We start from the raw sequence: 72,089 nt of genomic DNA, 5'->3' as shown, positions 1-72,089 counted from the left end.
CCGGCATCGACAATCGACCTCGACAATGTGGACATTTAACCAGCATTACCCTCAAGGAATGACCCACATAAAGCCTAATATATAGGAGACTCATGGCCTCACACAAGGACCTAATATATAACGCCATAGGCCTTACTCAAGGGCCACATATACACAATAGGTGGGCCCTACTCATGGGCTTCAAATACATGAAATGTGAGCCCTACACATGGGTCACGAATACATCAAATGCGTCATACATCACGGGCCTAATACATATCACAATGGTCTTGCCCATAGGCCACGAATACACCACAATGGGCCTTACCCATGGGCCATAAATACATCATAGTAGGCCTCGACTACGTTTCGCATATACATCATATAGGTCTCGACAATCGGAATTGACACTCAGAATCGGCCTCAACAATCGAAGTCGGCCTATACAATCGACCTTGACAATCGAAATCGGCTTCAATACTCGGCCTCGACAATCGAGATCGATCGATAATCAAAATCGGTAAATCAGTCACGATAATCAGCCTCGATCGCTAATCAGAATCGGTAAATCGGTCACGACAATCGGATCGATCAATAATCAGAATCGACAAATCAGTCACAACAATCGGGGATCGATCAATAATCAGAGTCGGCAAATCGGTCACGACAATCGGATCGATCGATAATCAGAATCGGCAAATCGGTCACGACAATCGGATCGATCGATAGTCAAAATCGGTAAATCAGTCACGATAATCAGCCTCGATCGCTAATCAGAATCGGTAAATCGGTCACGACAATAGGATCGATTGATAATCAGAATCGGCAAATTGGTCACAACAATCGGGATCGATCGATAATCAGAGTTGGCAAATCGGTCACGACAATCGGATCGATCGATAATCAGAATCGGCAAATCGGTCACGACAATCGGATCGATCGATAATCAAAATCGGTAAATCAGTCACGATAATCAGCCTCGATCGCTAATCAAAATCGGTAAATCGGTCACGACAATCGGATCGATCGATAATCAGAATCGGCAAATCGGTCACGACAATCGGGATCGATCGATAATCAGAGTCGGCAAATCGGTCACGACAATCGGATCGATCAATAATCAGAATCGGTAAATCGGTCACGACAATCGGATCGATCGATAATCAAAATCGGTAAATCGGTTACGACAATCGGATCAATCAATAATCAGAATTGGCAAATCGATCACGATAATCAGATCGATCAATAATCAAAATCGGTAAATCAGTCACGATAATCGAATCGATCGATAATCAGAGTCGGCAACTCGATCACGATAATCGGGATCGATTGATAATCAAAATCAGTAGATCGATCATGTCAATCGGAATCGACAATCGGTCGTGACAATCGGAATCGATCGATAATCAGAATCGGCAAATCGGTAACGTCAATCAGAATCGGTAATCGGTCGCGACAATCGGAATCGACAGATAATCAAAATCGGTAAATCGGTCACGTCAATCGGAATCGACAGTCGATCATGACAATCGGAATCAATCGATAATCAGAATCAGCAAATCGATCATGTCAATCGGAATCGGCAATCGATCGTAACAATCGGAATCGATCAATAATCAGAATCGACAAATCGGTAAGAATAGGCCTAACAAGGCCTAAGGAAATGTCACAATGAGGACATCTAACCATCATTGCCCATCAATGTGGACATCTAACCAACATTGCTCCCAAGGAGTGACCCTCATAAGGGATTCATACACAACATAACGGCCACACATACATCATATCGGGCCTCACCCATGGGCTTCGAATACATCACAATAAGCCACAACCCATGAGTCTCGAATACACAATAGGTGGGCCCTACACATGGGCCTCGTACAACACATCGGGCCTCATACATGTCACAATGGGCCGCATCACGGTGGGGCACATACATCATAATGGGCCGCATCACATGGGTCTAATATACATCGCAACGGGCTTTATATGCATCAAGTCGGCTGCATCAATGGGTCGCGCTAATGGGCCTCATACACATCAAGTGGGCTACATCATTGGGCCGCACTAATGGGCCTCATACACATCAAGTGGGCTACATCAATGGTCCGCACTAATGGGCCTCATAAACATCAAGTGGGCTACATCAATGGGCCGCACTAATGGGCCTCATACACATCAAGTGGGCTACATCAATGGGCCGCACTAATGGGCCTCATACACATCAAGTGGGCTACATCAATGGTCCGCACTAATGGGCCTCATACACATCAAGTGGGCTACATCAATGGGCCGCACTAATGGGCCTCAAACACATCAAGTGGGCTACATCAATGGTCCGCACTAATGGGCCTCATACACATCAAGTGGGCTACATCAATGGGCCACACTAATGGGCCTCAAGTGAGAGCTTACATCTAAAATCATCTCAATAGTTGCGGGCGCAACATGTGTGTCATTATACACAATCATTTTATAGGGCATAAGGCTCACTAATGATGATCAGCACCGTCCAAACATTGGACAGTACCATCCAAACACTGTCCAGCACCATGGTGTGGATGAAATAAATACCGCATGGTGGTGTCCACGTGGTGGCTCACCAGATATTTGAATCTGCTCAGTTTTAGTCTCAAACCTTAAAATGAGCTTGCCAAATGGTTAGACCGTTTAAATAAAACATTTACCTCGAGATGGGACCCCACGGGCTTGCTAACATTATCACAGTAGGTGGGTCCCATCGTGTTGGACGGTCTAGATTAAGCATATACATCGAGGGACCCACAGAACTTACTGGAGTCACCACAGCAGCTTATAGTTGTGTGTGGTTAACCAGCCAATCTACTCCACTCATTAGGTGGGTCCCACGTGGGGCCTCACATATATAATATATCATATATTATTATAATAATATTATTATTTATTATTATTACTTTTTTTGAAAGGACGTCCAGCGTCCAAACTTGGACGCTACCGTGTGTAAAACACATACATTAAATGGGTTGGACGAAGTGGATATAGATTAGGTACGTCCAGGTGGGTCCCACGGGACCATCCAAGCACGGGTGGGCTGGATATAAAACACATACATCATGGTGGTTCCCACCTGTCCAGCCCATGGACGGTGAGGATTGTCCACATACATCACGGTGCAGCTGTGCACCGTCCAATCACTCCCAGCACCGTCCAGATCATCTGGACGGTGTGGATGGAACAAATACAACATGGTGTGGCCTACATAACTTGGTGGCGTCAACTGCAGTAGCTGTGCTGCTCGTACACTCAGATGGACGGATGGGATTTAGAAGAAATACCTCAAGGTGGCCCCACCCCACAAATGTCACGCATGTGGGATGGCCCCACGTGTCTAGCAAAGGACGGAGTGCATAAAACACATACCTCACTATAGGGTCCACCATTTTCAAACAGATGGACGCCTAAGATGTAATGCACGTACATCAAAGTGGGTCCCATCCACACATGCCACACGTGTGGGATGGCCCATAAGGCAAAAGGAAGTGGACGGTGATGGGTCTCACGTCCTCAATAGACGGACGATCTGGATCATCAGAACCCAGCTAACGTCCTTATACCAATAATATATAATATTATTTAATATTTTAATTCAACAGGTGGGTCCCACGTGGGGCCCACCAGATATGTATAAATATATATATCATATACATTTATGATTTTATATATATATATAATACTGATATAAGAATGCTTGCAGCTAACGTCCAGAGCATGGACATTTACCCGACGGCCGGTGCGGATGGTGGGACCCACAGCACCTGCTGACGTCAGTGGGAACCTCAGAGCTTGGTGGTTTCAATACACCAGCTATATGACTGGTATGAGGTACCCAGCCAGTCCGTTTTCAGGGTGGGGTCCACGTGATGTGGCCCTACCCGCTTGAATCAAGGTGATATTTGTAATTTCCCCTACATCAGGGTCTGTCCAAGCCGGCAGCAAGGGTGGGCCCTAAATTCACAAAAATCAACAAGTAAAAGCACCCACCTTTCGATCTTCTTAGCCCGATAGAATCCCTAGCTCCTCGGCTTCGTCTTTGACGGAGGATGATGAAGTTTGGAGGGTTAGGATGAAAGATGTGGGGGGTAGGAAGATGGGCCACACCAAGCTCTTCTCATGGAGAGCTTGGACGTGAGTTGCTCTCATGGAGCTTGGGAGAAATGAGAGAGAAATGAGGAAGAGAGAGAGAGGTGATAGGTGAGAGATGTGAGTGATGGATAGGTGTACTTGATGGGTGGAGAGAGAGAGTGTGTTGACTTTAGGGGTTGCTTGGGGATAGGTGTTTGTACTTGACATGATGGGATGGAGTACTTGACACTTGATGCGATTGATGGGACATTCTCGTGGGATTGCAATGCCCAACGTTTCCCTTGAAATAAACACGGGCCTACAACTCCTAGCTTGGGTATCGTCTCGGCGCATGAGATGCGGCATCAGAACTGCGGCGACGGCGCGGTCGCAGGGGTACAAGTCTTGGGTTGAGTCGACTCGGGTTGACGGCATATGACGCAGGGTCGCGCGCAAATATCCGTTAAGGGTCAAAGGTTGCCGAAATTCGACCAGGAAGATCGCAGAAGTCTACGGAACGGTACGGGTTGGGATACGGGTCTTACAGAAATGGTTGGACAAATTTTGGTGTTTGATCGATGATGGAAAAAGCCTAAGTCTAAAATTTCACCTTTTGTACCAAAAGGAAGGAACTGGCTTCAACCTTCAACGGTGTAGGATCAAAGATTGGGGCCTAAATTTTATATAAACTTCTAGTCATATGAGACCAGTGTGTGATCTAAATTTGAGCTGTAATGGACGGAAGGAAGCAGTTAAATCAGAAGATCCAGATTTATAAGGAGTTGGTAGGCCTTAGCAGGATAACTTCGCACCTAAGGAAAAGCCTACCAAAGTGGGGTCTTTAAATTTTACACTTGGTCTATATGATAAGTAATCTAAGTCATTCATATGAAGTGAAATATCCTACTACGACTACCCACGAGGTTTCTTCACTCGATGGACACCAAAATTAAGGGTTAAGGGGCTGATTTGTAAATTGGGTCAATTTTACAATGATCTAAAGGCCAAAATTTGACATGTATAGTTAATTTATGATACATATGCATGGTATAAAACTTAACATCAAACAGATCATGGGAACCATGTGATCTAGAATTCAGGGGTCTAGGTTAATGGCATTTTTGTAATTATTACTGATATGAGAGTTTTGGGAAATCTAATGGTTCTACATGGTTGTCGGAACGTTTCTAAGTAATTCTTAAAAAATATATATTTAAATCATTATGAATAAGGAATTATTCACCAAACTAATTAAGGGAATGTACATATATCAACCAACATAATGGATGGTTAGATGACATGTTAAAAATAGAAAAACTTGATGATTAGTACTCTGATCATGTATGTAAGTGGGTGTACGTTCAGTTTTGTAAACATATCATCACAAGTGAGTTTTTGGAGTGATCAAGAGGTAGAATAGGTATACCGTTAGATTCAAGTGACTTGTTCACATGTATAAGTTTCTCAGAATGTAGTTTTGATGGTGGGTTAAGCATATTCATAGGTGGTGAACAAGATGAATAGATCAAAATCTCCATTTGATATGTGTACGAGTAGTTGTTGAGATCAAGTAGGTAGTTTACTATGATCAGGTGGTCTAAACTCAGAGTGGATGGTTAGATATCTTTACCAAGCAGTGAATAGTTGACTGAAAGGTTGGTTATAATGGATAAGTAAGAATACTTATGTATATGATGATCATATCTCAAAATCAACAATTAGATAGCTTGATCTATGAATAGAGATTATTCCCAACGGTCAAATTCATGTTGGAGAATGGATGTAAAGTTAGGATGGCTAAATTGGTATCATACACATGTACATAAAAAGTTAAATTTCATATTAACACTCGAAAACATTCAATACTCGGGTATTGAAAAGTTCAGGGTGTTACATTTTCAATTTCAATTTCTCATAAATGGTAGCGTGGTTACCATAGGATCAAAGAAATCAATCACTATGCCAAAGAAGCAAAACATGCCTTATTGCGGAGACGTTGGTCCATCAAATGCGCCGCACAGAAATAAAGGAGTTGCAGGAGCAGCTCCAAACTATGTAAAATTAGCTTCAAAGACAACAAGGGGTCAATCTCCCCTGGAAATTCAGAGACTTGTGTCCCTTTTTAGATACGCAAGAACCTCAAAACTTTGAGGTACCCAAATTCAAGAGATACTATGGTAGCAGATGTCCTATGGTGCATCTCAAAGCATTTTGTGAGGAACTAAATGCAGTGGCAGGGAATGAAGGAGTTGTTATCCACCTACTCCAAAAATCTCTGACAAGCGATACTTTAGATTAGTACACTTCCTTAGATTGTCATCAGATCAAGATTTTGGAACAGCTGTCGCAAGCATTTATCGTCAGATTTTCCTACGACCTCAACATGGCTCCCAGAAGAGCAGACTTGGCAACCTTGAGAAAGAAAGGCAACGAAACATCTTAGTCTTAGTGTCAATGGAGGGGTCAACATCTTTTTTTTCTTAGTACGACCCTTTGGTGGGGGATATGAGGGTGAATTCCTTATTTAGAGGGAGAGTCAAGCAGGATACTAAAAAAATGTAAATGGACAAACCATATAGATGATTTAAGGAGAAATACCTGAGATTTAAAGAGGGAATCAAAGGATTAAATTGAAACAGAAAAACCTATCTCCAACAGAAACATGAAAAATGAAAAAGACAACACCTGAATGGCCTATACTTAAAGGTAGAGTAGGGTTTCAATGTTCATACATCATGTATAAGGTATGAATGACCGTATATTGACCATAGGATAGGTCATTTTGAATATAGAATTTAATTGGCTCATTTTATAAGTGAATAAACTGTTTCTCGACTAGTCTTGGACTCTGTTCGACTAGTCCTAGCACTGGCTCGACCAGTCCAAGAAATTTCTTGACCAGTCCTAAGTTTGTTGCAAATTTTTAGAATTTTTTGTTAAGCCTTAACCAGTCCTAAAGACTACTCGACCAGTCGTGTGAACAGTGTTTGACTCGTTCTCGACCAGTCCTGCAGCCTCGACTCAAAGTCTAGCAACTAAATCAAGTTCCACATGACCAGTCGTGGATAGGTCACGACCAGTCGTGGAGGTCCCTCGACTAGTCGTGCAGGGTATACGACCAGTCGTGGAACGACTTTCTCTTATCGCGCTCAAAATTTTAAAAATCTGTTAGTACTTCGACCAGTCGTGGTGTCCTCAGGACCAGTTGTGAACGTGATTTCTTTACCTATAAATAGAACACAAATTTCAAAGTTTGGTAATTCAATTCAAGCTAAATCAATATGCCACTCTGAGAGATAAGTTAGTCATCTTTTTAAGCTATATTGTGCTCATTTAATATTCTCTTAATTTAACTTTATTATATTTAATTTTGTATTCTTTATTCCAATCATATTTGAAGAAGGGATTGAGACTTTCTCTTTTCTTCAAATCAAAATCAAATAGAGCTAGCCCAATTTGATTTAATTTAAAATCAATTTAGAACCTAAAACCATTTCATAAGTGAGTTTGAACATTGAACTTCTATGTTGAAATTCTACTCCGATTTGGTTCTTCCGGGCTTCATCAAAAAGAGAATATCCAGGTATTTTACATTATTGTAAATTTCTGTATTTTAGTTTCATTGAGATTATGCCAGAAAAATTTCTCTGTTTTGGTTTGTCTGAGGTGATCTAGAAAACTCAGATTGTGGGTTTTTTGAATTGTGTAAGCCCACTTGAAAGACACAATTGTGAGGGTTTTAGGTGAACCTTGAAAAACCTATTTTCAAGTGAGCGCTAATATCCACTGTGTGAGGATATTAGGAGTGGAGTAGTTGTGTGGCTGTTTTTCTAAACAGTTAGTGTACACACAAGAAAACCACTATAATTTCTGGTCTTGTGGATTGATTGTTTATTTCTTTTTATGGATGATTGTAATTTCACTTTTTGCATTATAGAGAATGTTGTAATTTCTTTTATGCAAGTGTGGGAATGTTGTAATAGCGTAGATTTCTTTTCTTGCTATTTATTTCTTTATTCCTCTATTTCAGTTTGAGTTTTTGATACACAAACCGTTCTAGTAAGGTTGTCCTGTCATAAAACCTTGGTTTTTATGGTGTAAGGTTGTCCTTAGAACAACATCTATATCAACCTCTCAATACTCGTTCATTCAAGGTTATCTTTAAATTCATCATTGTGGGATTGTCTATTGCTATCTGTATTTAATTTATTTAAATTCCGCTGTTATTTTTTTAATTTGGCATAGTCCTATTCACCCCCTTCTAGGACATATAGCTCGGCCTTTTCAAGTGGTATCAAAGCCTAATAGCTCGCTATTAATTATTCTTATTGGATTTATTTCCTGAGCTAATCGATCTAAGCTATTTGAGATGTCAAATTTTGATAGTCTCTCAGTCACTAGGCCTCCACCATTTGATGGCTCCAATTATGCCTATTGGAAAGCCATAATGAGAATTTTTCTAAAATCCATGGATGAGAGTATGTGGCAAGCCACAGTAACTGAATGGACCCCTCCTACCACTGAAGTAACTGAAATCGATGGATCCAAAACTATGAGAGTCACACCTTATTTTACTGGGACCACTCTTCAAAAAAATGAGAGTAGTGTCAATGCAAAGGTTTTAAATACCATAACTTGCGCACTATCACTGGATGAATTCAAAAGAATTATATCCTATGATACTGCAAAGCAAGCCTGGGATATTTTAGAAATGACACACAAGGGAACAACAATTGTCAAGAAATCTAAAGTCTAAATCCTCACAACCAAATTTGAGGAAATACGTATAGAAGAAAATGAAACCTTCATGGACTTCAATACAAGATTGAATGACATTATGAACTCTATGTGGGGTCTCAGTGATAAAATCTCAGAAAGTAAAGACTGTGCAAAGATACTACGCTCACTACCTGAATGGTTCAATTCAAAGGTGACTGTAATCCAGGAACTTTGTGATACGGACAATATGAAGGTAGAAGAATTAGTTGGGTCATTACAAACCTATGAGTTAAACTTTAAAGCTCCTAAAGGTAAATCCATCACCCTTAAATCTTCTAAATGTATTTCTCAAGAAAATAGTAATTCTGATTTAGAAAATTCTAAAGATAATATGGCCTTTTTAGCTAAAACGTTTTATAATATTTTCAAAAGTAAAAAGAGGGTTGATTTTCAAAAATCTAATGATAAGAAAAAATCTAAATCTAAAACTTGGAAATCTTTAAAAGATAGTCAATGTTACAACTACCATGAATATGGGCATTTAGCGAACAAGTGTCCTAAAAAGGACAAACCTAAAAAGAAAGGTATGTTGGCTACTTGGGATGAATCTTCTGGCACTGAAGCCTCTTCTGAATCAGAAGATTCTGAAACCGAGTCGGGTAATGAAGTTAAAGCCCTTATGACTCTAGCCAAGTTCACATTTTCAGATAATGATGATTCAACTAGTGAAAAAAATCTGAATAGTGATCATGAAAATGAAGATCTTCAAGATGCTTACAGTGTCCTATACAAGGAGAGTTGTAAATTTGGGATAAAACTAAAACTTAAGAAAGAAAATTTTTTGAAACTTAAAGAAAATTTTGATACTCTTGTTTTAGAAAAATCCCACATTTCAGATTCTTTAAAAAAAATTAAATGCGATTTAGATTTCAAAACATCCCTTATTGAAAATCTAAAATCTGAAAATGAAAAACTAAAACTTAAAGTCTCTTCTCTTCTGAGTTTAAAGGATACATGGAGGTATGCCCAAGGTGATCCTAAGTTAGAAAAACTATTATCCGGATCCAGAAAATGTGGCGACCGATCTGGTTTGGACTACGACAAAAATATTCCTCCCAAACATAAGAATACTCCTCCTAAGTTTGTGAAAGGAGAGTCTTCAAACTCAAAAGGAAAAAGTTCAAATCAAAATTATTCTAAAAATGCTAAAACTTTTCAATCCTTAAAACCTAAAAGCCACCATGTCAACTATAAAAATCAGAATCGTAACCCTTTAGCTGAGAAAACTGTTGATTTACTTAAGGAGCTCTTAAAATCTAACTCAAAGGGTCGGTCTTATATCAACTATAAACACAAGAAGACCAACTATACTTCTAAACCCAAAACTATAATAAAATGGGTTCCTAAGGTTACTTGCTTGGTTGCCCGCACAGCTTTCAAAGCTTCAAGCCATTCAAAGTGGTACCTAGACAGTGTGGTACCTAGACAGTGGATGCTCCAGGCACATGACTACTGACAAAGGTCTGTTCACCAATCTTAAAGACATGACTGATGGTCCAGTCACATTTGGTGATGGTAGCAACTGCAGGATTATTGGCCAAGGTACGGTTCAACTTTCTAACCTCTCCTTATTTGAGAATGTTTTGTATGTAGAAGGTTTAAAACATAACTTATTAAGCATTTCTCAAATATGCGATAAAAATCATAGCATAAAATTTTCTAACATAGGGTGTGAAATTTTAAATAAAAACGGTTCTGTAATATTAACTGGTCGCAGAACTTCTGAAAATTGCTATATTGTAAATGACTTTAGCTCATCTAATTTATCATGTTACATAATCCATACCGATGAGACCGAGTTATGGCATAAACGCCTTGGACATGTACACTACTGTAAATTGTATAGATTGAGCAAAAGAGAGTTAGTAAGAGGCCTACCCAAAATACAAAAAATAAAAGAGCTTAATCAATTTGTTAGAAATGATGTTTGGTATTTAATTCCTAGGCCAAAAGATAAACATATTACCGAAACTAAGTGGATTTTCAAAAATAAGTCTGAAGAACTTAGTAATATAATTAGAAACAAGGCTAGGCTAGTTGTACAAGGGTACACTCAAATTGAAGGCATCGATTATGATGAAACCTTTGCCCCAGTAGCTCGTCTTGAATCAATCAGACTATTTATATCCATTGCTTGCTTTAGAAAGTTCAAAATATACCAAATGAATGTAAAGAGTGCTTTTTTAAATGGTGATTTGCATGAAGAAGTGTATGTTGAACAACCAATGGGTTTTGAAGACCTTAAGAATGGTAATCATGTATACCACCTAAAAAAGGCCCTTTACGGTTTGAAATAAGCTCCCAGGTCATGGTACGAAAAGTTGACTAAGTTTTTACTATGTCACAACTTTATAATGGGAAGTGTTGATAAGACATTATTTGTAAAGAAACATAATGATCACATTTTAATAGTGCAAATTTATGTTAATGATATTATTTATGAATCTACCTATGCTAATATGACCGTTAAGTTTGCAGATCTTATGAAATCTAAGTTCGAAATGAGCATGGTTGGGGAATTGAATTATTTCCTAGGGTTGCAAGTTAAACACCAACCTGATGGTTTCTTTATTTCTCAAACCAAATATGCTTTGAACTTAGTTAAAAAGTTCAGATTTAAGAATGGAAAAATTTTTGATACTCCTATGAGTACAACTCTAAAACTCTTAAAGGACTCTACATGTAAGAAAGTGGATCCTAAATTGTATCACAGTACGATAGGTAGTTTGCTGTATTTAACTGCGAGTCAACCTGATATTGCATTTAGCGTAGGAATTTGCGCTAGATATCAATCTGATCCTAAAGAGTCACATTTAACTACTATTAAGCAGATTATACGATATGTTGCAAGTTCAGCTAATTTGGGTCTTTGGTATCCACATAATACTAGTGTTCAATTAGCTTGTTACACTGATGTTGATTGGGCTAGTAACGTTGATGATAGGAAATCAACCAGTGGCGGTTGTTTCTATGTTGGGAACTGTTTAGTTTCTTGGCAGAGTAAGAAACAAAGTTCTGTATCGTTCTCTACCACTAAGGCTGAATACATTGCAGAAAGTAATGCATGCACTCAGCTTGTAAGCGATTACAGAATTGCACAGGACTCTATGGTTTTATATTATGATAATTCTAGTGCAATTAATATATCTAAAAATCCAATCCAGCATTCACGAACTAAGCACATTGACATTAGATATCACTACATTCATGAGTTAGTGGAAGAAAAGATAATTACTTTAGAATACATTCCAACCGAGACTCAACTTGCTGACATTTTCACGAAACTACTCGACAAAAGAAGGTTTTCTAAATTAAAATTTGATCTTGGTATGTGTAATTTGAATTGATTATTCATGCATTTATGTATTATAATATATATATACTTGTTAGTTTAAATGTTTAAATTTCAAAATTTAATGAAAAATGCACATTTTTGGCTGTACACGATTAGTCGAGTACATACTCGACTAGTCGTGGCACGACCGGTCGAGCATGTACACTACCGGTCGTGTAGCGTGGGTTTAACCTTTATTTGGGGAAAAATCCTTTTTTTCTTCATTTAGGTCTCTTCTCCAACAAGTCCTAGCCCGACCGGTCGAACTCATCTCCATAGTTCTTCAAGGTTAGTGCTTTATTTCCATTTTTCTTATAGATTTAAGTTCATATCACTTCTTTTTCATCTTTGGAGTGATTTATTTCTTATTTCCTTAAGGTTTTTGGGGTTTTCTTCTCCAAAATCTGATTTTGAGAAAACTCACTCTACTTCTTTTGCAATTTTTTGATTCCTTGATTTCCTAGTTACAAATGGAAGGTAGAGGCAAAAAGAAAAGTTCTCATAGTCCTTCAACATCTAGATCAACACCTATCACAAGGTGCCACCTTTGGTCACCCAAAGATGATCCTCCCTATGTGCGGGATTTAAGGTTGCGCAATGTAATAGTTGAACGACCTGTTCATGTTGAACATCTTGCTCCATTTGAAATCCTTCCTCTTCTCCAATCAGTAAGATGGGCTAACATTCTATATTGGGGTGGGCTGGCATACCGGTCTATTGCGCAAGCTATGTATGCATGTATTTCTGATTTTTCAACTAAAAATTAACTTTTATTATAACAACTAGAGAAGGTCCATTTGAAGTAGACCGACATTTGATTTCTAGCCTAATGGACATACCAGTCAATGAAGGTATTCCAATTAGTACTCTAGTAGCTAAACCATCTGAATCAGAAAAACATATGCTTGCTAGAGCATTGTGCAATATAGATGCGCAATAGAGTCAAAATGGGAATGTACTTACTTCAAAGTATTTATTACCCAGATACAAGGTCCTTCACTAGATATTTATTTCTAATCTTTATCCACGTTCTGGTAACAAAACCGAACTCACCTCTTTCATGGTTCGGATTCTTTATTCCATTGCTTCTAGTACTAATGTATGTCTTCCTTTTTTAATCTGTCATTCCATCATACAATTCCGTCTCCATCCTGGACACAGTGATATCCCTTTTACATATCTTATGACTGTGTTGGCCACCCATATGTTAGTGGGTATGCCTGTTGGAGAGGCTCTCATTCAACACCTAATTTTCAACAACTCAAATATAAACAAGATGAATCTGAGGTTGGCCGCAGGCCAAGTTAATGTGGGTGTTGGTGAAGCTGAAGCAGTAAATGAAGAAGAAGGTGATTTACCTTCAGATGACATCAACATGGACAATATCTTTGATGAAATCGAATCAAATTCTGAGGCTGACCCTGATTATCAGCCTTCTGATTTCGCTGAGAAGTTGAATTCTCTTGAGGAATAGGTGGCTCAGATTTGTGTAACCCAGGATTCACAATTTGCTTATATGCATAAATATATGAGGTGCATTAATAAGGGTTTACATCAGATTGATCCATCTATTATTGCTCCCTCTTCAGGATCTGATTAGTATTTTCTAATCTTGGTTTGTAATAACTCTTATGATACTTATCTTTCTTTTGGTTTTTGGGATTGACTTTAGTTGAATTATGTTAATGTTGGGTGATTATGCTTGAACATTACTTTCTTATGAATTTAATATCTTGATCCATTATTCCTCATTGCTCGTCTTATTCTTCCTTGTGTATCTACATCCTGTTTCTTGTATTGGGTTCTTCCTTTATCATATTGTGACAAAAGTGGGGAGAATTTTGACATGCTTGATATATGGTGTTTGTGATATATGGCATGTGGATTATGGATGGAGGAGTAAGTAAGGGGGAGTTGCAAAATGCTTTCTTTGATGACTTGTTTATAACTAGTACATGATTCTTTAACCAGGTTGACTAGTTTATAGGTTGACTGGTTTATATTGATAACAGGTGCATGATTGCATGATTCTTTATGCGTATAATGTTTATGCTATTGTGGAGCGTGTATTGTCACAAATTTGACAAAGGGAGAGATTGTAAGTGTTATGGTTTCTAGCTCCTATAATTGTCAAATTTTGTAGTGCCAAAACCTCTCTTGGAATCTGTGTCTTGTGTAGCTCATCTAATAATGAAGACTATGCATCTCTCAAGGATAAGGGTCTTTAGTTCAAAATCTTCAAAGGTAAGATTACTTGTTCATGTTCATGTACATCATCATTTGTGAATTCAAGCTTTCAAGCTTCAAGAGTTCAAGATTTTCAAAGCTTCGTACAAGTCAAGACAACGTTCCTAGATTTTGATACTCAAGTTTAAGCTTCAACGTTAGTCAATTTCAAGCTTCAAGAGACTCAATTTCAAGCTTCATCCTATGACAAGATCTCAAGCTTTGCAAACTTCAAAGAACGACTCTCAACTGAAGAAAAAGAAGTTTCAATGTTCATACATCATGTATAAGGTATGAATGACCATAGATTGACCATAGGGTAGGTCATTTTGAATACATAATTCAATTGGCTCATTTTATAAGTGAATAGACTGTTTCTCGACTAGTCTTGGACTCTGTTCAACTAGTCCTAGCACTGGCTCGACCAGTCCAAGAAATTTCTCGACCAGTCCTAAGTTTGTTGCAAATTTTCAGAATTTTTTGTTAAGCCTCAACCAGTCCTGGAGACTGCTCGACCGGTCATGTGAATAGTGCTCGACTTGTTCTCAACCAGTCCTGCAGCCTCGACTTAAAGTCCAACAACTAAATCTGGTTCCACACAACTAGTAATGGACAGATCACGACCAGTCGTGGAGATCCCTTAACCGGTAGTGTAGGGCATACGACCAGTCATGGAACAGCTTTCTCTTATCGCGCTCAAAATTTCAAAAATTTGTTGGTCCTACAACCAGTCATGGTGTCCTCAGGACCAGTCGTGAACGTGATTTCATCACCTATAAATAAAGCACGAATTTCAGAGTTTGGTAATTCAATTCTAGCTAAATCAATACGCCACTCTGAGAGATAAGTTAGTAATCTTTTTAACCTATATTGTGATCATTTAATATTCTCTTAATTTAGCTTTATTATATTTGATTTTGTATTCTTTATTCCAATCATATTTGAAGAAGGGATTGAGACTTGTCCTTTTCTTAGAATTAAAATCAAATAGAGCTAGCCCAATTTGATTTGATTTAAAATCAATTTAGAACCTAGAACTATTTCATAAGTGATTTTAGACATTGAACTTTTACGTTGAACTTCTACTCCAATTTGGTTCTTTCGAGCTTCATCAAAAAGAGAATATTCAAGTATTTTATATTATTGTAAATTTCTGTATTTTACTTTCATTGAGATTGTGCCAGAAAAATCTCTCTGTTTTGGTTTGTCTGAGGTGATCCAGAAAACTCGGTGTGGGATTTTTGAATTGTGTAAGCCCACTTGAAAGACACAGTTGTGAGGGTTTTAGGTGAACCTGGAAAAATCTATTTTCATAGTGAACGCTAATATCCACTGTGTGAGGATATTAGAAGTGGAGTAGTTGTGTGGCTGTTTTTCTAAACAGTTGTTGTACACACAAGCGAACCACTATAATTTCTGGTCTTGTGGATTGATTGTTTATTTCTTTTTATGGATGATTGTAATTTTTCTTTTTGTATTGTGGAGAATGTTGTAATTTCTTTTATGCATGTGTAGAGAATGTTTTAATAGTGTAGATTTCTTTCCTTGCTATTTATTTCTTTATTCCTCTATATCAGTTTGAGTTTTTGATACACAAACTATTCTAGTAAGGTTGTCCTGCCATAAACCCTTGATTTTTATGGTGTAAGATTGTCCTTAGAACAACATTTGTATCAACCTCTCAATACTCGTTCATTTGAGGTTGTCTTTAAATTTAGGATTATGAGATTGTCTATTGCTATCTGTATTTAATTTATTTAAATTCCGCTGTTATTTTTTAAATTTGGCTTAGTCCTATTCACCCCCCTCCCCCTCCAGGACATATAGCTCGGCCTTTTCAGACCCGACTTCAGTCACACTGAAATACCCTAAATTTGTAATATATATTATTTTATTTTTAAATTTAAAAAAAAAAATTAGGATGGATCCCCCCAACATGTAAGAATTTGGGATTTCTAATTTCAAAAAAATAATAATTAATAAAAATACACCTAAGAGGATAGAATCCTTTGATTTTACAGTTAGTCCTTATAGACCTTCTCAGGTCACTAATCTAAGGTGTTATGGTCTCCCGGATTTCTAGGGAGGGACACCATGGTGCAAGCCGTTAGAACACGTAAGTGTCCAAGATCTTCATATGATCCCATGTTATAGCCATAACCTTGCCTTTGGATCTTACTTTGCTGAGGCAATCGATGGTAATATGTCAATTACCCTTATAGTTGTAACATTGGACTTGCTTAGGTTGTTTTATAGATTTACCTTTTCGATTCTTAACCGTCTTATCACAACTCTTCCCTCTATTTAATTTGAGGAATTTCGTAAATTTTCTTTCGAAACTATTATCCTCATCTTCATAATCACCATTACTTTCAGATTTAATTGTTTTAAGCTGATGTGAATGCTTATGAAATGTTTTAAGGACAACACATTTCTTTTCATTAGAGGGGGGGTTTTAAAGTGTAGTTGGAATGTTTGTAGGGAACCTAAGAGCTCTTCTACTTTCATCTCATCTATGTTCTTATGCTCTTCTATCAAGGTTATCTTAGGAGTGAACCTATTTGGTAGGGCTCTAAGTATTTTTTATATATACACCTTTCCGGAATCCTCTCTCCTAAACCTCACATAGAATTGCAAATATCATTAAGTTTAAAGTAAAATTCCATAAAATTTTAGACTCTTCCACTTTATTGTTTTCAAAATGGGTCATTAAGAGCTAAAGCTTCACTCTCTTTAATGTGTTAGTTCCCTCGTGGGAGACTTTCAATATGCCATGTTCACAACCCCAAGTGCAGGGTCGCGATGTAGTAATAACTCGATGAGACCGAGGTCGAATCCACAGGGACTTACCTTGTACATATTCTGAAATAAACTAGAACTAGAAGTAGAATAAGATCCAAAATAGAATCTAGAATAAGAGAGAGAATAATTGTGAAAGAATTATCAAATATAAAAAGAAAAACTAGAGCGCCAAGGATCCACTTGTAGCTATCAGGATGCTACCTCACTTGATTCAATAAACAAAATCGAAATTAGAGTCTTATCTTATCCAGTTGGAAGGTGAGACAATCAAATCTCTGAACTTTTCATTGAATTAGTTTACCCACGAAGGCTATTGTGATGATTGGAAGGGAATTCAACCATCCATCATGCCCAAGAGACGATGATGAATCACGAATTTCTCCAATCTCACAATCTCAAAACAGAAAAGAAGATATTCAAAGCTGTCGCAGTATCTATTGTAATTTGAATCACAGTAAACCATAGAAAACTGAAAATATTTCTTAAATTCAAACTAAAAATCAATGAAGTTCAACATAAACAAGAATCAAAGGAAAATAAACATCCCAACATGTTACAAGCTTCACCTCTTAGCCCTAGCTAAGAGATTATCCAACCAAAGGCATGATCAGAACCAAAACTCTTAAAGAAAACATAAAAACTAACTACAAGAAAAATATTGGAAGAAGAAAGGACTCCTTGAAGTTCTCTAGCACTTTGCTCCACTATTCCAACCCTAATTCTTGTTTAGAACTCCTCAAAGAACCCATATTTATAGCATTTGCTTGGACTGACTTTGAAACCACCTCAAATTTACGCAGCAGAGTTAAGCTTCGGTCGGACCGAAGTCTAGTTCGAGTTATGACAGGATTCTATTTCAGCAATTGCCCGATTTTAATTGGACCAAATTTAACTCTTTTTAGCACTAGAGCTTTTTGTGTACTTTCGGTTGCACTGAATCCTTCCTTCGGTCGAACCGTATTAGATCTAAATTTCATCGTTGGTTTGAACAGTTTTATGCAATTTCGGTCAGACCGAAATTAGCTTCGGTCGGACTGAACTGGCATGTTTTCTACTATGGACTTTGTAATATTTTTAATATTTTCTTCATCCTTTGTACTTGGTTTCCTTGGATCTTTGGCATGTGAATTCTCCATTCTCGGCTTTCAAATATTCAAGCTTTACTTTGGCAATCTTTTGAGCATTAATTCTTCATTTTCAATGTCCTTTTCTCCAAAGCTCTCAAAATCACCTTGTAACAGAAAATAAGTAAAATAGATCAATTAAGCACCATTATGTTCATAAAACTAAGGACTAACTAGGGGAAAATATGTAATATTTGACACTCAACATGTCCCACGCTTCCTTCCCCATTTCACATGGGCATATACATTTAAATTCATCAAGGGAAACCATACAAAAAATAATATTAAGAGCTTTGGCATCATAGGAATACCACGCTCTCTCATCAGTACTCCATTTGTATTTATCTTTGGGAGCATTAATGGTTCTTATGTTAATCACGACTTATTCCATGGGCATCATCCATCCTTGTTAGACAATAAACCAAACCATAGGGTCAAAGGATCTTAGAAAGACCCTTATCCTAGCATTCCAATATGTATAGTTAGACCCGTCTAAATATGGTGGTCGTGTGACAGTACACCCCTCTTGGGTAGACATCATTCTTATGCCCCTTGGATTAATTCAAGGAGGTTAAACCCTTCAAGAACTACCTTCTTGAATACCAATTGAAATTGCATGGAATAGGACACCACGACTACGTGCGGAAGCTTGGCGGAGCTAAGGAATGATGGCTATGTCCTAGGGGTGATTAGGTCCAATTAAAAATTGTGCCTTTTAAAACAAAATGGTTTAACTTAAAATAATATGTAAATTAAACTAATGTAATTAACTTTAAAATTTGGGGGTCGAGCATAACTCAGCTCCCGAGTTTCAAAACATCACTTACGCAACATATGCAATGATGGATGTATGTTGTCTGTATGAGTGCATAAAACATGGAGTAGATTAAGCCAAACTGCAAACATAATTCAGGGATAAGTGAAGTATGCAAGTGGAAGATTGAAGAAACACATATGTATAGCTATATAAGTCCCTGAGATATGTATGCTCTGTCAGGTCATAATTATAAGTGTTTGTTTCAAAGTATAAGTATCAAAATGAAATCACCCATTACAAAATAAACCCTGAATCCCCATAGCTCAGGACACGGCTCACATGAACCCGCCTGAGAACTGCATAAAGGAAAACGCCTCCTCATCATCCTCATACTCCTGCTCTGCCTCGTGGGTCGCATCATCATCTACATCTCTGCCAGGTCATAATTACAAGTGTTTGTTTCAAAGTATAAGTATCAAAATGAAATCACCCATTACAAAATAAACCCTGAATCCCCATAGCTCAGGACAGGGCTCACATGAACCCGCCAGAGAACTGCATAAAGGAAAATGCCTCCTCGTCATCCTCATACTCCTGCTCTGCCTCGTGGGTCACATCATCATATGCATCTAAGACAGAGTCTAGTTGGTGTTGAAACACCATCCCAGAACTTGGGAGTGAGTGATCAACTCAGTGGAACTATATAGTAAAAGTTAACATATTATCAATTCAATCAAGCAGTAATAATAAGGAAAAATAATCAAACATGTCCTAATTACTCTTGTTAATGCAAGGATGTATGTAGAAATAATGCATTACCTCGCTTGCACTCCCTCAGCGTCTTCATCTTACGGTACGCATGACAACCTTCCGCAGTGCTCCACAACGCCAAGGCACATGCAATGTAGTGCATGAACATGATTACCAAGTTGTTATTAGTCCTTTTCATATAGCAGGATTGGGAAGCTAAGGTACCTTCCTCATATCAATTCCCAAACGGTGATTCATTTTAGGGTCGTCGGTCCTAGACAATCTCATACGATATTATGGTTCTAGGTCGCTGCAAAGGGCTTGTCACCAATCAATGCATGCCTAATCATACCTTAGTTGCTACAATAAGGCTTGTCGCCTCAATGTAGTATCAAGGTATGCTCGAGGTTACTATAAAGGGCTCATCACCAATCAATGTAGGCCGACCGCACAAATATAGTATCCCATATCACCATAATCGGCTCACAAGTCTGGATTGCTCACTGGTCACTACGGGGAGGATCATCACCCCAACGTAGGCCGACAGCTCGACCACGGTGTCCCATACCACCATGCCCGACTCATGAGTCTTAGCAGATCGAGGTACCATAGTTAACGGGATTGCATTGTAAATTTAGTACCCTAGATTCAAACAATAGTGTTCATATATGGTGAACATCCATCGGGACAATCGGGTTACTTGACAAGCTCGACTAGCAAGAGCGCACGTTGAGTTAAATGACATGAAGTGCGTAAACACTCCATGTGGCCAAACCATTGACGACAACCCTAATATGACTCGGGTTCGTCAAACACGTCCTACGTGACGAAAGTGACCTCAACCACGAACTCAAAGCTTGTTACCGATTCCCTAGACTATTTCATAATCCCAAACACATTCAATTATAATAGATATTCATACCAGCAATTCAGAACAGTAATGGATCAACAATTCCAATCATACAAGCATGTGAGCATTTGATGGATTTCAACTTAACATGAATTTACACATAAGTAGCGTCTAAGTTAAGCAAACAAAAAATGTAAATTTCATGGAAGAAATCATACACATCATTAAGATAGTTGAGAATCTCTTCTTAACGCCCATAAAAAGTACAATATATTACACACTTATTCATTCAGACATTTCTACAAACACTTAGGCTACATATTCCAACGTATATGACGTATGTTGGTGATAGCTCACATTAGGACAAATCCTTTTGCCAAGGAGTTGATATACATACAACTAGCACAAACACATGACGATTAATCATGGCAAACACATGCTCGTATTTCATACGTATATGATACTTTCTACATATACATGGAATACACAATACAAACATCGCATTTGGCATGTGAAATTTTATCCACAACAATAATAAACCATTAACTGACATTGAAAGCCTTGAAAACCATAACCTATACGAATATAGTCCACACCTTAAACCAGAAAGTGCTCAACAGATCTGATTCAAATGATAAGTCTTCGTCAATGGCGACTAGATAACCTAAGGCATGAATTAAATTAGCTACATCAACACTCAAACTATTCTAAGATCCAAAACAGGTTAGGGTTTGATTGACTTACCCAAGAATGAACTTAGAATCACCGGAATTACGATTCAGATGCGATGGATTAGGTACGCAAAGTAACTGGGAAGAATCTCAAGATGATTCACCAACTTCTCTCTCACTTTCTCTCTCCTTTCCTCTCTCTCTCTCTCTCTCTCTCTCTCTCTCTCTCTTTGCTAGGGTTTGAAAAATTCATATGGGATTTGAGAGTGAGGGTTTAAGGTCTTTATATAGGCCTAACTTGGATGGAAATAGCCCCAGGGCCAAGGTATACTTAGGTTATAACCAAATCGGGTCCATTTCGATCCAATGGAGCGTTTCTGGAGGTCCATTTTCTGAGTGTGGTCAAACTTAAGCTCACTAATATTGGATCTTAAGCAAGTTAAGTTTTCAGTCCGATCGAGTTTCCATATCGCCCATGGCAGACCAATTTCAATTCAACGGTCACCGAAAATCGATCAAGTCCACAGACACTTTGACATGTATGGGCCATCTTCCCTGATCCGAGGGTAAATTTGGGTCAAATTCTAATGGTCAGAATACTTAAAATTGATGCACAAGCGACACGACACAGATTTCTTAAATTCATATTTAATTTCTAAATAATTTCACCTTTCTCACACTCTTTACTCCAGACTCAAGAAAATCGTCTCAGGACATCATCTGGACTTATTTTTTGAGCCAATTGTCAAGCCCAACAAGGTGATCATAATTGTCTAAGATCATCCCTATCGGACTTTCGACCCGCGGTCCAAGTCCGATACAAATTTTCCAAGTACTCTCGAGAGTAACTGGATTTAGCGTTGAATCCTAGGTTTCAAGGTAACGTAGCGCTAATGATTCTACAGGTTTTGGGTCTTATAGATCGAATTTAAAGTGATTGGTGCTAATTTCACAGGTAATCGAGTTTAGCGCTAGTTAATTCACATTTAACTTCTAAAGGATTGAGTCCTAAGAGAATCCTGATTGAGGTGGTGCTCGGGTCTTTGCATGAAATTTTTCGGGATGTTACAGCTTTCAAGCTAATAGAGGGTCTAATCATATAGACTACAAAAGATGTGGCAATTAAGCAACTAGTGTATAAATATGATAGTTTACATATGTGTGTGAGATGTGCTGCCTATCAACTCCTAGCATTCATCTAACCATGCAGACATATAATTAAACATTCATCATATAAGAATGATTAAATAAGTGTTCAAATACAATCTCAAACACAAGTATGTATAGTTGTTCGGTTTCCCTACTCCACTCCCAACGGACGCATTCAACCCATGAGTGTAACGGATTTCACTATCAGAGGTTTTAAATCAGGTTCATCTCTAACCTTTATAATCCTACACAAGAACCAGCTCCCTCAGAGACTTACATGGTTTTTTATAGGCTTGTCATGAACCTTGAGGGTCAAATATTGCATATTAGACCCCAGTTATTGCATGATTTTATGAACATAATATTGTTCAATGCCATATTTTAATCGTGTTTGTGCTGCAAGATGAATTTAGGAGCCTAGACTGAAAAAGGGTGCTAAAAGCATGGATTTAATGCTCAGGAATCACTAAGGTAAGGGACGGACTCCAAGGGATTGAGATCGACGATTTTACATGGCCGAGATTTAAGAAAATCATGTGTGTCACACTAAAGAGGCCTGAAACGTTAGCCAGAATGCAAGATCACAGGGTTCTCACCATCCGTTCTACTCGAAACTTCACATATGGCCTGAGGACCATAAATTAACCATACACATCAAATTTCAGCCATTGGATCCTTGTGAAAGTGGCCCAACGGACAGATCAGCCCCTAAAATCTTGATTTGGGGCCCAACCGATATCTGGACATGCTTCAAATTTGGTTTCAACCCCTTAAATGGGCTGACAAAATGTTTAGACGGATCAGATTTCTCGAATACATCACCGTGGGACCCACTCATGTATAGGGCCACCTCGCACCGGATCGAGTTCTCGGTCAAAGGGTTATTGACCCGTGATTTCTTTAAAGAAAAGAAGAAACGCCCAGCATCCTTGCAACCGACCGTGGTTTTTACTTGTGGGCCCCACTCGTCTCACATTTCACTAATCTGGACCGTCCATTGTGTCTTTGGGCTAGGTGCGACCCTCGCCTAGGTGGCCTTTTGGTCCCATACACGTGTATTCATGTGGATCGTCGAAAAATGTAGGATGAACAGTGAGTTGGTTTAATACAGTGGACCGCACCAAAACCCGATAAAAATCACTCCTTCCTGACTATTTTTTCACTAGGAATCCAATGAACGGGTTGGATTTCTTAGAAAACAGCACTGCGGGGCCCACCGAGCATCCCAGCACAGGTTCGTGCACATGGAAATGTTCGGACGTCATCCGGTTTTTTACGGCCCATTGTGCGACCTTGGCTATGATCAGATGCAAGATTTGAACCGTTCAGAAGATCCATAAGTGGGTATTGACTGTCCAAGAAGTTGGATCGAGAAAGAAGGAAAATCTTTTGTCCCAGATTTTGATCAAACGCAAGCAGGCTTATGCAGGAATGTGCGTAAGGAGCTTACGCTCCACCCCAGCCGACCTACATCAGGTTATAAAAGGAGAGAGAGGGTATGAAGAGGTTATTCGAGGATGTGACGAAGCTTGGATGGGAAACGTGATACCATGGAGGCATCTTTGGGCAGTCTTTGATTCATATCTTGACATGAGAGTGAACGTGAGAGAGAGAGGACGGTGCAGACGGTTTCAATTATCCTTTCTCTTCTTTATTTTCTTTCTTTCTTTCCTTTCCAATGAATTTGTTTAGAGATCTTAGCCTAATCATGTCTGGCTAAACCTCTTAGCTAGGGCTAAGAGGTGAAGCTTGTAGTGTGATTAGGATGGTAGCTTTGCTTTGATTCATGGTTATTGAACTCTTATGGATTCTAGCTTGATTATTAAGGAATACTTTTAGTTTTTAATGGTTTATTGTGACTCAAATTACAGTAGATCTGCAATAACTTTGAGTATGTTCTTTTCATTATGAGATTGTGAACTTAGGAGGCCCTGCTGTTCACCATTGTCTCATGGGCATGGTTGGGTGATGGAACCCTTCCTAACTTTCACAATTCTCTCATGATTGGTTGTGAGATTGGTAAATTGTTGTTGTTTGTCATAGTCTCCTAGGCATGGCTAGGTGACGGAATCACTTCCAAATCTGCACCAATCGTATCTGTCAATGTTTAGATCCATGAGACGTTTAGAGATCTGACAAATCTCTTCTTACCAATTGGATAAGATAGGACTCTGATTCTAGTTGTGTCCTTGAATTATGCAAGGTAGCTTCCCAATTGCTATAAGTGGATCCTTAGCACCCTAGTTCCCACCTTTATTTTTATTAGCTTTTAATTAATCTATTCACAATTATTCCCTTCCTTTTACCCGATTTAGATTTCATGTTATCCTAATTCTAATTCAAGTTATTTTCAGATTACGTACAAGGTTCAGTCCCTGTGGATTCGACCTCAGTCTTACCAAGATTATTACTACAACACAGCCCTATACTTGGGGTGTGAACACTTAGTCATAATCCAAATACCAACATTTACTCCTGCAAGAGGCTCCCACCGAGACTAACACATACACACTCCATGTCCAGTGCATTTGGCCCTACACAAGAGCCTATTTGAGTTTGGGTTGTAAACTCTTAAACTCAATCCTACACAAGGAAAGAGAGTATGGACTCACTTATTGACACTTGTCAAATTGAGCCATGTTGATGCGCCATCTTGGGATGCTTAATCGATGCTCTCCCGTGCTTCAATCAACTTCCCTTTTTTTTCCCCCGATCATGGTTTTGATGCTTTGCCAAGGCTTCAGCTCTAAGATCAACCACCTTAGGTAGAATCTATTAGAAGTAATGGAAAGTTGTAATGCCTAGAGAATTCACCTTGATGGACACTCTAGGGGTTGGTAGACTCCAGAATTTATCAATAGAAATGGTGTCTAAATTCTAAAGTAGGCTTAAGATCATGATCTCGTTATAAGGGAGCTTGGAATGCTCATTAGGGTGAAAAATCACCAAGAAGAGAGCATGGATCTGATTGGGATAAAGTATAAGATGTTTGGCAAAGCTTGGGATGTACTAGGGTCTCTAAAATGACAAAATCCTATCTTTTTTTACAAATATCTGATTGCTAGATTTATAGGAAAAATGCTCCAATGGATTTCTAACGGCTAATCTTTGGTCCGATCAAAGTTGGCTTCAATCATACTAAATTAGCCTATGAAAATACCATAAATGTTACTAGACAATTTTTGGAGTAACCTAACCTTCGGTTGCACCGAATCCATTCGAAGGTTTGTTCGGCTGGAGTCGAATTATATTATTTTTCAAGGAGATTTGTTGATCAATTTTGGTCATTTTAGTCAGATCGAAATCATAGTTCGATAGCACCAAGTTCAGCTGAAGGTCTGTCCGGCTGCAGCCGAATTAGGATAAAATTTAAGGCTGGGCTTGTTGTCCTGTTGTGGCCAATTTTGGTGGGACTGAAGGGATGTTTAGTGAGACCAAAGGTTGATGAATTTGTGCAGCTATTTCAGGAACTTAGGATCTTTAAAACCAATCTATGGGTAGTCAATTTAGGCTCCTATAGCTTGAGGGATGATCAATAAAGGTTTTACCTATTATGTTTAATATCATCTAGAGGTTTAGGTTATTTTAGGTCATGGGTTAAGGTCAACAAGGCACCTTAACCACTCGTTCTTTTTCTCCTTGATGCTCCAACATCACTTGTGTCTTCGATATTTAGCTTCTGAGGGCTCAACCGATTACATAACACATGAACTCACTTGATTGACAAATAAGGTGCATAAATTAGTGCACTAACACCTGACTCCATCGTAACAGTATTTACCTGTGGTTCTCGCTCATTCTCAGTGCTCCCTCAATTACATCTTCTAAGGGAAAAAAAGCATGTTGTATTACCCTAAGAGGATCGAGTTCCTCTACACCACCTACCATCTTACTAGGTTGAGATAACTTGGCCTAAAAATTGGATGGGAGAGTAAGTACCATGTTGCAATCAAACACCATGAGTGGCAATGATCCAAAAATGATCTCAAAACCCAAACATTACTGCCAAGTGTTTTTAAACTCCTTAAAACCTACCCTGGAGCATTTGGCATTCTTATTGGTCATTGAAGTTGCCCATATCTACTTAAAAGTAGGTGAAGCAGCTTCCAATGCTCTAGTTGTTATCATTAGTTCCTCAATCAACAAATCGTCTCCTGAGAACCACTCATCGTTGAGATAATTGGATAAGTCGTCATGATTGTCGGTGTTGCTTGATTCTATTGTATTGTTAGGCCGGGTACCGTCTTCCATGACTTGATCATACATGACAGGTCTCATAAATGCTTCAACCATGTTTATGCTTAATTGTTCCTCTGTTTGAGGAATTCTCCAAAACGGACGTAGCTATGTGGCTCCTGAATGAGATGCATTCTCAGTCTCTGTCAATTTTCTTCTGTTAGCCATTTGATGTCGTTGCCAACAACATTTATAGGTTCGAGTTATTGCTTTAAGGGCAACAGAGAATTTGGGATACATGACACTTTTCCAAACTTCCTTCTTAGTAGGTTGCAGCTTGACCATTCTTCGACTCAAAGTCCTCTTCTGAGGCTGGTGGTCATGGAGCGAGAATGCTTCCCATGACTGATAGGACTCTTTCCTGTCTATCCCTTTTGGAATTACATGTCTGACGTGCCTCACCGACCAAGGAGAGGCTTTAACGTCTTGAGCCATTTTGGCGCATCTGTTACATAGTGACGAGTCGTGACTGCTACATTGTGTTGCTCTCGATTGTTTTGCGGTTGCTGTATGAGACAAGTATTGCCCTAACCTCAGTCATTGAGACTCATTGCAGTAATGACTAGGACCAAGATCAACCCTTTTCCTTGGTTTATCCAATTTTCGTAGATTCACCATGGCCATGTTGACATCTAGATTAGGCGAGAACGGATTGATATCGATCATCATTACTTCTTCACCCTTCTCCAGTTATTTTAACATTCTGTGACCAATGCTATCTTGGGCAACGTTCCTGAACACAACACACTTGTTAGTGGAATGAGAATGTGTTCCATGCCATTTACAATATTCAACCTTTTTCAATTCATCTACCGTAGGTATTTTATGATTACTGGGAACTTACTTCCTCGCTACTAGTATCTTGCATATCTCATCGGCCCGGGTGATATCAAAGGTATATATCTTCTTATCCTATTACGTGATCGGCACAATTGTTTTCACCTTGACTAATGTTAAACAGATGAGTGCCTTTTTTGCCACTACCATGGTAATCACAACCTCATAGTTAAGGTCATGATAATTTATTCTGATTGTCAAATTTTTTTTTGCATGGCTCCTTCCGGAAGAAGCTCCTCATATTTGGAAATTTTGCCAGTTAAATTATACAAATCCATAAACTCCATTCCAATGAATTTCTTTCAGATTTTGTATTTTAGGTTGTCCTGCTCAAGTTACATAAATCCAGCTTCGGTTGTGATCACTTTACACAAGCTTTTCACTCTCTTGAACCAAGTGATGTAACTCTCGCAAGATTCCCCAGGCAACTGTCGGAAACATGAGAGATTAGTCATGGTCATCTCCCTATCCTTAGAAAATAACTAAGCATGGAATTTTTTTCTCCATCTCTTATTAAGTATGCATTGAATTTGGTAGTAAATTAGAGTACTATGTAAAGGTTGTTGCCATCAATGAATGACCGAATAATTATAACTTGTGATATTCATTATTAGCTAGTCAACCACACAACATAGTGAATCAACATACGTGTTTAATGTTGGATTGACTAGGATCACCTGAGAATAAGGCAAAATCCGATCGATAGATCCTTAACAATGGATGTTGTCGGTCGATCCATTCAGAATATAACTTATAGTAGACCAAGATAGTATTGCAGCGGATGACTTGGCCTACTACTTCTTAGACCATTTGCATGATCTGGTCATGATCCACCTGTTGAGGTTCAAACATTGGTGGTGGGTCAGGACCTACCCGATTTTATCCATCATGGAACAATTGATTTTTGAACAAATGCTGGAAAGGTTGTCCTCCCAGTATGCCGTGATTCTGAACTTCTGGAACAGAATTCTTGGCCTCCTACTCTGATCGCATGAACTCAGCGTGCAGTGGAGCATTCCGCCCATCCTGGATTGGAATGGAAGGTGAGTTCCACTGTAAGGGAGGTATCGATGGCGACTAAACCATGTTACTGACGGAACTTCCTTCGGCATTATATTGCATTATCAAAGGCACTCTTTTAATGATGATGGCCATTAATTGGTGCATTGCCTCAACCTAACTAGCCATCCATTTATTTACAGTCTCAGTTTGAACACAGAATTGCTTGACTTAAGTGTGTACCAACTCTGCCTCAGCTCTCCCATATTCTTAAACATTCTGGATACTCAGTTGCACATCCTAAAGTCCGACCGTTATATCTTCAAGAGAAGTGGTCTGAGAGATCAATGTCCATTCTTAGTTGGTGGGACTAAGTATCGGACTAGTATTTAAATTCAATAATTCAGGGGCCATTTGAACCAGCACGTCCTCAGTCGGAGATGGTGTGGTTGGTGTCAAGGGTTCATCTCCAACAATTCGATTACTTCTTCTATTCATATTTCAGATTTATCGATTCGTAATGTCACACCGGTAAGAAAACTAGAGCAAGTGTCCCACCAGGCATGACAAGAAAAATGTTGGCGCTAGCCAAAATTGTTGTATGGTCGACGCACAGTCAATATTTATGGAAAGAAAATAGCTTATAGTCCCACCAGGCGTGCCAAGAAAAATATTGACATTATCTGAAATTGTTGCACGATCTGTGCACAGTAAATATTTATGGCAACCAAGTATTTTATGGTGTCCTATCGGGTGTGACAAGAAAAATGCTGGCACTGGCCAAAATTGTTGCATGACCAGTGCACGGTAAATATTTATGGCAACAAGTAGTTTGTAGTCCCACCGGGCATGCCAAGAAAAATGTTGGCATTAGCCAAAGTTGTTGCATGACCGATGCACAAGAAATATTTATGGCAAACAAGTAGTTCATGGTGTCTTATTCACAAACCCAAGTGTAGGGTCGCGATGTAGTAATAACTCGATGAGACCAAGGTCGAATGCACAGGGACTAATCTTGTACGTTTCTGAAAATAACTAGAACTAGAACTAGAACTAGAAGAAGATCTAAATTAGAAATCTGGAATAAAGAGACTAATTGTGAATAATATTTAAACTATCAATTAAAGGTGGGAACTAGGGTGCCAAGGATCCACTTGTAGCTATCACGATGCTACCTTACTTGATTCAAAGAACACAATTAGAATTAAATTCCTATCTTATCTAGTTGGAAGAAGAGATGATCAAATCTAGCTCTGAACTTTTCACTGATCTAGTCTCAATGGAGGAGGATTGTGTAGATTTGGAAGAGATTCCATCACCCTACCATGCCCAAGAGACGATGGTGAACAACAGGATTTACTAATCCCATAATCACAAAACAGGAAAAGAGGATATCTAAAGCTATCGCAGCATCTACTGTAATTTGAGTCACAATAAACCATTGAAAACTAAAAATATTCCTTAAAATCAACTAGAAATCAATGAAGTTCAATATAAACAGGAATCAAACCAAAGTAAACATCCCAATACTCTACATGCTTCACCTCTTAGCCCTAGTTAAGAGGTTTAGTTAACCATATACATGATTAAACCAAAGTCCCTTAAATAAAACATGAAAACAAACTAACGAATGAGAGGAAAAACTCTTGGCAACGGCTCTCCACCATTTAGCTCCACTCCTTGAACTCTAGAAGATACCTAGGAACATCCTAGGGACTCCTATTTATAGTTATGAAGCTCCATCTTATACACCGACTTGGAATCCAATCGCGAAACCGCCTTAACTTACGCAGCCGCATTACGGATCAGTCAGACCGAAGTCAAGTCCGAGCTTGAGCAGGATTCTATTTCATCAGTTACCCAATTTTGGTTGGATTGAGCTTGGGTTCGGTCGGACCGAACTTAAGTTTTCAGTCAGACTAAATTAATAATCAGTCAAACCGAATTAACTCCAAAATTCGTCGTTCTTCGCTGGAGCTTTTTGTGCACTTTCGGTCACATCGAATCCCCCCTTCGGTCGGACCGAACTGGGTCTCGGCCGAACCAAATTAGCTCTGAATTCTATCTTTGGCCACTCGACTATTTTGTGTGATTTCGGTTGGACCGAACTGTCTGTTTTTCTGCTTCTTCATTCTTTCAAGTCCTTTCTTCATCTTTTGTACTTGGTTTCCTTAGATCTTTAGCATGTGAATTCTTCGTTCTTGGTCTTCTAAGATCCATCCTTTGCCTTGGTGATTTCTTGAGCATCAAATCCATGCTTTTAACATTCTTTTCAATCCCAGCTCTCAGATTCACCTTGCAATACAAACATGTATAAAATATACCATTAAGCATTATCATATTCCTAAAACCAAGATATAATTAGGGAAAAATATGTAATATTTGACACTCAACATACTCCCCAACTAGCATTTTACTAGTCCTGAGCAAAACATGCATGAAGTAATCCTTAATTCTCAAAGTTTAAACCTTTTTTAGAAAATAATCTTTTGTACAGACAAGTATGAATGAGTATAATTCAAAGATGCGAGAGTGAACATTTGAAAACCTAGAGGCAAATCAAACAAGCATTCAGTCAAATAGGTTCTCTATCAATCACTTAAGAGCATAAGTTCATATATCAAGTTTTTCCAACGTGCTCAATAAATTCCAACTTACTTTCCATAAAAATACTATCATTTCATAATGTTAGCCATGCTCATTACCTCAAGATTAATTGAATAATCAAGTGTTGATTCCGAACTTATCCCATTTTCCTTCTTTTTTCAATTTTTCATTTTATATCGACGATCTCTTTTTATTTATTCATTCTTTTCATCATCATTCTTTTTAGATTTTTCATTCTTGTCATCATACATGACCTTTTTGTCGATCTCACTATTTTTTAACTAGTTCTTTTCATCTTTTAAGGTGGATGAAATTCTGCAGACTTAATTCTCAACATCTATCAATGATTCACATAGTAACCATTAGAAATTCTATCGTAATTCATAGAAAGTAAATTAAATGTGTCTTATGATTTAGATCAACATGATATTCAAACTTCCTCTTAATCAATTGAGTGCAAGAACTTAGGTGATATTTTACTTGGTTGATCAAACTTCGACAATTCAAAGTTCAATCTTAATCTTATCATACTCAAAACATTCTTAAGTGCATAAACTATCGCCTTCCAAATAGGTTTTTAATTTGAGAAATTGAAAATTTTCAAAATTTTTGCTTAAAGACTAAGAAAATACTGATTACTTTACCTAATTCACACCCCTAATCTAAAATCTACATTGTCCTCAATATAAAAGATATAAGCATGCAATGCAAATGAGACAACAAAAAGAATGGCGAAGTGATGGAAAGGTAGTACCTGAAGAAGGTGAATTGCAGATCTTCCAAAGTTCTCAATGTGAACATGGGTTAGCACAATGACTAAATAACTGAAAGCAAACTATCCTAGTCCTAAATCCTATGAAAGCAATAAACCTAACTACACCTCCATCAGACTAGGAAGTTAGTCTTGGTACACAAGATCAGTCAGAGGTATGGACATGTCCTTTGAATTAAACTTTTCAACAAATGGCTTTAGACGATGTCCATTTACTTTGAAAGCATTGTCATAAAGCATCAGTCAAATGGATTGACTAATCCTTAGGATCAGGGTTAACCGTTTTCTCCAGAATTTGTTTAATCTCCCTGTTGAAAATCTCAGCTTACCCGCTTGTCTGCGGATGGTATGGAGTTCCCACCTTATGAGAGATGCCATGTTTCTTCATTAAATTCTCGAATGGCTTATTACAAAAGTGTAAACCTCCATCACTAATGATGGCCCAAGCCGTTTGGAACCGAGAAAGGATGTTTTCTTTTAAGAACCTAATGATCGTTCGATAGTCATTGTTCTGGCACAGGATTGTTTCAACCCATTTAGTAACATAGTCTACTGCTAACAAAATGTATATATTCCTAAAGGATTGGGGGAATGGTCCCATGAAATTGATGCCCCAATAATCAAATGCTTCAATAATCAGAATGGGATTCATAGGCATCATATTTTAACGGGACAACGCTCCTAATTTTTAACAATGCTCACAAGCTTTATAGAACTCATGAGTATCTTTGAACATAGTGGGCCAATAAAAGCCGCACTGCAGAATTTTAGCCGTGGTCTTTTTAGCATAAAAGTAACCACCACAGGCCTGAGAGTGACAAAAGGAGATGATACTTTGATGTTCATTATCTGGCACACATCCCTTTAGAATTTGGTCTGGGCAATATTTAAATAAATAAGGATTGTCCCAGAACTTACATACCTCGGTGAAGAATTTTCTCTTATCTTCTGCAGTCCAATGTGTCAGCATAAAACCTGTGGCAAGATAATTTGTAATATTAGCAAACTAAGGTAGTTGGGAGAGTTTGAATAATTGTTCATCAGGGAACATATCATTTATGGGTGTCATCTCAAGGGGATCGGGGAGATTAAACCTTGAAAGATGGTCAGCTACTATGTTTTCTACTCCCCTTTTGTCTCATATTTCCAAATTGAATTCCTGGAGTAGAAGGATCCATCTTATTAAGCGAGGCTTAACATGGTTCTTAGAGAGGAGGTACTTCAGCACCGCATGATCAATGTAGATGATGATCTTGGATCCAATCAAAGAGGACCTAAATTTGTCCAAAGCAAACACTACGGCTACGAGTTCCTTCTCCATAGTAGAGTAGTTCACTTGAGCAGAATTTAGAGTTTTACTTACATAATGAATAACGCATGGCTTTTTCTCTTTTCTCTAGCCTCACATTACCCCAATAGCATACTCAGACGCATCGCATGTAATTTCAAAAGGGATGCTCCAATCGGGTGGCTGCATGATAGGTGCAGTAGTTGACATGCCCTTGAGCTTAGTAAAAGCTTCCTGGCATTGCTTAATCCACTCATATGGTACATTCTTTTGAAGTAGATTGCATAAAGGATGAGAGAGATGACTAAAGTCCTTTATGAATCGTCTGTAGAATCTAGCGTGTCCTAAGAAAGATCACACGTAGCATATGCTCTTAGGTGGAGGCAGGTTAGAGATACGGTCAATTTTTTCCTTATCTACCTCAATTCCCTTAGATGAAATTATATATCCAAACACTATTCCTTTGGGAACCATGAAATGACACTTCTCCCAATTCAGAACCAAATTCCTTTCCTCACATTGCTTCAACATATTTTTTAGATTTTTCAAACACTCGCTGAAGGATAGACCAAAGACAAAGAAGTGGTCCATGAAGACCTCTAAATATTGCCCCACCATGTCAGAAAAAATACTCAACATACATCGTTGAAAAGTGGCAGGGGCATTACGCAGTCCAAATAGCATCCTTCGGTAAGCAAAGGTACCAAAGGAAAATGTTAATGTAGTCTTTTCTTAATCTTCAAGGGTTATCTCCATTTGATTGTAGCCCGAATACTCATCAAGGAAGCAATAGTAAGAATGACCAGCTAGCCTTTCCAAAATTTGGTCAATGAATGGTAAAGGAAAGTAGTCCTTCCTTGTGACGTATTCAACTTTTTGTAATCAATGCACATTTTCCAACCAGTAGTAACTCTAGTTGGCACGAGTTCATTATCGGCATTGGTTACGATGGTGATTTCAGACTTCTTAAGAACCACTTGAGTTGGACTCACCCATTAACTATCAGATATAGGGTATATGATACATACATCCAACAACTTAAGTACCTCTCCTTTAACCACTTTCTTCATGTTTGGATTTAATCAACGTTGTGGTTGTCGGGAGGTTTTCGCATTATCCTCAAGGTGAATGCAGTGATTACAAATTAAAGGATCAATTCATTTGTGGTCCACAATCGACCATCTAAGAGTTCCTTTATGCTCAATGAGAGTAGAAATAAGCATACTCTCCTGTTCTTTCTCAAGGTGGGATGAAATCACCACCGGGTATGTCTCATCTTGACCTAAGTAGACATATTTAATATCAGCAGGTAAGGATTTTAGGTCAAGCTTTGGTGCCTTGAGGCTAGATGATAGAGGCACTACATCGATTTGGGGCAATTTCTCAAATTATAGCCTCCACCGGTTAACTTTAAGTATCAGCGTAACATCAAGTAAGGCATTCATCTCCTTAATCATGTAATCATCTAAATCAGTGGAGTTGACTAAGCACGTCTCTAGAGGGTCAGAGTATAGAGTCAGGAGTGCTCCATCATCCACGAAGGAATCGATCATGTTGATATCATGAGTATCGTCATCATCCTCTGACTGTTTGCTCATGTTGAAAAAGATATTGAGCTCCAATGTCATATTTTTGAAAGATAAATTTATAATTACATTCCTATAATTAATGATGGCATTTAATGCAACAAGGAATGGGTGACAAAGGATAATAGGTATATGGGTGTTCATATCTACAATGGGGTGGATATCCAAGACGATAAAATCTACTGGATAGTATAATTTTTCAACCTTGACCAACACATCTTCGATCATCCATCTCGGTACACGAATTGAACAATCAGCAAGTTATAATGTGGTTCGGGTGGGTTTTAATTCACTTAGACTCAATTTTTCATATATTGAGAAAGGAATCAAATTAACACTCGCTCCTAAGTCAAGAAGTGTATGGTCAATCTAGTGATTCCCAATTATACAGGTGATAGTCGGGCTACTAGAATATAAGGCCCATATCCTAGTCTGTACCGTTCCATAGACTTTCGCGGTCCTCCTGGTTGAATTTCAGTGATCCGCGACCTATAATCGGGTTTGTGTGCGACACTAATTCCCTTCTCGTAGATCTAAGTCAGTTCGACCTGAGACTTGTACCATCGCGACCGCGTCGTCGTCGCGGTTCCAACACTGTGACTTGCGCACCGATGTGATACCTAGGCCAGGAGTTGTGAGCCCATGTTTATGTTGAGGAAGATGCCGCGCATTACAAATTTCAAGAGAATCTCTACCCAAACATCACATCAATCAATCAATCACAAGTCAAGTACAACCCATCACTCACCCATACCTCTCTCTTCACCAAGTCAAATGAACCCATACCTAGCCATTCCTTTGTTACCAACAAGTCAACAAGCACTATACCCTCCATGTCATCTCTCCTTACAACACCACTCCTCTCTCTCTCATTTCTCACTCCATCTCAAGCAATCCAAGAGAGAGGACCGTCCAAGCTCTAAGAAGATCAAGGAGAACCTAGTGTGGCCCACTTCTAAACACCCTAATCTCCCATCTCCACCCTTCAATCTTCATCTTCCGCCATCAAAGAGGAAGCCGAGGAGCTTAACATTCCAAGAAGCCTAGAAGATTAGCAATCGGTGGGTGATATTAGGATTTTTCACCCTTGATTTCTATTTGAGGGCCCACTTGAGGTGGGACTCATTTTGATGTATGTATTGTAATCATAGGAGGGCCCATAGTGGCAAGATCCCTCCATTACCACCGTCTCTCTCTCTCTCTCTCTCTCTCTCTCTCTCTCTCTCTCTCTCTCTCTCTCTCTCTCTCTCCCTTTTTTGTAATGGAGTGTGGCCCACCTAATCAGCCCCCCATGGGGCCCACCTTGCTGATGTCCAGTAGGTGGCTAGACAATCTAGCACTGCTGGCACCATCTAGCAGACCTAGACGAAGAGAAAACACTGATATCAGCTTAATCCAAAGCTAGTGGGTCGCACACGTGTGGACCCACCTTAATGAATATATTTTATATCTAGGCCGTCCATCTACTAGACGGCCAGAAACGGCCAACAGCTATATAGATGTTGGACTGATGTCACCAAGTTCTGTGAGCCCTAATCATGGGGTATGTGTTATATCTCAATCGTCTATGGGACGTTGACCTCACACCAGCTAACTAGCTACTGTATTGGCAATGGTCCCTGATCACGGGGTATGTGTTACATCCAGACCGTCCATCTGTAAGGTCCTGTAAATTCTGTGGGCCCTAATCATGAGGTATGTGTTAAATCCATACCGTCCAGCCATTTGTAGAGATCATTTTATGGTATTACAGAGAGAATGAGATAGATCTAATTTGAAGTGGGACCCACCATGTGTGTGGGACCTACTATGATATATGTATTTCATCCCACCGTCCATCTGGATGGTGGGGACCATCAACAGCAAGCTGCTGCCTTGGCACCAGCAAGTTCTGTGGGCCCTGACCTCCAGGATGTGTTGCATCCAACCGTCTAGGTAGGGACCACCTTTATGTATGTAATGTACATCAGAACCATCCATCTGGACGGGCTACGTGTGGTGCACCGTGATGTATTTGTTATCTACGTCGTCCATCTATTAAGTGGACCACACTATAAAAATCAGTGAAGGATTGAATGTCCACCATTGAAACCGTTTTGGGTCACAGAAGTTCTGGATCAATATGTAATTTATTTTTCCCCTTAATTCAGGCCTTTATGACCTTATGAACAGATTGGATGGAAAATAAATGTTATGGTGGGCCCTGTGGATTTTAATCAGTGGAAATCATTATCTCCGCTGCTATTTGTGGCATGGTCTAGATGATCTTCCGATATGATTCATTTTTTTGGGTAATGCTCTAAAATAATCTATATAAATAGATGAATGGTGTTGGTAGTCCAGCTGGAACGGTGGGCCTACTTGATGTATATGGGGCCATGTGATGCAACCCATTTTGATGTTTATAAGGCCATAGATGTGGCCCATTGTAATGAATATGCGGCCCGTGTTCGAGGCCCAATGTGATGTATATGCGGCTTATGTAATGAGGCCCGTTGTGATGTATATGCGGCCTGTGTATGAGGCCCAAGTGATGTATATGTGGCCCATGTGTAAGGCCTATGTGATATGGCCCATGTGATGTATTTATGGCCCATGTGTCGAGGCCCATTGTGATGTCTATCAGGCCCATGTGATGCGGCCCATTGTGATGTGTATTAGGCCCATGAGATGCGACCCATTATGATGTGTAAAGCCCATGTGATACGGCCCATTGTGATGTATATGAGGCCCATGCGATGCGGCCCATTGATGTATTTGAATCCTAATGTGATGTATAAGGCCCATGTGATGCAGCCCACTTGATGTATGAGACCCTTGTGTAAAGCCCATTGAGATTCTACATGGCTCATTATGTTATGTATGGGCCCTTGTGTGAGGCCATGGGCCCACTATATGTTAGGCTCTATGTGGGCCACTCCTTGAGAGCAATGTTGGTTAAATGTCCACATTATGGGCAATAATGGTTAAATGTCCACATTGTGACCTTCCCTTAGGCCTCATTAGGCCCATTCTTGATATAAGTAGGTTGTCTAGGCCCATCCTTAACATGAGGAGAGTATATCATCATCATATAACATGCTTAGTATAGCTTCACGATCCATGCCCATGCGCAACATATGTATGTTTGATATGAGGAGTAATTTATCGTAGCACATGCCATTGGGCGGATTATTATGACACTCCTTGATAGGAGGAGTTGCCCACATGAGCTGTGAGAGATTTTAGATAGGTTTAGAGATTTTCACCCAGTGACATCTATGGTGCATGTTTGATGCGGATTACGCACAGGTTTGATGCATGACTAGATAGTGTGACTCATGCATCTCGCATTTTGTGATATGCCCACCGTACGTCCTAGTAACATAAGGGTCGTGGCGTCCACAAGCATGTTGTGGATAGCCAGATGGGACACTGAAAATATTTGGTTCTAGCATATGGGCACCATAGATGTCCCTGGGTGAAAATCTCTAAACCCCCGAGGCGAGGGGATGCTCTAACATCTAGACCGAGTGGATATACCTAAGTGCATGAGAGTCGTATACCAGTAGTTCGCATCTCCCACTGTGTCGTGGTCGGTTGGAAGGGGGTGTGACCTTACCTGCCTGAGTGAGGGGGCAATATCTAGGTTGAGTTTAACCAACTTGAGGAATGAGTCTGCTCTTGACGAGTCAGGCCTGATATTGGCAAGCAGATAGTGAGGTCTCTCCCACTTACCCAGTTGTGCGCTCAGATAGGGACGGCAAGTTGGCATAGAGTGCACTAGACCACGATAATGATCTCAGAGATGTACGATACTGATATATGGACTTATTGAGCATGAGTTGTATACTCATCATTTTACTCATTCATTCATTCATTCATTATCCACTCGGGCTAGTAGTGCGCACTAATTGTTATGTATACTTTCGCAATGGGGCACACGACCAACCCGAGATCAAAAGTTTACCACATTGAGTCTAGCTATCCAAATTTAGGTATGGGACTGATTTGGATAGAAGTCCCTTGTGATGAACCCCACAGCTTGCGATACCACGTTCTATCATCCCGACTACACACTCCAGCTTCATTATTCCTTTGCATTGCATATTACATTGCACCCTCAGTATATGACATTTAGGTTACTATGATTCTGCATTGCATGACCTAGATATGTCATTGGCCTATTATATTTTTACATCGCATAGCTTGGATAAGGCTGATGGTATTTATGGACTTATCAACGTGTTTCCACATTGCTCTGATATTGCATACTTAGCACTTACCTTACGCACACACTTTCACCACCATCTAAGCTTTCTATAAGCTTATGCACGATAGATGCATGCAGGTGGTGTTAGGTTGTAGTAGTGTTGAGCTTAGGGTATGCACCTGTCTTTTGGAGCTTTGATTTTTTATATATGTATTTCTCTTTCAGTACTGTATTCAACTGTTTATATTAGTGGATATGTGATGATGATATTGGCTTTGTGATTTGGGTAAGCTTGTGGTTATGCTTCTTACGAGATAAATACACGTTGAAAAATCCTCCTTGTAGGATCTCAGAATCGAAATCTGGCGTATGGGCGCTGAGAGCTGAGAATGGGGTACTACAGAGGCTGTCGGCACTGGATTCGGTAAATCGGAAATTTTGTGAGCCAGGTTCCCGAGTTTGGGGCATGACATAAGGTCTTTATATTTTTGTGGCACATCTTGCTTGAGGATGACACTCATTTTTTCTGTCAAAAAATTTTTCTTTTGAATACTTTGCCGTCTCTTAGTTGTACATAAATCTTTCAGAAATTTGGCATAAGAGGGGATTTGTTTCACAGCGAGGGATGTTGACTTTCACTTGTTTTAGCACCTCTAGAATATCCTATGAGTTAACTAGAGGTTTTGGTGCAATCAACCGTTGGGGGAATGATGCAGTCAGCTTACTTTAAGATTCTGGTTCTACCCTATGTTGAGTAACACTAGGTCTATCATTCTTATCTTCTTCTGGGCCCTTAGGCTTTTCAACCCTCACCGGAATAGATTTGTCAATTATTTTTCCACTCCTAAGAGTGGTGATAGACTTAGCCTGTTCTATTTGATTTGAAGAGCTTGGATCACTTATTTCACATTGTGGTTTCAGATTGGAAAGAGGTTAGCCTGGAAGCATCCCTTTCTCCCCACTTGCTAAGTGTGACTCGATCCTTTAAATGGATAATGCAAACATTCCCATTATTGTTTTGATATCTAGGAATGCTTGTGTTATATTCTGGTTGAATAGTTCTTGGTTTTGCATGAATTTTTGAACAATATCCTCTTAAGGTCTCTTTTAATTTAAAAATTGAGTACGGGTCTCTTATGGGTTAGCAGTTTGTCCATTCCTCCAACTGAAATTTGGATGGTTTCTCCATCTGGGATTATATGTATTTAAGGTGGGTCCTCTGAAAGGTCTTTGGTAGTTGTTCATGGCATTTGACTACTCATTCAATATCTCTTGAAAAGCAGGAAATGTCGAGCAATTCTCAGTTGTATGTATGTTACAAGCACAAGTACCACAAACAACTTCCGCAACCTTTTCAGATTTGATAGGTGTTCACAACCCCAAGCGTAGGGTCGCGATGTAGTAATAACTCACTGGACCGAGGTCAAATCCACAGGGACTAATCTTGTACGTTTCTAAAAATAACTAGAACTAAAAGAAGATCTAAAATAGAATTCTAGAATAAAGAGAGTAATTTTGAATAATGTTTGAACTATCAATTAAAAGGTGGGAACTAGGGTGCCAAGGATCCACTTGTCCTATCAGTATGCTACCTTACTTAATTCAAGAAGCACAACTGGAATCAAAGTCCTATCTTATCCAGTTGGGAGAAGAGATAATTAAATCTCTAAACTTTCATTGAACCAGTCCTCAATGGAGGAGAATTGTGAGGATTGGAAGGGATTCCATCACCCTACCATGCCCAAGGGACGATGGTGAACAACAGAATTTACCAATCCCACAATCTCAAATAGAAAAAGAAGATACTCAAAGCTATTGCGGGCTCTACTGTAATTTGAGTCACAATAAACCATAGAAAACTGAAAATATTTCTTAAAATCAAACTAGAAATCAATGAAGTTCGACATAGAGATGAATCAAAGCAAGATAAATATCCAAACACGCTACAAGCTTGACCTTTTAGCCCTAGCTAAGAGGTTTAACCAACCATAGAGATGATTGAACTAAGAACTCTTAAACAAAACATAAAAAAACAAACTAAGGAAGAAGGAAAAAAAACTCTTAGCGACAGCTCTCCACCCTTTAGCTCTACTCTTTAAAACCTAGAAGATACCTAGGAACGTCCTAGGGACTCCTATTTATAGTTGTGAACCCCATCTTATGCAACTCCTTGGAATTTTCAAAAATCGTCTTGAATTTATGCACTCCACATAAGTCCTGCGTTACGCTTCGGTCGGACTGAAGTTGGGTTCGGTCGGACCGAATTAAGCTTGAAATCGTACTTTCTTGCTGGACAATTCTGTGCGATTTCAGTCGGATCGAAGTTGGCTTCGGACGAACCAAAGTTGATGCTGAAAAATCTCATGCAGAAAATCTATCAAATTTAGGTCGGACCGACTCCAACCAAAGCTTTGGTCAGACCGAAGTTGGCTCAAGTCAGACCGAATTAACCTTGAAAATCCTGATTTCTTGATGGACGGTTTTTTATGATTTTAGTCGAACCGAAGTTGGTTCAGGTCGGACCAAACTGTCCTATTTTCTACAGTGGATTCTGCATTCTTTCAAGTCCTTTCTTAATCCTTTATACTTAGTTTCCTTTAATATTTGGCATGTGAATTCTTCATTCTTGGTCTCCTAAGATTCATCTTTTGCCACAGCGATTCTTGAGCATTAAATCCATGCTTTTAGTATTCTTTTCAATCCAAGCTCTCAGATTCACCTTGCAACACAAACATGTATAAAATATACTATTAAGCCTTATCATGTTCATAAAATCAGGATATAAATAGGAGAAAATATAAAATATTTAGCACTCAACACACTCTCTAACCAGCATTTTACTAGTCCTGAGCAAAAACATGCATGAAGTAATTCTTAATTCTCCATGTTCAAACCCCTTTGTAAAAATCAATCCTTTGTTTAATCAAGTATAGATGAGTAGGATTAAGATGAGAAAGCGGGATTTTGAAAAATTAAAGCCAAATCACATAAGCAATCAATCAAATAGGTTCTTTATCAATTACATCAGAGTATAAGTTCATATATCAAGTTTTTCAATGTGCTTGGTGAAAATCAACTTACTCCCTATAAGAATACTATCATTTCATAATGTGAGCCATGCTCATCACTTGAAGGTTGGTTGAAAACACAAGTGTTGATTCCGAACTTATCCTCTTTTCCTTCTTTTTCAGTTTTTGATTTTATATCGACAGTCACTTGTATTCATTCAGTATTTTCAGTCTCTTCATCTCCATTCTTTTTCAGACTTTACATTCTATCATTCTTTTCCAATCTTTTCACCATACATGACCTTTTTGTCGATCTCCTGTTTTTTAACCAGTTCTTTCCATCTTTTAAGGTGGATAAAATCTTCAGACTCAATTCTCAATGTCTATCGATGATTCACATGCTAACAATCAAAAATTTTAGCAGAACTCAAGAAAGCAAATTAAACATGTCTTGTGATTTAGATTAAAATGATATTCAAACTTTCTCTTAATCAACTGAGTGCAAGAACTTTAAGTGATAGACTACTTAGTTGATTAAACTCCAACAAATTCAATTTCTATCTTATCATCGTACTCAAAGCATTCTTAATCCACAAATTATCAATTTCCAAACAGGTTTCATCTTGAAAAATTGAAAATTTTCCACAATTTGCCCAAAACTAAGCAAATATAGATTAGTTTACCTAATCCACACCCCCAACCTAAAATCTACGTTGTCCTCAATGTAAAAGATATAAGCATGTAATGCATATAAGACAAAGAAAGGAAATGAGTAGTGATGGAAAGGTAGTACCTGAAGAAGGAGAATTGCAACTTTTCTAAGGTTCTCAACATGTGGATGGGTTAGCATGAAAACGAAATAGACTTAAAGCAAACTACCCTAATCCTAAAATCTTTAAAAGTAATAAAATTAATCCTAAATTGGAAAAGCAAGGGAAAGCTAATCAATCATGCAGCAAGGTTCCTCCTCTGGCCAGTATCTTGATAAATTCCTCAGTAGGTTTCTCAACAAGATCATCCAAAAGCCATTTTTATAGTAGGCGTGGATGTCCTGGAGCATGAATGTCCAGAGAAATTTAAGAACCTCAACAACATGTTCACGATCAGAATTTGGAGGTTTCCAGAGAATATATGATTCACCTGCAAAAGATAATTTCTCAATATTAGTAGGGTGAGGTGAATGAGAGACCATAAACAATTGAATAATAAAAAAGTTGTTCGTCGTGGTCCCTTTAAAATCTGAAGTCGTAGGCTCCGGTTCAGAATGCATCTCCTCCCCTTGTAATTGTAAGAATTTAGTGTTAGTGGAAGGAGCATTATTAACTTCCTGGCCAATATGATTGTTTGAATCCGCAAAGTGTGCCAGGTAGACATCCAGAGATTCAGGAGTTTCTGTTAAAAGAGACTCATCATCTTCAAATGTATCTATCAAGTTCATCTCATGAGTCAGGTCCTCGTCCTCTTGTGGTTTGTGCGAATAAAACACATTGAATTTTACTGTCATATTCCCAAAAGATATTTTCATTATTCCATTCCGGCAATTTATGATGGCATTGGCAGTGGCTAGGAATGGCCAGCCTAATATGATCGGAATTTAAGCGCCCATATTTGAAGCTGAGTGTGTTTAAGACGATGAAAGCTACTGGGTAGTACAATCTATCAACTTGGACGAACAGATCTTCTATCATACCTCTCGGTATTCTTGTCATGCCCCAAACTCAGAAAACGGGCTCACAAAATTTTTGATCTCTGAATCCGGTGTCGACAGCCTCCGTAGTGCCCCATTCTCGGCTCCCGGCACTCGTGTGCCAGATTCTGATCCTGGGATCCTACAAGGAGGATTTTCAGTATGAATTTTTTTTGTAAAGGAGCATAACCAAGCCACAAAATAATATCATGACATATCCACTCGATCAAAAACTTTAAGTACAATACAGAAAGGGAAATACAAGATAATCAAAAGGTTTCAAAATAATCTGATATTGCCTCCTACCTCAGCACTGCTATGATCCAACGTCACCTGCACGCAACAGTCGTGCATAAGCTTACAAAACCTTAGAGGGTAGTGTAAGTGTGTGCGCAAGACAAGTGTCAAGTATGCAGTATCAGACTAATGTGAAAATATGCCGGTAATTCTATGAATACTATCAGTTGTACCAAGGTTACGCAATGCAAAGCATGAATGCTATCGGCCATACCAAGGTTATGCGATGTGAGGCCTACTAGCCGAATGTCATATGCGAGATGCGATACAAGCATGCCAGTCCTCATCAAGTACATATATCAGTACAGTTCCCCTCTGGGATATCACCGGGGTCTAGTACACTCCACACTGACTGCCTCCTCCCTAGCCGCACAGCCTAGCGAGTGGAAGAGACCGCACTATCCACCTGACCAATAGTCTTCCAATACTTTCCCAGCTCGTCGATAGTGGACTCATTTGCGAGTTGGTCAAACTTAGCCTAGCTTACAACCCCCTCACTCGGGCAGATAAGGCCACACCCCCTGTCAACCGACCACGACATAATGGGAGACGCGGCCTACTGGTATTTGGCACTCGTGTGCTAGTGTATCCACTCGGTTTAGACGTTGGAGCATCTCCTGGTACCAAAAATGTTATGGGATTTTCACCCAAGGACATCCTACGTGCCCACAGTGCTAGAGGCAATATCTTTGGTATCCAATCCGGTCATCCACAATGTGCCTGTGGAGGCCATAGCCCTAATGTCGTTAGGGCATAAAATGATCATGTCACACATATACGAGATGCATGAGTCATGCATCAGTCATGGGCGTAACGCGCGATCATATGGGGCACTCCGTCTCATAAGGAGTCCTGTAAATGTCTCAGCCCAACGACTTATGCTATGATTAAACATTCCTCATATCAAGCATACATATGATGCGTATGGGCATGAATCATGGAGTTATACTAAGCATGTTATATGGTAATGAACTATCATCATAACGAAGATGGGCCTAGACAGCCTACACACAACAAGTATGGGCCTAACAATGGACCCTAGGGAGAGTTACAATGTAGACATTCAACCATCATTGCTTTTATAATGTGGACGTCAAACCATCATTGCTCCCAAGGCATGGCCCGCCATAAAATCATTACATACATTACAGTAGAATCACACATTGTAATGGACCTTATATATATCCCAATGGGCCTTAACTCATGGGCCTCAAATACGTCAAATGGGCTGCATCACATGGGCCTCATATATATATATATATATATATATATATATATCAAGGTGGGCCTCATACATTCCCAAAAAAAAGAATCATATGGAAGGATCATTTGGACCATTCCACAAATAGCAGTGGAGATAATGATTTTCACCGTTAAAATCCTATAGGGCCCAACACAGAAAATCGCGAGAGCAACTAAACCCACCGTTAAACATTTATAGGACCCTTCGTGATGTATTTTAAGATCTAACCTATTCATCAGTTAATAGGGAGATAGGTGAAGTGAAAACAAAAATATAAGCTTGATTGGAAAGTACCATGGCCCTTAAGAAGTTTTGAACGGTGGCTGTCACTGTCCCCACTATTTCCAATGGTGAGGTCCGCGTCAACTATAGATCTGACTCATTCTTTTCTCATGCCATAAAATGATCTCTCAAAATGGTTGGACAGTATGGATACAACACATGCATCATGGTAGGGTCCACACACGTGGCCCACCAACTAAATGGACGGTGTGCATCTACATCATCTAGATGGACGGTTAGCGTGGATGGCACATACATCACGTGCTGCTGCTGCACATGCAGCAGCAGCTAGCAGCAACTGTTGCTTCAAATGGCAGAGATGGGTCCCACGTAGGGCCCACCATGATGTTTATTTCCCATCCGATCTGTTTATAAGGTCTCACAGACCCAAATAATTAATTAATTTCATATTAATCCAAAACTTCTAAAAATTCACAAAAGTTTCAATGGTAGACGTTCAACACCACTGTTTCCTGTCGTGTGGGCCACCTGAGCTACCGTGTACAGCTGATTTTAGGGTGCCCCACTACCTAAATGGGGCCCCATCAAATGTACGGCGTTGATGTTCAACACACATAACGATGGGGCCTGCGGCTGGGACCCACGGTCCCTGCCCTTTCTTGCTAGCGGTGCAGCCAGACGCTGCTGCAGCATCCTCTGGACGTCCAGCAACAGCAACAGCGCCTACTACATATTTTATTTATTTATTTATTTATTTTGAAAAAAGTTTTTCTGTGGTTTTTCCTAGGTGGGGCCCGCATCAGGTGGATCCACTCCACCCATTGGATTCTATGGCTCAAGACAGTCCAAATGAGCCCAATATTCAGCATGTTTTGGCGTGTAGAAACATCAAGGTGGGCCCTAACGGATTTTAAAGGTAAGGATCAATGTTTTCTATGCTATAGCCCGCTTGGTAATCGGATTGGCTTCGTTTTTCGGCTCAACGCCTAAAATGGGCTGAGAAATAGGATGGACGAAGTGGATTATATTCATATATCAAGGTGGGGCCTGCATGAGCGGCCCACCCAAAGCTTTTGAACTAAGCTAATATTTTTATTTTCATTTCCAACCTCCAGCGTCTAGGGAGGTTGTACGTTACACGGATTGGGTTTCCTCCAGCGAGGTAAGGCCCCACGTGCACTACGTGCTTCACTTTGGGGTGGGTCCACACGTGTGGGACCCACCAGCCTTAGAAAAAGCAGACATTTGTGTATTTCCTCCAATTAGGCCCTCCTAAACGGACTGCTAGGTGGGCCCACCAGGTGGACGGCATAGATGTGAAACATATCACAAGGTGGGCCACGATCAAACACAAAAAGAGGGGGAGAGAGAGAGAGAGAGAGAGAGAGAGAAAGAGACACGTGTGATGGAGGGCTCCGCCACTATGTGCCCTCCCTTTCCATGCATTTCAATCATACATCAAGTGGGTCCCAATACATGTGGGCCCACCAAATCAAAATCAATGGTGGAGATTCCTTCTCCATCAAAATTGAAGGTCTAGATGACCTCTTTCAAACTTAGAAAAGTAAACATCATGATGGGGTCCATGGAGAATGACCCCCATCATGGAATGATCATGTGAATCATGGTGGGCCATCGGCCACATCTAGGGTCCAAAGTGAGATCTATACCATCAATTAGTAGGCCCCACTTGGCCCATCATCAAAACATAAAATCTAGGCCTATAAAACACCCACCGTTCGATCCTCTTGGTCCGATGGAATGCCGAACTCCTTGTACCTCACTTTGATAGAAGATGATGAGAATTGAAGGGCTAGGATGATGGATCTTAGGATAGGAAGTGGGCCACACACAACACACTTTTCTCTCTTAGAAGTGCTTGGACGTGCACCTCTTTGGTTACTTGGAAAATGTGAAGAGAAAGAGAGAGAGAGAAAGGGTGATTGTAAGAGAGAGGTGATGGGTGCGAGTGATGGATGTGAGTGATAGATGTACTTGACTTGAGAGTTAACTTAGGGTAGGTTGCCTATCTTGGGGAGAAAGAAAGCATGGGTTGTGTACTTTGATTGATTGATTATTTGATTGATGGGATGGGTTGTAGAGATTCTCTTGGGTTCGTAAATGTGCGGCATTTCTTCGAGATAAATGCCGGCCCACATCTCATGTCCAGGGTATCGGATTGATATGCAAGACGCGGCATTAGAACCACGGTGACAGTGTGGTCACAATGGTACAAGTCCTGGATTGAGCTGACTAAGATCTACAGGATACAACTTAGGGTCGTGCACAAACATTGATCATAGGTCGTGGGTTGTCAAAATTCGACGGGAAGGATCGCGGGAGTCTATGGAATGATACGGACTAGGATACAGGCCTTACAACTCTCCCCACCTAATAAAAATTTCATCCTCAAAATTTATACCACCATCATAACTAAACATAACTCATAAGAGGATAAAAAACATAACATCATATATGATCAAAACACGATACAACATACAATCAAACATCGAACAGATGAGGATTTTCAGTATGAATTTTTTTTATATGGAGTATAACCACAAGCATAACTAAGTCACAAAACAATATCACCACATATCCACTATATCAAAAACTTTAAGTACAATGCTGAAAGAGAAATACAAGGTGATCAAAAGGCTCTAAAATAATCTAATGCGCGCACCTGCCTCAACGCTGCTGCGATCCAACGTCACCTGCACGCAGCGGTCCTACATAAGCTTGCAAAAGCTTAGAGGGTATTGTAAGTGTGTGTGCAAGACAAGTGCCAAGTATGCAGTATTAGAGTAATGCAGAAATATGCCAGTAAGTCCATGAATACTATCAGTCCTACCAAGGCTATGCGATGCAAGGCATGAATGCTATCGGCCATACCAAGGCCATTCGATGCGAGGCCTACGTAGCCGAATGTCATATTTGAGATGCAATACAAGCATGTTAATCCTCATCAAGTACATATATCAGTACAGTTCCCCTCTGGGATATCACCGGGGTCTAGTACACTCCACACTGACTGCCGCCTCCCTAGCCGCATAGCCCAGTGAGTGAAAGAGATCATACTATCTGCCTGACCAGTAGTCTATCAATACCTACCCAGCTCATCGATAGCAGACTCATTTGCGAGCTGGTCAAACTCAGCCTAGCTTACAACCCCCTCACTCGGGCGGATAAGGCCACACCCCCTTCCAACCGACCACGACATAGTGGGAGACGCAGCCTACCGGTATTCGACACTCATGCGCTCGTGTATCCACTCAGTCTAGACGTTAGAGCATCACCTGGTACCAAAAATATTCTAAAATTTTCACCCAAGGACATCCTACATGCCCATAGTGCTAGAGCCAATATTTTCGGTATCCAATCCGGCCATCCATGATGTGCCTGTGGAAGCCACGGCCCTAATGTCGCTAGGGCGTACAATGATCATGTCACACATATGCGAGATGCATGAGTCATACCATCTAGTCATGCATCAGTCATGCACGTACCGCGCGATCATGTGGGGCATTCCGTCTCATAAGGAGTCCTATAAATGTCTCAGCCCAACGGCTTATGCTATGATCAAACATTCCTCATATCAAGCATACATATGATGCGTATGGGCATGAATCATGGAGTTAGACTAAGCATGTTATATGGTAATGAACTATCTTCATAACGAAGATGGGCCTAGACGGCCTACACACCACAAGTATGGGCCTAACAATGGAACCTAGGGAGAGTTACAATGCGGATATTCAACCATCATTGCTTTTATAATGTGGACATCAAACCATCATTGCTCCCAAGGCATGGCCCGCCATAACATCATTACATACACCACGGTGGAATCATACATTGTAATGGACCTTATATACATCCCATTGGGCCTCAACTCATGGGCCTCAAACACGTCAAATGGGTTGCATCACATGGGTCTCATATATATGTATATATATATACATATATATATCAAGGTGAGCCTCATATGGAAGGATCATTTGCACCATTCCACAAATAGCAGTGGAGATAATGATTTTCACCATTAAAATCCTATACGGCCCACCACAGAAAATCGTGAGAGCAGCTGCACCCACCGTTAAACATTTATAGGACCCGCCGTGATGTATTTTGAGATCCAACCTATTCATTAGTTAACAGGGAGATAGGTGAAGTGAAAACAAAAATATAAGCTTGATTGGAAAGTACCATGGCCCTTAAGAAGTTTTGAACAATGGATGTCACTGTCCCACTATTTCCAATGGTGGGGTCCGCGTGAACTATAGATCTGACTCATTCTTTTCTCATGCCATAAAATGATCTCTCAAAATGGTTGGATGGTACAGATACAACACATACATCATGGTAGGGTCCACACACGTGGCCTACCAACTAAATGGACGGTGTGCATCTACACCGTCTGGATGGATGGTTAGCGTGGATGGCACATACATCACGTGCTGCTATTGCACGTGCAACAACAGCTGGCAGCGGCTACTGCTTCAAATGGCAGAGATGGGTCCCACATAGGGCCCACCATGACGTTTATTTCCCATCTGATCTGTTGATAAGGTCACACAGACCCAAATTAATTAATTAATTAATTAATTTCATATTAATCCAAAATTTCAGAAAATCCATAAAAGTTTCAATGGTAGATGTTCAACACCACTATTTCCTGCCATGTGGGCCACCGCTGATTTTAGGGTGCCCCACTGCCTAAAGGGGGCCCCATCAAATGTATGGCGTTGATGTTTAATACACATCACGATGAGGCTGCGACTGGGACCCATAGTCCCTGCCCTTTCTTGTCAACGGCGCAACAGGATGCTGCTGCAACGTCCTTTGGACATCCAGCAATAGCAGCGCCTTCTTTTTTATTTTGAAAAAAAGTTTTTCTGTGGTTTTTCCTAGGTGGGGCCCGCATCAGGTGGATCCACTCCACCCATTGGATTCTATGGCTCAAGAGAGTCCAAACAAGCCCAATATTTAGCATGTTTTGGCATGTAGAAACATCAAGGTGGGCCCTAATGGATTTTAAAGGTAAGGATCATTGTTTTCTACGCTATGGCCTGCTTGGTAATCGGATTGGCTTCATTTTTCGGCTCAACGCCTAAAATGGGTTGAGAAATAGGATGTACGGCGTGGATTATATGCATACATCAAGGTGGGGCCTGCATGAGCGGCCCACCCAAAGCTTTTGAACCAAGTTAATGTTTTTATTTTCATTTCCAACCTCCAGCGTCCAGGGAGGTTGGACATTACACGAATTGGGTTTCCTCTACGAGGTAGGGCCCCACGTGCACTACGTGCTTCACCTTGGGGTGGGACCACACGTGTGGGACCCACCAGCCTTGGATAAAGTAGACATTTATGTATTTCCTCCAATTAGGCCCTCCTAAACGGACTGCTAGGTGGGCTCACTACGTGAACGGCATAGATGTGAAACATATCATAAGGTGGGCCACGAACAAACATAGAAAGAGGGGGAGAGAGAGAGAGAGAGGCACGTGCGATGGAGGGCTCCGCCACTAGGCATTTCAATCATACATCAAGTGGGTCCCAATTTATGTGGGCCCACCAAATCAAAATCAATGGTGGAGATTCCTTCTCCATCAAGATGGAAGGTCTAGATGACCTCTTTTAAACTTAGAAAAGTAAACATCATGATGGGGTCCATGGAAAATGAGCCCCATCATGGAATGATCATGTGAATCATGGTGGGCCATCGGCCACATCTAGGGTCCAAAGTGAGATCCATACCATCAATCAGTAGGCCCCACTTGGCCCATCATCAAAATATGAAATCTAGGCCTATAAAACACCCACCGTTCGATCTTCTTGGTCCGATGGAACGCCGAACTCCTTGTGCCTCACTTTAATGGAAGATGATGAGAATTGAAGGGCTAGGATGATGGATCATGGGATAGGAAGTGGGCCACACACAACACACTTTTCTCTCTTGGAAGTGCTTGGATGTGCACCTCTTTGGTTTCTTGGAAAATGTGAAGAGAAAGAGAGAGAGAAAGGGTGGTTGTAAGAGAGAGGTGATGGGTGCGAGTGATGGATGTGAGTGATAGATGTACTTGACTTGAGAGTTGACTTAAGGTAGGTTGCTTGTCTTGGGGAGAAAGAAAGCATGGGTTGTGTACTTTGATTGATTGATTGATGAGATGGGTTGTAGAGATACTCTTGGGTTCACAAATACACGGCATTTCTTCAAGATAAACGCGGGCCCACATCTCTTGGCTAGGGTATCGGATCGATATGCAAGATGTAGTGTTGGAATCGTGGCAATGGTGCGGTCGCAATGGTATAAGTCTCAGGTTGAGTCGACTCAGATCTACGGGATATTACTTAGGGTCGTGCACAAACGTCGATCATATGTCGCGGGTTGTCGGAATTGAATGAGAAGGATCGCTGGAGTCTACGGAATGGTACGGACTAGGATACAGGCCTTACAATTCTAGTCAAACGATCGGTTAGTTGTAATATTGTTTTAGTGGGTTTTAAATCACTGAGGCCTAACTGTTCATATACCGAGTATGGTATCAGATTAACACTTGCCCCAAGGTCTAAAAGTGCTTTATCGACCCTAAAGTTTTCAATCACACAGGAGATCGTAGGACTTCCAGGATCCTTATATTTTGGGGGAGTGTTTTGATTGATTATGACGCTCACTTGTTCAATCAAAAATGCTTTCTTGCGTATGTTCAGCTTCCGCTTTATCGCACACAAATCTTTCAGAAATTTGGCGTAAGATGGGAAATATTTAATTTCATCCAACAAGGGGATGTTGACCTTGACTTGTTGAAAAACCTCTAGAATATTTTGATTCTCACTTAACCTTTTTGATGTGATGAGCCGTTCGGGAAATGGGGTCACAGGTTTGTATCCTTGCAATGGCTCTTTGTCATATGGAGCATTGCCAGATTCACCACCATCCTTTGAATTTTTGTACTCCTTAGGTTTCTCAACCTTCCTTGGAATCTCTTTATCTATTTCATTTCCACTTTTCAGGGTGGTGATGGTTTTAACGTGTTCCACATGTTGAGTTAAAGAGTTGAGATCACTTATCTCAATTTGTCCTTTTAGGTTAGGTTGAGGCTGGGATGGAAAGATCCCGGTCTCCCTAATGTTCAGTTGTGTCTCAAGTCTTGTAACTAAAGTTCTAAGTTCATTCATAACCTGTTGTTGCTCCGACCTAAATGCTTCTAATGTATCTTTAAGGGTTCTCCTTGGTGGAAGTCCACTAGATGGCCCTTGTGGATAATTGGTTACATTTACAATTGGTTCATTTCTCCAATTAAGGTTCCACTCATCAGAAGTGTGTGTGTCAGAATTTGGTGCACTAAGTAGCCATTGATATGCGTTTGTAGTATCTGCTTAAACGTGAAACACCTCTTAAAAAGCTAGGATTGTAAGACAATCTTTGATCGAGTGTACATCACTCTCACAAATTCCACATATGGTTTCGACGACTACTTTGGGTTGAGTTGATTCCTTCCTAGATTTCAAGTCCTCAATTTTTCATGTGAGAATTGCCAACCGTACATTAATATCATCCTCCTCCTTGAGTACATGTATTCCCGTCTCTCATGACACTTCCTTGGGAGTACAAGCTTGGCTTGATGTGTCCCATGATTGAGCATTTTCGGCTAGCATGTCAAAGTAATCTCATACATCTTCTGGTTTCTTATCCATGAACTCGCCATTACACATCATCTGTACAAATTGGCACATGTTCGGACTAAGTCCATCATAAAAAAGATCAATTGTTCACCAAGTTTCATAACCATGGTGTGGGCAAGCGAAAAGTAAGTCTTTGAACCGTTCCCAACATTCAAAGAAGGTCTCTTTATTTTTCTAGGAGAAGTTCATTATCTCTCGTCTAAGAGCATTGGTTTTATGAGCCGGGAAGAATTTTTTGGAACTCCTAGCTCATCTTTGCCCATATGTCAATGGATCTAGGCATTAATGAATGAAACCATGATTTAGCATTTTCTTTTAGAGAGAATGGAAATAATTTCAGGCTAATTGTATCAGAAGGAACATCATTAAAATGTATGGTTGTAACGATCTCTTCAAATTATTTATTATGCAGATATGGATTTTCTGAATCAAGTCCATGGAACTAGGAAGTAATTGGATTATCTCAGGCTTGAAGTTCATGTTTCCTGCATTGATTGGGAGAATTATGTGGGAAGGTGAACTTGTTCTCACCGGTTGTAAATAATCTCATAAAGTTTGAACCGGAGGAACCCGATGCACTTCATTCTCATCACGCACTGTCCTAATAGGTGGTGTGTGATGCACAGGATCTTCATCAACATGATGTTCTTGAGTCATGCTCTCATATGCTATTTCAGAAATATTTGGAGGCTTTCTAACTTGTCAATGGATTTTTCAACCAAACCTCCTTTTCTCAAAGGTCTCAGAGTATGGTTCCTTATCCCGCGTAAGCATGAACCATACCAAATTTTAATTCTATTTCCTAATTCCTACAGTAAGTATGGAAAGCAAGTAGAGGGAAGAAGTTACCAAAAGAAAAGATCTAGAGTTGAAGATCCAACAAAAAAAAATAATCAAACTATGTTAACAATGTTAGAAAAAGAAAGAGGAGAAAAAAAAAAGATAAATCCTAAAAAATATCTGAAAACTGAAAAATCCTAAAAGTCCTAGATTAGAAGAGTTTAGAAAATAAGAAAAATCCTAACCTAAATTATCTCTAATCCTAAACTAATTCTAATGCTAATTAATCTCAGAAAAACGTAGTCATAGTCCCCAACAACAGCGTCAAAAACTTGCTCACAACCCCAAGTGTAGGGTCGCGATGTAGTAATAACTTGGTGAGACCGAGGTCGGATCCACAAGGACTAATCTTGTACATTTCTGAAAATAACTAGAACTAGAACTAAAAGAAGATATAAAATAAAATTCTAAAATAAAGAGAGTAATTTTGAATAATGTTTAAACTATTAATTGAAAGGTGGGAACTAGGGTGCCAAGGATCCACTTGTAGCTATCAAGATGCTACCTTACTTAATTCAAGAAGCACAACTGGAATCAGAGTCCTATCTTATCCAATTGGTAGAAGAGATAATCAAATCTCTAAACTTTTATTTAACCAGTCCTCAATGAAGGAGAATTGTGAGAATTGGAAGGGATTCCATCACCCTACCATGCCTAAGGGATGATGGTGAACAACAGGATTTACCAATCCCACAATCTCAAATAGAAAAAGAAGATATTCAAAGCTATCGCAGGCTCTACTATAATTTGGGCCACAATAAACCATAGAAAACTAAAAGTATTCCTTAAAATCAAACTAGAAATCAATGAAGTTCGACTTAGACATAAATCAAAGCAAGATAAACATTCAAACACGCTACAAGCTTCACCTTTTATCCCTAGCTAAGAGGTTTAGCCAACCATAGACATGATTGAACTAAGAACTCTTAAACAAAATATAAAAACAAACTAAGGAAGAAGAAGAAACACTCTTAGCGGCGGCTCTCCACCGTTTGGCTCCACTCTTCAAACCCTAAAAGATACCTAGGAACGTCTTAGGGACTCATATTTATAGTTGTGAAGCCCCATCTTACGCAACTACTTGGAATTTTCGGAAACAGTCTTGAATTTATGCACTCTGCATAAATCCCATGTTACGCTTCAATCGGACCAAATTAAGGTTGAAAATCACACTTTCTCGCTGGACAATTCTAGGCGATTTCAGTCGGACTAAAGTTGATGTTGAAAATTCTTGTGCAAAAAATCTGTCAAATTTAGGTCGGACCGACTCCAACTAAAATCTCCAGCCGAAGCTTCGGTCAGACCGAAGTTGGCTCAGGTCGAACCGAATTAAGCCTAAAAATCCTGATTTCTTGCTAGACAGTTTTCTGCGATTTCGGTCAGACCGAAGTTGGCTCAAGTCGGACCAAACTGTCATGTTTTCTACTGCGGATTCTGCATTCTTTCAAGTTCTTTCTTTATCCTTTATACTTGGTTTCCTGGGATCTTTGGCATGTGAATTCTTCATTCTTGGTCTTCTAAGATCCATCTTTTGCTATGATGATTCTTAAGCATTAAATCCATGCTTTTAGTATTCTTTTTAATCAAACCTCTAAGATTCACCTTGTAAGACAAACATGTATAAAATATACCATTAAGCCTTATCATGTTCATAAAACCAAGATATAAGTAGGGAAAAATATGCAATATTTGACACTCAACAATAGGTTCTGCCTTCTTAAGTTCTGACACCCACCAAACTTGAAAACCGAGCTCACAAAATTCTCAATTTACCGAATCCGGTGCCGACAACCTCTGTAGTACTCCATTCTCGGCTCCCAGCATCCATACACCAGATTTTGATCCTGGGATTATACAAGGAGGATTTTCCAACGTACATTTATTTTATAAGAAGCATAACCACAAGTTTACCCAAATCACAAAGGCAACATCATCATCACATATCCACTAACATAAACTTTAAATACAATGCTGAAATGGAAATACATATGTCAAAATAAAAATCAAAGCTCCAGAAGACAGCTGCACGCTCCAAGCTCAAAGTCGCTGTGACCAACACCACTTGCACGCATCTATCGTGCATAAGCTTATAGAAAGCTTAGAGGGTAGTGAAAGTGTGTGCGCAAGATAAGTGTCAAGCACACAAATACAACGACATAATCATACAATGTCAGAAATACCGGCGAGATCATGAATCATACGATATCAGAGTAAGAAGAAATACTGACAAGTCCATGAGTCATACAATGTCAGAGTACGCGATATAATCAGCTATGCAAATGAGTAGTCATAAAGAGTCAAGTATCAGATACCAAGGATGCAATGCAATATGCGATGCGAATGACCATGCAGGAGTGTGAAGTCGAGATGATGGTACATAGTATCGCAAGCTATGGGGTCCATCACAAGGGACTTCTATCCAAACCAGTCTCATACCTAAAATTGGATAGTCAGCTTCAATGTGGTAAACTCCTAATCTCAGGTTAGCCACGCTCCCCAACCGAAATCCTGGCCATTACGAAGATATACGTAACAAATAGTTGCGCACCACTAGCTCGAGTGGATAGTGAATGAATGAATATGAAACTCCTGCTCCACAAATCAGTACTATACATCTCTAGGATCATCACCAGGGTCTAGTACACTCTACATGCAATCGTCGCCTACTGGACCGGTAACCATGCAAGTTGAAGAGACCTCACTATCCGCTGGCCAGCAGTCAGCCAATATCTACCCGGCACATCGATAGTAGACCAAATCACAAGCTGTCAAACTCAGCCTAGCTATGCCCCATACCCTCGAGCGGGTAAGGCCACACCCCCTCCCAACCGATCATGGCACGGTGGGAGACGCGGCCTACTAGTATACAGCCCTCATACGCTCATATATCAACTCGGTCTCGACGTTGGGGCATCTCCTGACCTCGGAGGTTTAGGAATTTTCACACAGGGCCATCTATGGCAATCCAATGCTAATAACATATTTTTAGTGTCTCATCTGGCCATCCACTATATGCTTGTGGAGACTAAGGCACTGATGTCGCTATAGCGTACAATAATCACAAAACATAATATAAGATGCATGAGTCATACAATCCAATCATGCATCAATCCTATGCATACCGTGCGCTCATTTGAGATAACCTCCGCCTATTAGGGAATCTCATAACAACCTACCCAATGACATATGCAATGGTCAACCACATCTCATAACAAACATGCAGATGATGTGTATGGGCATGTATCATGATGTTATATTGTCACATACTCATAATCGGTATTAATAACCGGCATCAACAATTGGCCTCGATAATGTGGACATTTAACCAACATTTCCCCCAAGGAATGGCCCACATAGAGCCTAACATATAGTGGACCCATGGTCTCACACAAGGGCCTAATATACAACACCATGGGCCTTACTTAAGAGCTTAATACATATCACGAAGGGCTTCTCACATGGGCCTAATATACATCACAATGGGCTTCATCGCCTAGCCCTCAAATGCACTACAATGGGCCTCATCACATAGGCCTCATACACATCACATTGAACCTTAAACATGGGCTGAATACACATCACAATGGGCCTCAAATACGGACCGCATATAAATCACATTAGGCCTCGACAATCGGAATCGGCCTCGATAATTGGCCTATACAATCGGCCTTAACAATTGGAATTGGCCTCGATAATCAGAATTGGCCTCGACAATCAGAATCTACCTCGACAATTAGACTTGACAATCAAAATCGGCCTCGATAATCGTCCTCGACAATCGGAATCGGCCTCAATAATCAGAATCAGCCTTAACAATCGGCCTCGACAATCAGAATCATCCTCGATAATCATAATCGGCCTCAACAATCAGAATCAGCCTCGACAATCGGCACGACAATCAGAATCGGCCCCAACAATCAGCCTTGACAATTAGAATCAAGCTCGATAATCAGAATCTGCCTCAACAATAAGAATCGGCCTCGACAATCGGAATCGGCCTCGATAATTAGAATCAACCTCAACAATCAGAATCGGCCACAATAATCGAAATCGGCCTTGATAATCGGCCTTAACAATCAGAATCGGCCTCGACAATCAGAATCGGCCTCAACAATCGGAATCAACCTCGATAATCAAAATCGGCCTCAACAATCGAAATCGCCTCGATAATCAGAATCGGCTTCAACAATCGGCCTCAACAATCTGAATCGGCCTCAATAATCAGCCTCGACAATCGGAATTGACCTTGATAATTGGCCTTAACAATCAGAATCGGCCTCGACAATCAGAATCGGCCTCAACAATCGACCTCGACACTAGGAATTGGCCTAATAAAGGGCCTAAGGGAAAGTCACAATGTGGACATTTAACCATCATTGCCCATCAATGTGGACATCCAACCAACATTGCCCCCAAGCAGTGGCCCACATAGAGCCAAACATAAAGTGGGCCCATGGCCTCACGTAAAGGCCTAATATACATCACAATGGGCCTCATACAAGGGCCTAATACACATCACGATGGGCCGAATACACGGGCCTAATATACATCCCCATGGGCCACGACCCATGGTCCTCAAATACATCATAATGGGCTAGACTCATGGGCCTCAATATACATCATAATGGGCCGCATCAATGGCCGCACCAATGGTCCTCATATACAACAAGTGGTTCGCATTAATGGGCCACACTAATGGGCCTCATATACACAATAGGTGGGCCCTGCTCATGGGCCTCAAATACATAACATGTGGGCCCTACACATGGGCTCATATGCATCAAATGGACCACGTATATGGGCCTCAAATACATCAAATGAGCCATGCGACATGGGCCTAATACATATCACAATGAGCCTCATATACATCAAATCGGGTCTCATCATATGGGCTTCAAATACAAAACAAGTGGGCCCATCACATAGGCCAAAAATACAAACAGGTGGACCCCGCACATGGGCCAAAAAATACATCATGATGGGCCTCATGGATGGGCTGCACCAATGGGCCTCAAATGGGCTTCGACCACACCAAAAAAAAAATTCATTTCACTAGTTATAGGTGTAACTGTGTATCACTGTACACTATCATTCTATGGGGCACATGGCCCACTAATGATGATCAGCACTGTCCAACATTGTCTAGCACCGTCCAGCATAATCTGGACTGTGTGAATTATAATAAATAAATCAAGGTGGGTCCCACCGTCCTGATCAAATGGGCAGTGAAGGATATAACACATCTCATGACTGAACCCACCGTCCCAGCTCATGGACGATGGGGATATAGAATATATACACCAAGGTGGGTCCCACCCCCACACGTGCCACACATGTGGGGTGGCCCCACATCCCAAAGTAGAGGGACGGCTGGATAAACAGATATATCATGGTGCGCACCACACCACCGTCCAGATGACGGTGTGGTTATAAAACATGTACATCAAGGTGGGTCCCACCAGCCCACACATGTCACACGTGTGGGGTAGGCCCACCTCCAAACAAATGGACGGCATGAATAATACACATATATTGTGGTGGAGTCCACAAAATGGACGGTCTGGACGATCAGACCCCAGTGCTGACGTCAATACAGTGGGCCCACCGTCCTGAAATCAGATGGACAACTGGGATAAAACAGATATATCATGATAGGGTCCACTGCATGGATGGCATAGATAAAACCTATGTATCACGGTGACATCCACCGTCACCGTCCAAACAGATCCAGCACCGTCCAAATCATCTGGACGATGTGGATGAAACAAATACATCAAGTTGGGTCCCCACCGTCCAGAAACGCTAGACAGTGTGGATTATTCCATGCATCAAGGTGGGTCCCACGTGTGGCCCACCAGCTATAATATTTAATATATATTATATTATATTATATACATATTATATATAATATATAACATTACACATAGTCCAGTGTCCAAATGGACTTTGGACGATCTGGACGATTGATATGCATTACAAGGGGCCCACCGTCCAGAGATCTGGATGGTGTGGATGACATAAACATCACAGTGGGGATCACACCCACGTCCAAATTGCTGGACGGTGTGTATTTCACACACACATCAGGTGGGTCCACGTACACGTGGCCCACTCATTAAATAAATCTTATATTTGTGGATTCCTTCGTCCAAGCTGTCCATCAATGGATAGTGAGAAGGGCTCCACCAACTGGATGTCCGAGAAATCTTGACGGCCTGGATTTCGGCTGAACCCATTAGGTGGGCCACACACCTCATCATCAACAACATAAAAAAATGAAAGAGAGACAGAGAGAACGATGGAGATGGTAGGGACCCCACCACTATGGGTCCCTCTAAATAAAATGCATACATCAAGTGGGTCCCATTACAAGTGGGCCCTAAATTAAAAATTGAGATGATGAACACCCACCGTTAGATCTTCTTGGACTTCTTCTTCCATCAATGCATGCTAGAGCTCCAAGGGGACAATTTCAACGGTTAAGATGGGTCATGGAGGGTGGGATTGGGTGGTAGGGAGTGGGCCACACCTAGCTTCTCTCATAGAAGCTTGGACGTCCACCTCTCATGGGGTTGCTTGAAAAAAATGGAGAGAGAGAATGAGAGAGAGAGATGATGGGAGAGAAGTGATGAGATAGAGGGATGGTGAGTGATGGATGGGTGTACTTTGTTGTAAGAGAAATTTGACTTTGGGGAGGGTGGTTATATTTGGGGATGAGTGTGAGTGACGGGAGTGATGTGTACTTGATTGATGTGATTGATGGGATTGATGTGATATTTTCTAGAGATTGCAACGCGTGGTATTTTTCTTTGAACTGAATGCAGGCCCACATCTCCTGGCCCGAGTATCGCCTCAGCGCACGAGGCGCAGCGTCGGAACCATGGCGATGGTGTGGTCGCAAGGGTACAAGTTTCGAGTCAAACCGACTCTAATATACGGGACACGACTCAAGATCGCACGCAAACATCGATAACAGATCACGGGTTGCCAAAATTTGACCGAGAGGACTGCGGAAGCCTACGAAACGGTACGGGCTAGGATACGGGTCTTAAAAGTTCTATAGCGTTGACTTTTCTTATGAGGTTGTCTACTCTTGCACTCATATTGTCTTCCTCTTTTAAGACATAAATTCCTCCCCTTTACTTGATTGAGTATGCTTAGAAGTGGTGAGTCTTGGAGAGGTGTCCCATGATTACATGTTTTCTCTCAATTGATCAAGGTAATCCCATGCATCATCGACCTCTTACTTCATGAATTCACCATTACACATCAACTCTACGAACTTACGCATTGGTGAAGTTAGTCCGTTATAGAAAAAGCTTATTGTTTGCCATAATTTGTTGCCATGTTGTTGACAAGAATTCGTGAGATCTTTAAACCTTTCCCAGCATTGGAAGGTCTCTTCCTCTTTTTGGACAAAGTTTATGATTACTTTCCTTAAAGTGTTAGTTTTATGAAACAGGAAAAACTTTTTGAGAAATTCTCAAGTCATCTCGGCCCATGTGCCAATGGATCTTGACTTTAAGGAATGCATCCATGTTTTAACCTTCTCTCTCAATGAACAAGGAAACAATTTAAGTCGTACTGTGTCCTCAGACACGTTTGGAAAGTGTAAAGTAGCGACTATCTCATCAAACTCTTTGATGTACTTTTAGACTTTCAGAATCTAGTCCATGAAACTTAGGAAGGAGTTGTATCACTCCAGGTTTCATATCCACGTTTCCTGCATAAAGTGGAAAATTCATGCAGGAAGGTGTACTCACCCCCACCGGTTGTAAATAATCTCGTAGAGTATGTGGTGGGGGTGCATTATGCACCTCGTTTTCATCTTAGATTTCCTCAACTGGAGGTTGAGGTTGATTTGCAGCCATAACTTCTACTGACTTAGAGGATCACAGGTGGTGTCTAATCCGGTGATGGATATGCAACCCTTCAGATTAATCTTCCTTCGCTTAAGAGACGTCAAGTGTTACCACGAACCTACTTGGGCATGAAACACTCACAGCCTTCAAGTAACTAAACAACTAAACCTAAAAGAAAACTAGAAAAACTAAAACAAATAAGAGATCTAGAAAAGATAGAAGAGAGAGAATTAGAAAGAGGTCACCGGATTGGATATTGCTATGTTATAATCCTACAAAATAGAAGACCAAGTTAGATTCTAAAAACAAGTTTAGAAAAAATCCTAACCAAGAAACAAAATAGAAAAATAAACCTAATTCGAATACTAATTCAGAAAATAAGAAAAATCCTAAATTAACACTAATCTTCACCTAATTCTAATACTAATTATTCACAAAAAAAACACAGTGGTAGTCCCTGGCAACGGCGCCAAAAACTTGTTCACAACCCCTAGTGTAGGGTTGCAATGTAGTAATAACTCGGTGAGACCGAGGTCAAATCCATAGGGACTAATCTTGTACGTTTTTGAAAATAACTAGAACTAGAACTAGAAGAATATCTAAATTAGAAATCTGGAATAAAGAGATTAATTGTGAATAATGTTTAAACTATCAATTAAAGGTGGGAACTAGGGAGCCAAGGATCCACTTGTAGCTATCACAATGCTACCTTACTTGATTCAAATAACACAATTGGAATTAGAGTCCTATCTTATCCAGTTGGAAGAAGAGATGATCAAATCTCTGAACTTTTCATTGATCTAGTCTCAATGGAGGAGGATTGTGTAGATTTGGAAGGGATTCCATCACCCTACCATGCCCAAGAGATGATGGTGAATAACAGGATTTACTAATCCCACAATCACAAAATAGGAAAAAAAGATATCTAAAGCTATCGCGGCATCTACTGTAATTTGAGTCACAATAAACCATTGAAAACTGAAAATATTTCTTAAAATCAACTAGAAATCAATGAAGTTCAATATAAACAGGAATCAAAGAAAAGTAAACATCCCAATATGCTACAAGCTTCACCTCTTAGCCCTAGTTAAGAGGTTTAGTTAACCATATACATGATTAAACCAAAATCTCTTAAATAAAACATGAAAACAAACTAACGAATGAGAGAAAAAACTCTTGGCAATGGCTCTCCACCCTTTAGCTCCACTCCTTGAACCCTAGAAGATACCTAGGAACGTCCTAGGGACTCCTATTTATAGTTGTGAAGCTCCATCTTACGCACTGACTTGGAATTTTCGCAATCCGATTGTGAAACCGCCTCAACTTATACAACCGCGTTACGCATCGGTTGGACTGAAGTCGAGTCCAAGCTTGGGTAGGATTCTGTTTCATCAGTTACCCAATTTTGGTCAGACCGAACTTAAGTTGTCAGTCATACCAAATTAATACTCGGTTGAACTGAATTAACTCTAAAATTCATCTTTCTTCACTGGGGCTTTTTGTGCACTTTCAGTCACACCAAATCTCCCATTCGGTCGGACCAAACTGATTGTACTAAATTAACTGTAAGTCGAATCAAATTAGCTCTGAATTCCATCTTTGGCCACTGGACTATTTTATGCGATTTCGGTCGAACCGAACGTGCGGTTGGACCAAACTGTCTATTTTCCTGCTGCGAATTCTGCATTCTTTCAAGTCATTTTTTCATCATTTGTACTTGGTTTCCTTAGATCTTTGGCATGTGAATTCTTCGTTCTTGGTCTTTTAAGATCCATCATTTGCCTTGGTGATTTCTCAAGCATCAAATCTATGCTTTTAGTATTCTTTTTAATCCAAGCTCTCAAATTCACCTTGCAATACAAACATGTATAAAATATACAATTAAGCATTATCATGTTCCTAAAACCAAGATATAATTAGGGAAAAATATGCGATATTTGACACTCAACATGTCCCACAGGGCACGCCAAGAAAAAGTTTCTTTTATTTCAATCTCGGTCGCGTGATTAGGGTGGGCATGCTAGAATTGAATGTGTGGCTCAATCCAAACCGAATAGGTATGACCTCAAGCACCAAGATAGGAAAATATGTAAGAAATTAACCGTATATGACCAAGATCTAATAAGATCGATCACCTATTCAGCCACTTGCACAACATTGCTTAAGATGATCAGGAAATTGTCAGAGGGTGGAGTTCATCCTCTGAAAATGGGTCACACGTCTATCTTTCATACGAAAGGATTTTTTCTTTTTAGTATAAATAGAACAAAAAGAAAATTCTTATAGTCGTCCATAGAGAATAGTTGCAGAACGCCTCTCTAAATGGAGAACTTTACTTGATATTCGAATTAAATCAAGCGTATGAGCATAGACTTGAATTACAACTACTTGATTATTGTTACGAATTACACTAAGGAATATAAATGGCAAATAAAGGTAAAGATTATACTAAGGAATGTAAATGACAGCTAATTGAAAGATAAATTTGGTTTAGTTGGTATGAGATGAATTTTTCTATTGAATTCCTTTGCTATTTATATCCTTAACCTAACCATCTTAATACTTCTCACGTTCTGATGATTTTTGTAACCGCTTCAGCACTACTGACCTCCTAGAGCCTTTACTTCTTAGCTTTCCACCTGTACAGATAATTGTTCCAAGCTTCTTTACGGACTCAACAACGTTATGCTCGGCCACTATTGCTTTATGGATGACGTAGCATCACCCAATAAAGGCAAGCTATATACCTACAAAATCCTCTTTGAATACTTTCATAGATTTTAATTATACTACGCATCTTATGTAAAATTACATGTCTCTCTTTATTTAGCTCAAGAACGATCAAACATAAATAAGGTACAATAGGTTCGACCTGACTTTTTTTGCTAATACCTTAAAATGATTTATTAAAATAAATAGATAGCATCAATAAGAAATATAGATCATGGTGGACCCCACGGAAACCCTACATGATTGTCCATCTTTAGCTACGTCCTTGTGGTGGTAACACCCAATCCATGCCCTAAAGTCGGCGATGTGGCACACCATCACAATCGGCTCCACGGACGTCCATCTTTATCTGCATCCTTATGGCGGTAATACCCAATCCGCACTTTAAGTCGTTGGTGTGGCGCACCATTGCAATTGGCTCCACCATGATGTTTGTTAGATATCCACTCTATCCATCTATTTTATCGATTATATTATGATATGATCCTAAAACGCAAGTGGGCCATAATGTTGGCTTTGTTTTCAACCGTACATGTGCGGGCATGCCAGAATTGAAATTGCGACTTCAATTCAAATCAAACAATAATGACCCCAAGCGTCAATATAGGTAGACACGTATTGTATGACCGAGATTTGAGGAGATATTCAAATGGTGGGGTTCGTCCTTTGATAATGGGTTGCACCTTTGGCTTCTATACAAAAGGACTTTTTGGATATAGATAAAATGGAATGGAAAAAGGATTCTTACAGTTGGTTGTGAAGAGCAGTTACGAAACACCTTTCTGATTGAATAACAGAATCTATCATGCGAGCGCTGACTCAAATTATAGCTAAAAATTACTAGCTACTTGATTAATGTTATGGATTACACTATGGAATGCAAAACAGTAGGCTAAGAAATAAAAGATTACACTAAGAAATATAATTTGCTTGATAGGAAAAGTAAAGGATTATACCATGGAATGTAAATTGACTAGTTAATTAAAAGATAGATTTGGTTTGTTTGGGTTGGTATGAGACGAAATCTTCCTCTTGCATTACTCTTCTATTTATAGCTTTATCCTGGACATCTGGATCCTTCCCACGTCCTGACGGTTATTATAACCGTTCACCACTACTTTGCTTCCTTCGTTTCTCCTTTTTCCATCTTGTCCTTTAGTTGCTCTCACATAATTACTTCTTCATTGGTCGCTCAAACAATGACACAACATTGTTTGATACGCGCTAGCTACTATTATCAAGAAATTTTCTTCGTACATATCTGCAGATCTTCGAATACACCATGCGGATCCTTACAAATCACATGTAACTCTCCGATGATTAGTTCTCAAAGGGAATGGTGATAATGGGGATGAACATTGGCCCCCCACATCGCTTCACCTTTGGGAAAAGCTGAAAGTGATGTGTGACCCCTCATAAATGTAACATTTATTGTCTGCACGTGTCAGCAAATCGATAACCGACTTTGGTTGATTCACCATAACCTGTCAGCGACAGTCTCACTTCATCGAAACAAGTTATGAATCATGTGGCAACACGTGTTATTATATCATTTACAACAAAATCATAATGATGCCATCATAAATGCTTCTTCCATCAGTCAATATAAGCCCCGTTTCAATTTTTTTATTCCTACACCTTCATTCCCTGTTTCTTCTTCTAAACAACTCCAACTTCCGATTCACTTTTCGAACAATGGATGCCTCTTCATCTTCGACTCCTTCATTCCATTAAGATGATTTGATTACAGTGATTGATGTGCTTGTTGATAAGTGCATCGATAAGACAGTATTTCAATCACTCATTAGTGATTACCACTATTTAGGTCCAGCATTCCCTCCACCAATGGAAGTGGAGGAAGTCAGCATGATGGATCCCCTATTTCCTCTCTATCTCATTGTGAAACTGCTAATTCAATCTGATTTTGTCCCTAATGTTACCAATGCTTTAAAGAATCCTCCGTCATGGCCGAAACCACTCCTGGAATGGGAGACTTGGTTCGGTCATGTATCTTCTCAACATGAGGTATCATGGAGAGAATCAGGCATCTATGAGTGCATTAAACTCTCCATCTACGACTATCCACTAGATTCATCTCTTCTTCTTGCAGCTTCAACCTTCTGGAGCTCATCGACTAACACTTTCTTCTTCAATTGCGGTCCCATGAGTCTGACCATATTCGATATCTCGACTCTAACCCAACTACTCCCATTTGGTGAAGTTGTTTATCCAGGCTTCGCAGAGATAAAGGCCAAACGCTTCATGAACAAAACTGGCAAAGCCTATTCTCACTTCATGATAGCCTATTGTAATCACAGCGGACCGGTCGATTATGAAGAGCATATGACTTTCCTGTTGCTTTAAATCTGTCGGCATCTGCTCTGCATGAATGCCCTGCAAATCACTACCAAATACATCTCACTAGCCGAGGCTTTCACCCATGATCGAAAGCTTTCTTTAGCACCTTTCGTACTTGATCATCAATACAGAGGAATCTATGAAGTCACTGGAAAAAGTTTGTATTCTGGAGGAGAACTGTTATGACTTCTTCAGTTGTGGATTTACAAGTACTTCTGCCCTTCTCTTGTACATCACTCCATCCATTCTGAAGTCGTTTATACTTCTTATGGCAAGCGCATCATCCACTCCCCCTAAGAAACTCAACCCTTCTCAATGTATATGGACACCCTATTCTTCACTCTGGTAAGGGGTAATTGGAATCTGTCATTCATGTCATTCCACAAGGGAGAGTATGATCCATGTTGGCTTATCGACCGATATGCACCAAAGGGTGATGATGCATCATCCCAAATGCTTCTTTCCAGGGAGAGCTATCTCATCGGCTGAGAACTTCCCTACGGAGGTTCGATCGAGTTCGGCAAAAATGCTAAGGTCAGGATTGAACAATATTATTCGAACTTATTTGCTCGGCAGCTTGGTCTTGTTTAATGCATCCCCTATCACCTTACTCAGAAGACCTGCTATCAACCACCCTTCAGTCGACAAGTCGCAAACAAGTATGAACTCTACCAATCTCTACTTTCTTCTTTCTGAGAAGCTAGTCGGGCTCTTAACCTCCACTGTTGCCCAAATCGACCACAGGCAATGAATACTTTCATTGCTTGGTGGGAAAACCATTACCAGAGGTTATTGAAGAAGTCCTCAAAGGAGATTATAGCTCAACTTTCTTCAAAACGTGAGTCTAAAGGAAAGAAAAGGGTAACACCCTCCTTTAGCAGCACACCGAGCAGAAAAACAAGCAAGCCGAAGATGAGATCGGCCATGACATCCCCTTCTCAAGCTCCATCAACCGAGGTTGTTGCTGCTTCAACACACTAGAAGGTCATGACGAGGATTTTTACCACTCTTGCACCTCCACCAATTCTGGACTTAGGAGCTCCACTTGGTCCACCTCCGAAGCCTCTTGTCTTGATTATAAGACATGTCGATCCTCCTTCCCCACCAATAACTGTGGATTGACCATTGCCTACTTCACCAAAGTCTCGATGGGCATCAGGTACCTCCCCGGCCAAGGCCGTATATTCCTTTAAAAAATATTTCAAAACTAAGTACTAGACATGTCTCTTCATCACCGATTACTTAAAAGAAATCGATAAAGACTTGAAACATTACCAAGAAGCCCATTATAAAAAATGTTGAAATAACTGGCAGCAAGGTATGGAAAGATTAAATGACCCTGATCTCCCTTTTCATGGAAGGCATCTTACCCCCTATCATCCCAATCTGCCACCATTCCCTACTTCAAGGCGAGTGATAGCGACGATAATAAAAAAAAATCCTCGAGTTGTGGATAAACAATCCATCACTTATGTTGTCCATTCTAACTTAGGTGGAAATTACTTACCTATATATAATTACCTTGAATTATTTTAATTTTCATATTGACTGACTATCCCTTTTTCTTATAATCACTCAGGAATTAACAGCCATCGACAAACAGATCATTGTGGCAAAGCCGTTATAACAACGCCCCCCAGCGACTGACATTCCTGAGATTACTAAAGTTCGGACCGTCGATTCTAAAAACACAATCAATGCTAAGGCCCTCCATTCTCACAATCCACATGAAGTTACAACTTCCCTCTGATTTTGAATACATGATCATCATACCCCCGAGTCCTCCTACTACAATCGACCAAGGAGAAGATGAAGCGCCACTCGTTCATCACTCAGCCGAGAAACCATTTTTCTAGCTAATAGTTCCTTCTCATGACAAAGAGGTTCCTCTAATGGTCAAAGAGTCTTCAGTTCATGAAGAAATTGTTGTTGCGACCAATGAAGCTGTAACAGTCAAAGTCACGAAGACCGACTCTCATATATCGCCTACTTAATACCAGCATTGGTGGATGATGCTTCGACTCTTGTTGCTCCTCACACGGATGGCCCTTCGTACGAAGATATCATTTCTTCGTTCGAGAAGGCTCTTACTGGAGATGCTATTATGGCTGATTCGCCTTCTCTTTCGAGCTGCCTGTAGGATTTCAAGACAAATCTTCAAAGCCTCCTGCAAATAGGATTATCTAGATCCCTAAATGTCGAGATGGTCAATAAACTCTGTCACGCCCCAAACTCGGAAACCGGGCTCACAAAATTTCCGATCGCCGAATCCGGCGCCGACAGCCTCCGTAGAACCTCATTCTCGACTCCCAGCGCCCATTCGCCAGGTTCCGATCCTGGGATGCTACAAGGAGGATTTTCAACATCAGTTTAATTCGTAATAAGCATAACCAAAGGCATAACCCACAAACAACAACCAAAAACTCCATCACATTTCCACTATATTCAAAAACTTTACAAGTACAATGAGCATAAGGGAAATACAATGATGATAGACCAAAAGCTCCACAAAAGATCAGCTATGCGCCCAAGCCTCAGCGCTGCTGCGATCCAACGTCACCTACATGCAACGGTCGTGCATAAGCTTATAGAAAGCTTAGAGGGTGGTGAAAGTGCATGCTTAAGGTGGTAATGTAGTTATGCAGTATCAGAGTAATGCGGAACATGCTGATGAATGCCAAGAATACCATTAGCCGTACCAAGGCCATGCGGTGCAAAGAATGATGTCGGCCATACCAAGGCCATGCAATGCGAAATACAACTCAAGCATGCAAATCCTCATCTAAGTCCACATATCAATATAGCTCAAAATCTGGAATATCACCGGGGTCTAGTACACTCCAAGCCAGATTGCCGCCCCATCGCGGGCAATAAGGTGAGTGGAAAAGACCTCACTATCCGCCTGCCAATATCGGGCTTGGCTCATCAATAGCGGACTTATTCCTCGAGCTGGTCAGACTCAGCCTAGCATTGCCCCCTACTCTCAGGCGGGTAAGGCCGCAACCCCTTCCAACCGACCACGACACAGTGGAAAGCGCAACCGTCTGGTAATCGACACTCAGCGCTCATGCATCCACTTGGTCTAGACGTTGGAGCAACCTCTTGGTACCATAAGGGTTTAGGGACTTTCACCCAGGGATATCTATCGCACCCCATGTAGAACAGTATTTCCGGTATCCAATCCTGCCAACCACGATACGTCTGTGGAGGCTACGGCCCTGATGTCGCTAGGGCGTACAGTAACCATATCACACAATGCGAATGCATGAATCACACTATCCAGTCATGCAACAATCCTGCGCGTATCGTGCGCTCATATAGGGCAACACCCCCTGTACGAGAGCCCCTAAACCATCTGCCCGAAGGCATATGCTATGATCAGTCATTTCTCATATCAAGCATACGTATGATGCATATGATCATGAATCATGGAATTAAACATGTTATATGGCATAGGTGATATTCATAATGAAGATGAGCCTAGACGACCTACACATAACATGTACGGCCTATAATAAGCCTTGGGGTGAGTCATAATGCGGACATTTAACCAACACTATACTTGCAATGTGGACGTCAAACCACCATTGCTCTCAAGGCATAGCCCGACGTAAACATCATTACATAACCCATGTTGGGATCACACATTGCAATGGACCTTAGGTACATCCCATTGGGCCGTAAATACATCAAATGGGCCAAATCACATAGGCCTTATATTCATTAAGTGGGCCACATCAATGGGCCGCACCAATGGGCCTTATGTACATCGCAATGGGCTATAACCCGTGGGCCTTAGAATGCATCAAATGGGCCTAATCTTATGGGTCGTATGTGTATCAAATGGTCCTCGCCAATTGGGCCCCATAAGTACATCAAATGGGCCTAAACCCATAGGCCCCAAAACATTTTTAATGGGCCATAACCCATGTGCCCCTAATACATCTATGGGCCTCGACCCATGGGCCTTACATATATATCAAGGTGGGCCTCAATCACAGGCCACAAGCAAACTGAGGTGGGCCTCCCACCAATATTATATTAAATATGATATAATACATATAATATATATATAATACATATGATACTATATATAATATAATATTATATTATATATATATATGTATATATATATATAAATATACACACACGCACACACCACACACACACGCACACACACACGCACACACACGCACGCACCCACCCACACACGCACACACATCACAGTGGGCTCCACCGTCCAGGCGGACAGTGGATATAAAATACTTACATCACTGTGGGCTCCATGTGGGGCCCATCATAATGTTTATGCTTCATCCAAACCGTTGATAAGGTCAAGCAGACCTAGATGAAGGGTGAAAACAAATTTCACCTTGATCCAAGACTTCTGTGGACCCAAAAAGGGTTTCAAAGGTAAATGTTCAATCCCACTGTTTCATACGGTGTGGGCCACCTGAGCTTTAGATCATGCTGATTTTTGGGGTGGGCCCACTTCAGAGAGTGGCCCACCCGATGAACGGGTTAGATGACATATAAACATCAAGGTGGGGCCCACGGCTACAGCCGTGGGTGGCTGTACATGCGTCCGTCCGCCCGGACGCTGGCATAGGCAGCGCCTGCTGCCGTCTGACACAGCAGCAGCGGCTGCTGTGTTGCTGTTTTATTATTTTTTTTTAGAAAATCCGAGGATTTTATAGGTGGGGTCCACATCCAGTGAATCCACTCCTTCCAGTAGCCCTCCATGGCTCAAGACAAGCAAACCAAGCCCAATATTGGGCATATTTCGGCGTATAGGCAATCAGGGAAGATTTCAATGGTGAAAATCGCCATTTGGTATGGTATGGCCCGCCAAGACCTCGGATTGACACCATCTTTTGATTCAACGCCTAAAAGAAGGTTGGGAACTGAATGGACGGCGTGGATTGAAGACATACATCAAGGTGGGGCCTACATGAGTGGACCACCCAAGCTTGAACCAAGCTAGTATTTGTGTTTTCCCATTAAAACGTCCAGCGTCCAGGGACGCTAGACGGTCTGCCATACAAGGTGGGCCTGCTCAGGTGGGCCACCACTGATGGATTGTGTGGGTACTA

General features: G+C 40.3%; 1 non-coding gene across 1 annotated transcript; it reads left to right on the top strand.

Moving 5' to 3' along the window:
- The first annotated feature begins 53,306 nt into the window (after window positions 1-53,306).
- Window positions 53,307-53,413, top strand: LOC131244770 (small nucleolar RNA R71). The gene has a single exon (XR_009170548.1). It is a non-coding gene; the product is annotated as a small nucleolar RNA R71 (small nucleolar RNA).
- Window positions 53,414-72,089: the final 18,676 nt, after the last annotated feature.

The sequence above is a fragment of the Magnolia sinica genome, chromosome 4 (assembly GCF_029962835.1).
Source record: "Magnolia sinica isolate HGM2019 chromosome 4, MsV1, whole genome shotgun sequence".
Taxonomy (NCBI): Eukaryota; Viridiplantae; Streptophyta; class Magnoliopsida; order Magnoliales; family Magnoliaceae; genus Magnolia; species Magnolia sinica.
This window is presented reverse-complemented; position numbering and strand designations above follow the sequence as displayed.